The sequence below is a fragment of the Arachis ipaensis genome, chromosome B3 (assembly GCF_059453495.1).
Source record: "Arachis ipaensis isolate K30076 ecotype BB chromosome B3, ASM5945349v1, whole genome shotgun sequence".
In the NCBI taxonomy this organism is placed as follows: Eukaryota; Viridiplantae; Streptophyta; class Magnoliopsida; order Fabales; family Fabaceae; genus Arachis; species Arachis ipaensis.
In genome coordinates, this window is record NC_142438.1 from 14,895,446 (window position 1) to 14,967,534 (window position 72,089).

General features: G+C 31.0%; 5 protein-coding genes, 1 long non-coding RNA gene and 1 pseudogene across 9 annotated transcripts in view; 2 read left to right on the forward strand and 5 right to left on the reverse strand.

Annotated features, from left to right (window-relative positions):
• Nucleotides 1-47, reverse strand: part of LOC107632567 (Galactosyltransferase family protein) — a 3,180-nt gene extending 3,133 nt beyond the window's left edge. For all 3 annotated transcript variants that reach the window (XM_088509251.1, XM_021118253.2, XM_088509250.1), the window contains exon 1: nt 1-47. This exon is cut by the window's left edge. In XM_088509251.1, the coding sequence (XP_088365377.1) occupies nt 1-47 (47 nt within the window).
• A 7,040-nt stretch (nt 48-7,087) lies between these two features.
• On the reverse strand, nt 7,088-11,787 carry LOC107629744 (uncharacterized). Of its 2 annotated transcripts, none has more exons than XR_001618031.3 (8): nt 10,865-11,787; nt 10,194-10,345; nt 9,259-9,582; nt 8,842-8,913; nt 8,589-8,675; nt 8,442-8,498; nt 7,966-8,024; nt 7,088-7,653 (listed from the first exon to the last, which is right to left on the reverse strand). It is a non-coding gene; the product is annotated as an uncharacterized LOC107629744 (long non-coding RNA). The 2 variants fall into 2 exon arrangements; XR_001618032.3 differs by having other exon boundaries at nt 7,513-7,653; nt 8,437-8,498.
• Nucleotides 11,788-14,039: 2,252 nt separating this feature from the next.
• On the reverse strand, nt 14,040-15,181 carry LOC107629745 (ethylene-responsive transcription factor ERF023-like). The gene has a single exon (XM_016332627.3). It carries the CDS (start codon nt 14,981-14,983, stop codon nt 14,411-14,413), a length of 573 nt encoding a protein of 190 aa, XP_016188113.1. The 5' UTR covers nt 14,984-15,181; the 3' UTR covers nt 14,040-14,410.
• A 13,195-nt stretch (nt 15,182-28,376) lies between these two features.
• On the reverse strand, nt 28,377-28,921 carry LOC148569897 (uncharacterized). The gene is made up of 2 exons (XM_088506710.1): nt 28,808-28,921; nt 28,377-28,733 (listed from the first exon to the last, which is right to left on the reverse strand). Exons 1-2 carry the CDS (start codon nt 28,919-28,921, stop codon nt 28,377-28,379), a joined length of 471 nt encoding a protein of 156 aa, XP_088362836.1.
• A 481-nt stretch (nt 28,922-29,402) lies between these two features.
• LOC148569898 (uncharacterized) lies at nt 29,403-35,197 on the reverse strand (annotated as a pseudogene).
• A 7,424-nt stretch (nt 35,198-42,621) lies between these two features.
• LOC107634204 (GDSL esterase/lipase At1g71250-like) lies at nt 42,622-44,330 on the forward strand. Its single transcript, XM_016337776.3, has 5 exons — nt 42,622-43,017; nt 43,107-43,234; nt 43,308-43,550; nt 43,654-43,909; nt 44,002-44,330. The coding sequence occupies exons 1-5, from the start codon at nt 42,729-42,731 to the stop codon at nt 44,220-44,222; spliced, it is 1,137 nt and encodes a 378-aa protein (XP_016193262.1). The 5' UTR covers nt 42,622-42,728; the 3' UTR covers nt 44,223-44,330.
• A 610-nt stretch (nt 44,331-44,940) lies between these two features.
• Nucleotides 44,941-46,467, forward strand: RAD52-1 (cobalt ion binding protein). Its single transcript, XM_016337777.3, has 4 exons — nt 44,941-45,265; nt 45,336-45,373; nt 45,449-45,543; nt 46,082-46,467. The coding sequence occupies exons 1-4, from the start codon at nt 44,994-44,996 to the stop codon at nt 46,223-46,225; spliced, it is 549 nt and encodes a 182-aa protein (XP_016193263.1). The 5' UTR covers nt 44,941-44,993; the 3' UTR covers nt 46,226-46,467.
• The last annotated feature ends 25,622 nt before the right edge of the window (nt 46,468-72,089 follow it).

The window sequence follows — 72,089 nt, forward strand, 5'->3', positions numbered from 1 at the left end:
ATGCATAAAACAAATATGGCCTTTCCTGAAGCTGGTTTCCCCCTCATCTTTCTACTAACAACTTGCCTTGCCCACAACAACACTTCTATGAACTTTTGCACTAATGTGGGAACGATCTTCATAGGGAAAAAAATAACAGTTATTATTAGTACATAAATAAAATTAAATGACTCTTTATATAGGTGAATTAAATAATAAATAAAGATGATGATACTACTGTAGGTCTCAAGCAGTTAAGCATGGGCAAATACTTGTTACTCTATGTTAGGTCGCAGGAATAAAGTAAATGAATAAGATCTATAAACGATGTGATTTACCATACACATACATTATAAGCAAAAATTTTATGATCTTTTTTAATATTTCGTGTGTAGATGTATTACTTGTTTGACATAGGTAAATTTTCTGGCTATCACCAAATAATAGAGGGGTTTGAACATATCATGTGATATTGTGTGGGATGTTTATATTAGAAAAGTGAAAAGGTAAAGTGTGCGTGAGGTAGAATGTATGGCTTATCTTCTTGCTTTATAACAGTTCGACAAAAATAAAGGGTGATAATTTTAATGCTATGAATCGGAAGGTATTAAGGGAAAGCTATGGACAGCCACATCTACGAAATTAAAGTACAGTTTCAAATAAAATAGTTGATTTCTTAATTAATTATTGCGGGTAAATGCTTCAGTAGATTGAAAAATTAAGCTTTGGATCAATCACTTCTGAGCTTTGAGTCGGTCAGTTTTATGAATATACATTCAACAATTTACATGTAGAGGATTGAATTATGTCAAAAATATAGAAAGCATATGAATGAAATAAATAACAAATATTTGAAAATGATTAGACTAGATAGGATATCCAATTACCTGAATAGATGTTGTGGTTTTGATGATTGAAAGATGTTAATTACTTTGACTGAAAGTTCTTAAGATACAAAAATAATAATAATAATAATTAGAAAATTAAGAAATTAATTTCTACCAATGTAGGTAGTAACCTTTTTAGTGTTATATGGCGTGTTTTGATATGTAGGATAGTGGCAGTTTGATCATGTGGTTTCCATGATGCAACAAAAAACAGCTATTAGCAAGAAAAGAGCTTCATTCATTCCTCTTTAGTTTGTGATTTTGTGTGGGCAATCTCTCTTGCTTGCACCTATCACGTGTCCACTAAGCTCTTACCGTTGCGTTTGAAAGTGAAGACTATATATGCCACTATATGTAATTTCTACCATTCATCATCAATATTAAAGGTATTTTAGGGTTTGATGGCAACATTCTAACCAGCATATAATTCACAATGCTTAGATTCTTTTGAGTTGACTTTTCATGTTTAAATTCCTAGGTTAAAAAAATTCCTAACCTAAATCATGCCCAACATACTATTTTAAGGAGAAAAAACTGTAGGCTTCCCCCTATAAGATGTGATAGCATATTGCTCGTATATATTAAGTTATTAATAAGTGCTAGAGAAGAGCAGCAAGCAATTAACTACAATTAATTAATCCAAAATGAATTGATTAGTAACTAATTATTGGTTGGTATAAGGTAACAAGTTGATAGCTCACACGCTAAGAGTGACTGGAATTCTAGAAATGAGTTCCATTTTGTTGTACTCTTAGTTTTACATTGATTCATGTATATATATATATATATAGGTATATATTTAAATGATTTTTTAAATTAGTGATATTTTGTCTAATGACAATAATATACTATTGAATGGTTAAATAAAATCCATTTTTTAAACATTTATCTTACATAAACTCTTTATATTATGAAAAAAAAAGTGATTGTTTTCATAAATGATAGAATTAGTTATAAACTCTTTATATTATGGAAAAAAAAGTGGTTGTTTTCATAAATGATAGAATTAGTTATAAATAATCTGTCAAAAAAAATACTTATCAACCAATAAAATTGAGGGCAATTTAAATAAATTGTTTCACCTTTAAAATTACGCAAATGCATTATTTTCAAAACAAAGACACAAATGCATTGTTTCACATATCTATGGAAATCGCTACTGGCAGTAGCGGTACACAAACACAAAATCCACTGCTGCCAGCCGCGAATTACGTTGAGTTGTTGTCAGTAGCGATTTCCATAGATATGTGAAACAATGCATTTGCATTTTCGTTTTGAAAACAATGCATTATTTGCGTAATTTTAAAGGTGAAACAATTTATTTAGGTAAATTGCCCTAAAATTGAACTAAACATTAAATAATTAAAAATTAACATCAATTTAACTAAAAAAAATTTTAATTAACGAAAAATTCAAACACAATGTTTGTTCAGATAATAATAAAAGATAAGAAAGAGAAAGAGAGCCAAAAGGGAAAATGATAATTATAAAGTAGACTTATTAATATTAGTTGAACAAGATCATTCTATATTTTTATTTTTTAAATAACTCAATATAATAAGATAGAGCGATCAAGAACTAAAATAAATAAAAATAAAACAGAAAATAAAAAACAAAGACAACTAAAATACTTAACACTATATATATGCTTCACTTGTACCATCTACTCTACTTGAATAAATTGCAATATCACTGTAGGCATCGGAAGGCTGATGAATCATGACGGTTGCATTGGGAAGACAGCGACAATAACAAAGAGGCCATGGATCCAGCTTGACCCAAGACTTATGAATTGGAGACAAATGTATTGCATATATCATGAATAGCAAGAGCTACGTATAATAAACAGCAATGTAACTATTCGAATATCAGACATATCCCAAAATGACAATAACAAGAGCCATAACTCACTGTACTATTCTTCCCCTCATAAAAGATCTCTTGATAATATTACGTATGTCTTGCAAAATAATTTTATTATGTTATATTATTATGTTCCAAAATAATTTTATATTAATATTTAAAAAAGTTATTGTTATGAATTTTTAATGTCAGTATGAAATTATGTTAGATTATGTTTAATTGTATTAGGTTATATTATTTTTTGATGTTAATTTTCTTAAAAAAATTAAAGATAATATTTTTAGATATCTGTAAAATCACAGGACAGTACAATTCAATAGACACATATGATGGAGATGAGATTAGAACGATAATTTTTTTCTTAAACGAGGATGGAATATAAGAGAGATATTTGTCATTCTTGTAGAAATCTATTAAATTTTATTACGTAAATTTATAATATATATTTTTATATTTTATTTATTTGAAAACCAAAAATTAGAATTATTATTTAGAGACATTTTTTTGGGATCTTGTTCGGCTTGGATCGGATAGATCCGAAACCAAACCTGCAATACCCAATCTAACCCAAGACTACCCCCTACTCTCTCTGGTTCGAAATTTAATTTTCTTCCCTTATTCAACCACTTGAAGATCTTTGTCGACATGTTTTTATGTTGGCCTTCCAATCAAGCCCATGGTATCCGTGATCGTTGGTAGGACTGGTAATATATACTATACTCGCGGGTATTTAACCTGGACCAATCCATTTAGATAGGGTTATCTATCTGATCCGCTGCGGGTAGGGTAGGGTGCGGTGTGAGTTTGCCTGCGAGTAGGGTAGGGGACGGATTCAGGGTACCCTAACCGCACCCCTAATATATTATATAATATATATGTAAAACTTATGTATGTAGTGAAGAAAGTGAGTGTTGAACTTACAATCTTTTATAAAAACTTGAAATAACCACTAAGCTAATTGATGAAGATATTATTTGTAATTTTATGTTGGATTTCTTTAAGATTTTATTGTTTTTAATTTTAATTTGAACTTAGTTTTTTTTTTCTATTTTATTAATATGTATGAAATTTGGAATGGTTGAATTTTATATTTGCTTGAAAATGTTTTATTTCTCTGTGAGTAGGATCGGGTAGGGTAGGGTTTAAAATTTTAGAGTGCGGGTAGAGTTAGGATTCAGAGATTCTCAACCCTTGAATAGGGTAGAATAGAGTTTTAAGAAAGTTTTCAACCCACGAGTAGGATTAGGGTAGAGTCCAAACCTACCCTACCCTACCCATTGTCAGCCCTAACTGTCGGCGGTTACCATTGTAGAAAGTAGCTGGGTTTCAGAGCTTTGATCCTCTTCTCGTGTTGTGATTCCGCCGATGATGCTGCTGAGTAGGCGAAGTTTCTATGGTTCGACTCGTTGTATAGTATCAAACACCACTGTTGGTAACTCCTACGGTTGTTGTGATACCACACCTCAGTCCTATGGTCCCTGCGAAAATTCTTGGAGCTGTTGGTACAATTTTTTAGAGACATTTTTTTGTAAAGTTGAAGGAGCCTAGGCCCATAAAGAAAATAACACTAAAATAAAAGGTTCTTGGACCAAAAGTATCCTTTTTTACATCATCTCTCAATAACTAAACTAGTTTTAAGGAAAAAGTATCTAAAAAGAAGAAAGTCTCTTTATACTTGACATTATTGTGCGCTAGCCCATGAGCATACTGGTTTACTTCTCTGCCAGTATGTGTAAATAAAAATTTTCAAGGTCTACGAAGGAGTTCTTATATCTCCCTGAGCACTTTATTGTGGTAGTTTTTTTTTTTTCATTTTGTACTTCTTCAATACCTCGTAGACCTTCATCAAATCTATCTCCACTCTTCTCATTCCTAAATCTGAAGCCATACGAAGTCCATAACAGATACCCCACAACTCTGCTTGCACCAGCTGACATCCTCTTAGATTCGCTAGAAACCCCCAATCCACTCTCCATGGTGGGTCCTTAGAAGGCCTCTGCACCCAGCTCTCAAGGTTCCTTCTTGTGAGGTGTCATCCATATTTAATTAACCCAATCTTTTTTTAGAGAATTCCAATGTAAGTTTCTCTTTAGTATTCTCTTTGTTATAAAAACTTATCTTTTTGATGTGATTTTTTTGTATTTTTTCGCTTTTTTTTTCTGATGATTAAAATAGGGTTCACCGAGCAGAGAAAATTTAGATTGTGAACCTTTAGTTTTGCCACTTCTAGCAGAGTCAGTAATAAGTAAACACAAACTCGTTCATCCATGATCCAACTATGTTATATGCATTTATCCATATCATTGATAATATTAGTTTGTATTCATAACTTCAAAGGCATAATAAAGAAGAAAGCAATAGCATTGGGGTTTACAATTCTTGCCTAGATCTTAGATGCATTGGGACAATCTCACAATGCATGGAGGATCGTTTCTTTCACCTGACAATGCATGGAGGATCGTTTCTTTCACCTGGGGCCATCTATGGCAGTAGGGGGAGGCACCCATCATTCTAGCTTTCCTATCAACTGTCATAAACCTTTCATGATATATAAGCTACAAAAAGATACACACTCTCTTTAGCTTTTTTATTTCTATACGGCTTTCCACATTTTACTGTTTTTACATTGCTAGATAGTTTAAGTTATTGTATGCGATTGCAATAGTAAAATCTCTATTAAGAGTAAATTTTCATTCTATAATGTATTTTTCTTTATGAGGTTGTGGAGGCTCTGTTTTTCTTATTTCTTCTATTAAATTCTGGGAGAAAAAAGCTTCTAATATATTGAGCTACCATTGATTATCTGTATTCACAAAATCTCCAATTGTGCACTGCTCCTCTTCTTTTGGGATGTCTTCTAACACTTTTTTTTTTCTAAGTAATTCCTTTTCTAATAGCCAAATGTCATCCTAGAATTTGATTATTTTTCCATCACCTATATATAATTCACTTACAGTGTTATTTTATCTTAGTCCACACACTTTGCAGTTTCCTCGAGAAGGGAGAACTTTTGTTATTGTTTATATTCTCCAACCCCTCTAACAATCCTTGCTTGTCATGTGTAATAACTTGTGTCCATAGAGCCCCCTGCTCTATAACTAATATCTAAAGAATTTTTTTGATAAAGACTTCATTTATCTTTTAGAGTTTGCAAAATCCCAACCTCCTTGCTGTTTCAGCTAACACAGCGTCTCCCATCCAATTTGCTGGATCCTTTTCTTATTTTAGCTATCTCCCCAAATGAAACTTCGTATAGCTTTCTCTATCTCTGTATAAATTCTTTTTGGAAGTCTAGTGTGTTACATGTTATAGTAGGCTAAAGGGTTCAGGATAGCCTTAGCAAGCGTTATTCTCTCCACTAGAGATAAGTACTGGCTTTTCCATCTCTTTAACTTATTCTACACACGATGAAGTACATGTTTAAACTTCTCCTTTCCTCCTCGTTGGTTAATAATCATAGCTCCTGGATACTTTCTCAAGTTTTGATTTTGCTGCAACTGACATATTTTTTTATGGCTTCTCTATCTTCTTCCTTCACATTATTAGAGAAAACTATGATCGTTTTTTGAACACTAACTTTTAGTCGCCAGACATCTCACAAAACTCCTTTATTACGTCTACAATAACTGCAATTTGATCTACATTTGCTTCTGCAAAACGCTAAAAAATCATCTATGAAGAGAAGGTGGGGGATGATCAGCCCCTTCCTTTCCACTGTAATCGACTTTCATAGATTAGAATCAACATACTCTTTTATGAGTTAGAATAATTTATCCATCATAATCATAAAGAGATAAAGTGACAAAGGGTCACCTTGCCTCAAACTCCTTAAGGGACTAAAATGCTCTTTTTTTTCCTCTGTTCCATAACAGATTGTATGAAACAGAGGAAATACGGGTCACAATAAGCTCTTTTAGCTTGTTAGTCACCCCAAATTCCTCCAAGCATTGGTTGAAGAACGACTACTTTATTTTATCATAAGCTTTCTCAAAATCGAGTTTAATCGCTATAAAGCTTCTCTTGCCTCTCATCTTTTTCATAATATACACTACAAGAGACACGCCGAATAGTGGCGGTTTCTGTAGGAATTTGCTGCGGTTTTTAACCGCTGGCAAAACGAAATTCCAATGGTTCTACAAGCGTTGCCTATTAGGGGTGGAGATTTGATTTTGCGGCGGTTTTGAGAAACCGCTGGCACAATCGCAGTAAATCAAATAATTGATTTTGCGGCAGTTTCAGAACCGCCGCTATTTGGTCATTGGAATTTAAAAAAAATGTGCGGTGGTCCAAAACCGCCGCAGATTTATGTGGATTTTTTTTTTAAAGAATGCGACATGATTATATCACATACAAAGCGAATGTAAATGACTTGCTAGCATAACATTCCCTTATAATAAAAAACAAGATTATATCACCAGTTCATGCACATGAATAAATTCATGAAGCTATTTCACAATTTAAGACAAAATAAAAATTTTGACAAAGAATAAAAAAAGCATACTTTAACCTCTTTTATCATACTTTCTTGTTCTAACTGCAAAGCAAAATAGTGCAGTTATTAGCTAAACTACTTAATAATGCTTGTTGAATTCATCTCACATTCCAATTTAGACCTCTTCTCTCGGCTCCATTATTCTTCATTGGTTGTTGACTCAATTTCAAGTTCCATACTTTGGTGAGACTGTTGTTGGTTCTCAGGAATCAAAGAATGCATGTTGAACTTGCTTTGAGGCCCCTCTATTACTCTATGTTGTTGGCTACTGGAACCATCTTCATTAACACAAGCTCTCTCATTTTCAGTACTAGGGTGATTGTTGTTGTTGTTCTTGTTAGCACTTGTTGTGTCTTTTGTTTCAAGCATGTGTATTTTCTCAACCAATGGCTTTCACACTCGGACTCGAGCATTTATGAACCAATTCGATACCTACATTAATTAGTTTGTTACATATTTAGAGTATCTTCTGTTAGTAAAAACTAAAGAGAAATGTTTCTTGTACTCATTTTTCGTTACATAGTAACAAGTATTTATACTGACTGGTCCCATTCCCTTGCATGGGATGAAAATATGAAAATAAAAATATTTACTTTATGACACTGTTTAAAGCTATCATATGATGAAATAGACCCCCTTTCAAAAAAGCTACCATATGAACATTGTAAATTACAAATTCAATGAACTGAATATGTAAAAAGACCAACAAATAAAATGATGAATTTGAAAGGAATAATCTCCCACCTGGTTTCGCGAAAGACCTGTTTGTGTTGCCAATATGTGTTTATCAGTGTCTGGGGTAACTGAAATGAAATTCAAACTAAGAATAAAACATGTTTTATTCATATAAACTAAGAATTATGCATTCAAGTACTATTTTTGTTTAAAATGGCTGACTACACGATACAAGGATACTATTTGTTATTAATATTAGTATTAATCGATGGAAAACAATACATATTAGAATATTCACTTCTGAACTTGGGACTTGGTGCTATAAGCCCTTACCCTTAACCTTACTCATATGAAGTGTCGAGCCACGGTGATATACATAATACATAACTTCAAACCTTATCACATGTGAAACAAAGTTTAATAATGATCACAAGCATTTTACGATATAGTTTTCCAAATCTTGTAAGTTGCATTAATGTCTAACCAATCATATTCACAACTTTTCACTCACAAAATGTCACATTTTAGTAAGAGAACTACCTCACCTCAGCAAGTGCGCATTTGTTTCCTTTTGTCTCATTGTTAACTCCATTAACAACACCCTTCAAAATTAAAAAAAAAAATGTTATAACCATCACTGCAGAAAAAGAAAAAGCGAAAGAAGTCAAAAGAATACAGTTATAAGCATGTACCATGACCTCTTTTCACTTGATGGTAGTTCTAGTAATCTTTGAGGTTCCCTCCTCCTCAAAGAATGAAAGTTTTAGTCAACTTGGTACCTTTAAAATAAGGATTCTCTTTAAAATTGTGAAAATGTTATAATTTTTTCATTATTAGAATCAAGACAGAAAATAATCAAAATTGAGAGAAAATAGAAAAACTGATCCTATCATTAAAAACAAAATAGATATAAAAAAATAGGGAAAAATGAGAGAAGAATCTTACAAAGGTGATTGAGTAGCCCAACTTCATATCTTTGAAATCTTCAACATCAAGGGAATGTAAATACTTGAAGATCTATGTCATACAAAAATGTCAATGTATTAGAAATTGTTCAAACCTTTCTTAACTCTTCCCTCCCCCCCCCCCCCCAAAAAAAACAAGAATCTCATTGTGATACAATCTAACCTATTACAATTCTTTAAAATAAAATTTCAACCCCAAAATATATCATAAACTAAAATAGTAGTAGAAATAATAAGAAGTAGTACATTCAAATCCTCAACAACTATGCAATAAGTACTTATAAATTAAACATTTTAAGAGTCTAAACTAGGACAACATAAAACACACTCAAAGACAATCAAAGCATCATGTAGCAGATAGCATAAAAGAATATAGATCCTTGAAAAAGAATATGACCTGCCAGTGATAATAACATCAAAGTATTGAAGCCAGGCAAAACTTTTACTTCCATTTAACTCACTGGATCCAGAGAGAAAATTCATGACAATGTTTGTGTACTCCCACAAACTGCAAATGCCATATTGATAATGTTCCATCCGCCAGTAATAACCACAAGATAGTTCGACTAGTCATTAATACCCCCTTTCTTCTTAAGTTAGAGCATACTCTCATTTGCATTTTTCTTCTTCTCCATTCTTGTTCAGTTAATAGTTCACGAACCTTGATTTTGAGCTCTTTCTAGAACTCCTCTGAGTGTTCATATTGTTTATCATATTTTTCCTGATAAGCACAAAAGAGAATGAGAGAGAACAAAATATAATAGGTCTTTTGGTGGGAAAAGAAAGGCAACCAATATATTTTTTGTTTAGTATTGATAGCATACTAATTATAAGATATTAGAACACGAGCAGGGACTAGACAGATGCAAAACAAAAAGAAAGCCTCAGTGCCTCACAACAAGAGGGTATTCCAAAATTCTAGGTTCTAGGTGCATAATAAAGATCACAGATTTGTATAGAACTCTAATAATAAAACAGTAAACACATGCAATGAAGAGAATATTGCACACAATAACAAGTGGATGAATGCAGACAAATGACCAGTAAAAATTGAGAGCATTCAGCTAAAAATCAATGAATGATCATAGTTGAAGTGCTAAAATTTCAAAGAAATAGAGAATCCAAAAAAAACAACCCACAAAAAAAGCAGAATAAAACCCCTTAATGGAAATCATAAACACCAAAAGAGAGTAATAAAAAAAAGCAAGAGTGATAGAGAGAATGCTAAACAGGAAAGAAGAAATTAATTTCAGCCGTGAACACAGAGAGATAACAAACAATAAAGATAAAGGCATACTGGAGAGGAAGAATAACAAGATCAGCTGCGATTACCTGGAAAGAATAATAAGAGCAGTAATGTTTTTGTTCTGGATTTGGAAGTTTGGAGGTAGCAACGCACGATAAGGCAATGCAAGATTGATATATAGAAGAGTGGCTCTTGCTCTTGCTATTGCTCTTACTAGATTTCAAAGCTCTTGCTCTGCCTGCAAAAAATATTGTCCATATTCCAAAAGGGTGCTTCTTTCAGCGCTATAACTACCAAAGCTGAATGTAATTTTAATGAAAAACAACAATAAAAATTGACTTCAATAATTAACAGAATTGGAAATTTCAATAATGGCATAGCAAAATCACACAAGTGTTAAGATAGAGAGCTTCAATCACAGAATAATCTAAGTTCATCCCATGACAAGGATGAAATTGCCACACAATGCTAAATGAAACTTCCAAATTATAGAAACAAAATCCGTATTCTATTGGAACATATCTCAATAACATAATAGTTAATTGAATTGAAGGCAAAATCTTCAATCTAAAATGGAAGTGAATTGAATTGAAAAAAAAAATAGGGAACATGGTGATAATCTTCGGAAGGGACAACTATAGCATCAAGAAGGAGAGAGTAAGAATACATCAAAGAAATGAACTTAGAAAGAAAGTTAGGAGAATAGTGGAACAAAATAGAAGCAGAACAGTTTCAAAAAAGGAAGAAGCAGAGTTACCATTTGTCCTGGTTTCGGCGACGGTTGTAACTGGTGGCGGGTGTGCGATGGCGAGCTCCTCTCCCTATTTGGCTCCTCCCAGCGGCAGCTCTATCAGTGGCAGCAGCAGCAAACCCTAATGGCAACGGGAACAGGATGCTACGACGACGGCCTTGACCCCAATCGACGGCAGCGGCGGCAGCAGAGCAGGACGGTGCGAGAACGGACCTCCTCCTTCTCGCCTGCGTTCATCGTCTTCTGCTTCTCCTTCACTCTTCGTCGTTCTTCTCCTTCGTGAGCGTGCACACTCCCTCTCTTCGCGAACTCTCTCTCTCTCTCTCTCTCTTCGGCTTCAGTGGCGACGACGGCAAGCTTAGTGGTGGCAGCGGTGGCAAGACGCGATGGTGAAGACCCGCGATGAGGACGACGACGGCGCTGGCTTCGCGGTGAGCTGATGCGATCTCCTTCTCTCTTCGCGGTTCTTTCTCTTGCGGTTTTGGCTTTCCGACGGCACGGCAACGCGACGGCGGCGGCGAACCCAGCTGCGCCAGCCCGGTTCCTTCCTCCCTTCTCTCTTCTTCTTCATTTTTCCCTCTTTTCTCTTTAGATTTCTCTCTTTCTTTTTTATGCTGTTGCCGAGTGTTGTGTTTTTTGAAAGAGGAAGATTGAAATATTGCCGAAAAAAAGCTAAATTAGCTTCGGTTCTAAAAAATTCATGGCAAAACTTTATTAAATAGCTATTCTTCCAACTTTCACCACTAAAACTGCTGGAAAACCACTAGATAGCTGCGGTTGTAAAAACAGCTGCTAGTTATCCGCAGCTATCTTCTATTTTTGTGTTAGTGATAAGTTATCTCGTTAACTATTAATATATTATTGGAGATATTTCATCCTGTAATAAAATTAGATTGCTATGTAGCAATTTTATTAGCCAGCCCAGGTTTAATTTTCTCAATCACAATTTTAGACAACCCTTTGTCACTCACGTTGCAAAGAAAAATGGGTTTGAATTGAGTTATGAACTCTGACGTGGGAATATTTGAAATAAGCGTAATCAACGTGTTATTCATCTTCTTTATGTAATTTGAGCAAATATCTACTATGGAGGGAACATTTTAGACTTGATACAGTTTCAAGTATCTGTGTAAAAGCTTGTTGGGAAGCCACATTTTCCAAGTGCTTTAAGAGAACCAATTCTAAAAGGAGGATGCTCCCATAAAGATGCGTAAAACGTCTTTTTGTAAAGACACTTATGTGTCGCATTATTATTGGACGTATTAATGAACCGATTATTTTTTAATTTCTTAACAAACTAGAATAAAATCGATTTTTTTATAACAATAACAATAAATCCAATTGTTATCAGATCCGGTCGAACCGACCAATTTACATAATTCATTGAATCATGGGTTTTTTTTGTTTTTTAAAACGAAAATTAGGGATATATTTATCTTTTTATTAAAAAAATTAAACATGATTCGATTTAGATTGTGTAAATCGGTCGGACCAAATCTGGTCTAATAATTATAGTGCAAACAATTGAATTTATTATTGTTGCTATAATAAACTGATTTTGTTCTGGTTTATTAAAAAATAAATTAACTGGTTTAATAAAGATGTCCAATAATATCATGACACATGTAAACGTCTTTAAAAAAAAGACATTTTTAGTGTCTTTATCGAAGTGGTCTCCTTTTCTAAAAAATGCACCTTTAGTTTTCTCTAAAGTTGGAAGCCATTCATATTCCTTCTGTTCTCTTCGGCTAGAGGAGGACCCGGGGGGAGGGATACTTGTTGATAATTGTTTTTTTCTCCTTATACAGCACCTTAATTAAAAAAGTCAATGGTGTGTTGGGTAATAGTTTTCTCTTTTTCACCATTCCTATTCCACAATTTTAAGATTCTATTCTTTTTCCTTCTTATAATAGTCTTAGTGTGGTAGTACTTCCTATTGTGATAGCCTTAACTTGTACCACCTATCTTTTTCTTGACTTCTGTCTTCTGTAACCACATAAATTCTTGACTTTTATTTTTGGTAATTACTTTTTGTTTTTATATTTGATATTTTTGGACGAATTTTGTTTCTGGGTCTTCTTAAAGAAGTTTTGTTTTGGCCCATAAAAGAGATAAAATTTCATGTAGTTGATTCATTCAGTTACGACCTACCCAAATCAAAACTACGTAGCTCAAGCCTATCTTTCGTCCTTTACCTTTTCTTTTTTCTTTTTTTTTTATACTTTTTTTTAATTTAAAAGGAGGATTGTTAATGTAGTATACTCTGAATAGAATTACTGATTTAGACAGAAATTTATAATTAATAAGTTGTAGAATAATGCAGTTTGTATACCAAAAAAGTGTATGTGTTTTTTAAGATATACTTTAAATTTAAGCGTGGAGAGATGAATAAATAAAATAACGTGAAGACTATAACTTCATTAAATAATGAAAAGATAAATGTTAAAAGAAAAATTAAAACAGTAAGATTACAGGACTTCCAAACATTATTATTTTAAGCTAATACTTAGCAAATAATAATTTATTATACTCACATTTACAGAATTTTACACATAAAATATATAATTTATATTTATATTTATCAAAATTTATACATATGACTCAACATAATTTATATCTGTATTTGTCATAATTTGCACACATGAATCAACATTAAAGATAGTTTGTGTTGACAAAAATTAATAAAAAATGTTGACCCTAAAATTTTCTGAAATTAGAAAACTTCTCTAAATTATATTTTTAACTATACTATTTATAAGAAATAAAAAAGTTATTCTATATACATATCAATATATCATTAGGATCGGAGCTCCTATCAGAATTCATTTAAATGGGACACTCATTGTATATTACTAAGTTTTAGTGCCAAATTTTAGGTAGTTGTCCATACTGGTTTAACTTTTCACTTGAAATGCTAGGCTGTTTACGAACGAGTTTTTTAACATTAAAAAAAATAGGTGTGTATACTAATAAATCCATTCTCTCCAAGCGACTACATGAGCCTGTTTGTTAAGGGGAACGAATCATTTAAGGGAGGGACTAACCGTCTGGCATAAAAACATAAGATGCCGCATACTTATTTGTAGAAATTGACAAACCATTTTTTATGGTTAGACGCTCTCCACAATGGAAATGGACAGGGCCAAATTAGGTATTTATCAGAGAAATAAAAATAAACACATTTGCAACTTACAATTAGGGATAATAATTACTAGTGGATATGACTATGAGCCTTTACATTTCATTCCTATTAACTATTAAGGCTCACGATCAAAACGTGTGCACAGAAGAGGTATCCTTAGAACACGTTTCGTTCCTTTTTCAAACTGACGTGAAACTTTAGATTTACCATCATGATTGTCTCCTTTCCAAAAAAAAAAAAGAAAAAACAACAACAACAACACACTTTACATACATACACTAGGTGCCTAAGAAGTAAGTGCAAGAAACTACATTTTAAAATTTACTTACAGTGTTTGTAGGACTAACTGCGGAGCTACCCTTACGTTAATAAAACAAAACGAAGATGGTAGTAGAATTAATATTTGATATTTAGGAGAATAACAGAACGTCGTCGTTGAAATTGAAGACTTCGTTCCATGTCAATTCTCCAACAGAACCTGCAGGACTGAGATTCATAGGACCACATTCCTTCACATCCTCAAACCACGTCGTTCTCCAAACCGACTCTGACTCTTCCTCTTCTCCCAACAAACCTTCCCACCACTCCACCGAATCCGCCTTCCCGGGCGACCGGGTCGGGTCATGCCCGCTCCGTGCATCCACCACCTCCACGGCCGCTTTGGCCGCCGCCGACTGTATGTCACGCCTGGACGACGAGAGAGGGCGTGGCAGCGAGTGAACAAGGTCGGGGAAATTGAGGGTGGCGGAGTTTCCTTTGAGGAAGAAAGCGGCGGAGTCGTATGCACGAGCCGCCATCTCAGGCGAGCCGAATGAGCCGAGCCATACACGGGTTTTCTGGCCGGGCATTCTGATCTCGGAGACGTAGCGTCCCCAGCTGCGTTTTCGAACCCCGCGGAATGCGGTATCGCGCTGGCGGGAACGTTTCTGGGTGCCCCGTTTAGCGGACGGGTCGGGTCGGTCACTTTCCTCGGTTATGGACATATGTGTGATTTATTCTTTCGATTCTGAGTTATGAGTGTTGAGTAATGATGCTTTGCGGGCTTCTTGGTAGTCAGATTTTGGGTGGGGGGTTTTAATTTGTAGCCACTGGATTTTCAAGTGTACTGTGGAGCGAAAGAGTTATATTAGCTAGCTGGCATTTCCTGTGCTTCACTGCTTCACTGCTTTTCATTTTTTTAATTATTAAATTTTTATTTTCTTTTTCCTCTTCGGCCTTCAAATTTATATCATACAAACAACTTATTTTAATTACCAACTTAACTTAAAAAAGCAAGACAGGTGTTTATTTTCAATACATATAAAAGAGGAAGGATATTCATTAGTCTAATTTAGAATGAAGGTGCAATGAAAAAGTTTCTAAAATTTTAATTGTACTATAAAAATGATCAAATTTGAAAAAATTATACTATTTTGATCTTTATTTTTTTTAGTCAACTTATTTTTTACATTGTGAGTGACTTAACATATTTTTTTAGGTAAAAACTCAGGTACAGTTGATTTCACGTGAAGTTGATACCTGAGAGTTGTTAGATTATTTGAATTATCTGACTAAATTTTTATCTAAAAACTTTTAGATTCACGTGAAGTTGACTACATCTGAGTTTTCACCATTCTTTTAACGTTAGATTAGACGGATCAAAAAAAAATATTTGATAAAACGATAATATTTAACTTTAATAATAATATATATTTTTGGGATAAGACGTTTTGTAAATTGTTGAGGGAAAAAGAATGTAAATTAACGTGGTGCTCAATTTCAAAAACGTTTATGATGCATTTTAAATCTCGAAAATTTTTTCGATACAAACAATGAATTTCAGAACCACTTTAAAATTTTACTCATATATATATATATATTAACAGGGCTATATATTTCTCTTTATGGTAGTAACTTTTTTTAGCATTATTTTTTTTAAATTCTTTTTAATTCTACTAGTGTATAATATTAACAAAAGTAATATTTAATCAAATGATAATCTTTTTAAAAATTCAATTAAAAATTATTAAGTTTGAATATTATTAGTATATACTAATGCATTAATATGTAATAACCTTTATAAATTAAATGTGTATAATAATAATAAATGTGAAATTAGTCAAAATAATACGTATATCATATTTTAATTTCTCAATTTAACTCTTATAAATAACATTTTTTGATAAATTATATATAATAAATGTTATTTTAGAGAAAAAATAGTACACCAAACTTCTCTCACATATTATCATTATTTTATAGTTGTAACAAATATAAGATTAATTAATGTAAGTACTTTGCACTCTAACTAAAAGATCATGAGTTTTTGAGTATGGAAAATTATATTTTAGGAACAAAAATTCGTACTTCAAACATTCTTTTCCGTCTCCATTATTATACTAGTGTATTGATATATAGACATTAATAATTTACTCTTTTATCATTTATTATATCTGTATAAAAATAATAAAAGTAAAAAATTATCTCAAAAAAATAATAGAAGTAAAAATAAACAAGGTGATAATAATTCTTTATACTATAATTAAAAATAATTAAATTCAAATTTTAGAAATCACAAAAAATAGAATATTTTTTATAAATATATATGACAAAAAAATTTTAAAACAAAAATTTATTCCCAAAACTTTCTATTTATTTATTTCTCTCTCTCTCTCTTATATATATATTTGAAGTAGATAATAATGATTCATATAACACAGACTATTCTTTCTAAAACTATATGTGGAAATAAGCACAAAATTGTAAGTAAAATAAACCACGCATGTCTGATTTCAGAATTCACCCGTCTTTTAAATATCAATGATGCTAGATGTAGTTAAAAATTAATTAAAAATATAAAATAATATATACTAAAATATAAAATATATTAAAAATAATTTAAATAATATAACATATGTATTTATCTATATATATATAGTAACTAATTTTAGTATATTATATTTTTGCCTTTAACATATATTATTATTGTTTTTGTTTTTTTGCTCTCTAATAATTGAAAGTTGACAGTAAATAATCGCTGAATGCGAATTGGATAAGTCTTAACAGGCAAACATACATAATTAGCCACTAGATTATTCATTGTATATTTTGTTACCAAGTGACAGCCTATTAATTACTTCAATATATATAATATATCATTTTTAACTTGCGTCTTGTAGTGAAAAAAATATATAATGGTGTTTTTTAATCATGTTGCTATGTATGGATCAACATCATAATTTCATATAATATTTAATTGTACTACTTGGGAAGGTAATTTATCAAGTTTGTTTTTAAGCTTGAACAATGTTATATGGCATCAATTGGCGTGTCCTAATTGATCACTCAATCTAGGTCGATATAGGGTCTTGCCAACCTTGAAGGTGTATACGTGCTTATCAACTAGGCTAATTAATAGGATTTTCTTCCCCATAGCCATCAACTTACATTTCTTTATTAATTGTAATTTGCAGCATAGAAGGTGCTACGAGCCATCCTTTATCATCGAGTTAATTGAATTATATCATGTTGATTTGGCAATTTCACTAACTGATACATTATAATTGCTGTTAAATATTTGTCCGTATGGGCTTACAGCCTTTTCTTAGCAACTACTTTGACAATATATAACTCTAACAACTTACTGTTATATGTCTAACTTTACCGAGAAAGGTTAAATTGATTAGGTTTTGAACAAATTAATAGCAACATATATATTATTTAATTTTATGCTAATAACAAAAGTTTTTTGATAAGATGATGTATAGTCGAAAATGTACTTATATTGTATGTAGCACTTACCACGCAATGCTAAACATATACGACAAACTTCTAAGTCCAGTAGAGATTCACTTGATATCATCACATGGATCAATTATAAATACTCATCACATAACTTCTTTAATATATTAAGTGGAATTAAACATATCACTTGTTTAGGTAGGAAGCATCTTGAAGTATTAATAAGTAGTTTAATTACAAGATCAAATTCAATAAACGTTTTTTTTTTTGAGAGACTTCTACTCTTTTTATATATGACTTCAATTAAAAAAAATTAAATTAGATTTGTCAAATTTTTTAAAATAAAATTTGAGGATACTAGTGATACAAAAGATTCGGATTTTAAATTTTTTTTTCATTAACAATAATTTTTTATATTTTAAAAAATTATTATTAATAAAAAAAATTTTAGATGCCTCATTTAAAGCCAAGTAATGTGTTTCGGTCACTCCTCTTAAATCCAATAAAATCACTTAATCATGGCCAAAATCAACACGGTTTTAGACACATTGAATAATAATGCATTTTGTAATTCAAATCATATAGAATTATATTTTTTTTCAGAAAAAATATAAGTAGACAATGAAAATACTAAATAATATAAATAATAGATCTATCGGATGTTCAATTTACTAAATGTGCGAATGGTTATCTTAATATTAAGATTTAGATAAATACGTAATTTGAGATGTAATGTGTTTTTACTTTATTAGACTAATTTTAGAATCTATTATTTACATTATTCATAAAAATCATTGTGTACCTATTTTATTGAAACATTTCTAAAAACATAGAAAACGGTTGATTATCATATTTTCTAAGAGACAAAGAGTTATTAGCTCTCACAACTATGGTATCCAGACCCAGCACATTATATTACCCATTATTCATCTTAAAGACTCTTAATTTGAGTATTAAGGACTTTTTATAGGTACCTTTATCTTTTTGGAGACACGAACTCAAAGAAATTCGTCGCAGTCTCGTATCCGATCCTACAAATTTATGTTCTACTACTAAAAGAGATAATCATAGTCTCATTTTTGGAACACAATACAATCATGCAACTAATCATAGCATGCATACACTAGTTAAGAATCGAAAACATATTTAGAAAGCAAATCGATTATATATTTTTTAGAAGAACTTAACGATTTTTGAATTGAAAGTTGATTAGTTATTTTATATATTGATAAATATAACAAATCATTTTAAATATTATTGTAATTACAAGATAAAGAAATAAATTTATTTTTGAAGATTTTAATTATTGATGTTAAAAAATGAGAGTCGATACATGTCTTTAAAGGAAAGGATTTAGTTAATATGTATTTTAAAGAAGGACACAAGATAAACTTATTATTAGTGAATATATTTAAATATTTTTATTTAATAAATATATTAAAAATTTAAATTTTTTATATTTTTAATAAAAAAAATTTAATTTTATTATAATCTTAAATAAACCCCAAAGTAAAAACTAAAAGGTGGAAGTTGCCAAACATGAATAATTCAACATTTGGTGGTCATTGATGCATCAGCATGACATAATTAGTATGAGATGAATTTATTTTCTGTTGTTACAAAAGTTTCGAATTAGTAGATTCGTCAGTTAATAAATTTATGAGTAGTCATTAGAAGATTGCATTGCAGTACTATAGAGATCAGAGGATCGGATAAGAGACGAAGAAGCATATAATTGATTATCATCATTCATCAAAGCGGTGGAAAGAGGACGTACGAGTGAGTAATAAGAAAACACGTCATCATCATATATGGATGAAAAACGCGTGAAGCCAGCTGGGTGTGACTGTGAAGTATATATGAATTCCCAAGTGAAATAGTGAAGGGGTTAAAAATGGCAAAGCATTGTTTGAGCCACCAAACGAAGATTACATTACCAATTTATGATAATGAATGAAATCAATGAATAGATGCATGTCTGTGCAGTGCATGAATATAGGCATGCACCGTGTTGACTTCAACGCGTGTTTAATTATATATGTGAAGACCGTGCTGTACCCTATAGTACTTATTATTGTCCTTCACTTCCTCAGGCTCTTGTCTTATTCATTCTTGTTCTTGCAAGATACAATGCAACAACCGTGTTACAGCTGGTGCAATAATACACACTCTTTCTAGTTTCTACTTGCTAGTTACTACTTTCTCCCTCCCTCCATCTTGCTTCTTTTCTTTCAAAACTGAATTCATTATTCATATTTCAGTAGTTAGGTTATTTTTGGCTCACTACTTCTCGTTATTGTTTCAATCGTAATATATATGCAGCCTTAACTTAACTACTAAAAGAGAGCCTCTACTTTATGTATACATATATACTTACTAGGCAAAGTATTTGATGAGGTTTTCAACGAGGGTCTCATTGATGAGATTCACAATTTAATTGCTTAAATTCCCCTACTTTTTTTTTTTGCCAAATTGCAATGAGGTACCGGTTATTTGGTACGATTGATAATTAACCTTTTTATTTTAAAATAAATAAATAAAAAAGAAGTAATAAGAATAAAATAACAAAATATAAATAGAAGACACTAGTATTAATGATCACTAATATTATTATCTCACTGAAATAGAAATAATTTATATATTTATTAATATTATACATATTGTAGTGTATACTAAAAAAGTAAAAAAGATGGAAGAAAGAGAGTTTATATTATATATGTATGAAAGAGAAGAGTATTCCTTATTGTGTATATTGTCTCTGATTAAGCCTCCTATTTATATTTGTATAAGTTTAACTTTTTCAAGTTTTGGAAAGATGGCACTATCTATCATTAACTATTTGTACCATCCAAGTAAATTTAATTGGAGGAATGGTTGGTGGTCATCCATATTGTAACACTCCCCCTTGGATGACCATCAAGGATTGTGCCTCGTTAAAACTTTACTAAAGAAATACTCAATAGAAAAAACTTTAGTGAAGGAAAAAGAGTACAAAATCTTTTGTGATAGGGGATGCCTCATTAAAAACCTTGTCAAGAAAATCTCAATGAAAAAAACCTGACCAAGGAAAAAAGAGTACAGACTCCCCCTCTTGTCGACATCATTTAACATCTCGAAATCAGCGCATCCCAATCTGATGTACCAATTTTTCAAAGGAGGATTTTGAGAGTGACTTTGTAAATAAATCTGCCAGATTATCACTTGAACGGATCTGTTGGTCATCAATTGTCCCTTAATTTTGAAGATCATGAGTGAAGAAAAATTTGAGAGAAATATGCTTTGTTCTATCACCTTTGATGTATCCACCCTTAAATTGAGCGATGCATGCTGTATTATCTTCAAACAGGACAGTTGGGGCTATCTTATGATCAATCAGTCTACATGATGACAGAATATATTAGATCAAACTCCTGAGCCAAAAATAATCGCGACTTGCTTCATGTATTACTAGTATTTCAGCATGATTAGAGGAGGTTGTTGCTATCGTCTGTTTTGTGGACTTCCATGATATAGTTGTACCACCATATATGAACAAGCATCCTGTTTGAGATATCCCTTTGTGTGGATCAGACAAGTATCCTGCATCTGCATAGCCAACTAGTTGTGACTTTGATCCATAGGGATAAAACAATCCCATATCAACCGTTCCATAAAGATATCGAGAAATTTGTTTGATTTCATTCCAATGTCTTCTGGATGGAAATGAACTATACCTTACTAGTAAATTCACCGCAAATGATATATCAAATCGTGTGTTATTAGCAAGATACATTAGCGCTCCAATGACACTAAGATATGGTACTTCAGGACCAATGATATCTTCATTTTCTTGCTTAGGACGGAATTGATCCATTTTCACATCCAAAGATCTTACGATCATTGGGGTACTTAATGGATGTGACTTATCCATATAAAATCTCTTCAAGATATTTTCTGTGTATGTTGTTTGATGAATAAAGATCCCATTTTTGTATGCTCGATCTGCAGGACGAGACAAAATTTAGTCTTTCCAAGATCTTTCATCTCAAACTCTTCTTTTAGAGTTTTTATAATTATTGGAATCTCTTTAGGAGTTCCAATGATATTTAAATCATCAACGTACACAGCAATTATAATGAATCCAGATGCAGATTTCTTTATGAAAATACATGGGCAGATATCATCATTCTTAAATCCATTTTTGGCCAGATACTCGGTAAAGACGATTATACCACATTCGTCCAAATTGCTTTAAACCATATAAGGATCTTTGCAATTTGACTGAGTATAACCCCTGTGAATATTCATTGGTTGATTTAGATATCTTTAATCCTTCAGGGACTTTCATATAGATATCACGATCTACTGATCCGTATAAGTAGATTGTTACCACATCCATTAAATACATATACAATTTATGATATGCAGATAAATTGACCAAATAACGTAATGTTATTGCATCCACTACAGGGGAATATGTTTCTTCATAGTCTATACCGGGCCTTTGTGAAAAACTTTGTGCCACAAGTCGAGCTTTGTAGCGTACAACTTCATTTTTTTCATTTCGTTTTCTCACAAATACCCATATGTATCCAACAAATTTTACATCTTCTGGTGTACGGATTACAGGTCCAAAGACTTCATGTTTTGCAAGTAAGTCTAGCTCAGCCTTCATAGCTTCTTCCCATTTTGGCCAATCATTCCTGTGTCGACATTCTTCGACTGTTCTTGAATCAAGATCCTTACTTTCATTCATGATATTTAATGCCACATTATATGCAAATATTTCATCGACAATTGTCTTATTTTGATCCATTTCTCTCCTGTAAAGGCATAATTTATCAAGATCTCATCATTTTCAGAAATTTCAGATACCTGAATGTCTTATGGCATTAAAACTATATCAAAATTTTGGACAACTGCATGTGTCTTTACTATGTCTTTTTCAACAGGAATAGTATTTACCTCTTTTTTTTTTTAGGATTTTTGTCTTTGGAACCGACAGGTCTACCATGCTTCTTGTGTGAATTTGTTTCAGTGGCACTTGTCCAACTGGGACATCAATTCGAATTGGGATATTTTCTGCTGGTATATTAGATTTGGTTATCCTCTTTGTATCAGAAAATGCATCAAGCAATTCATTTTCTATTCTTTGCAAATGTATAATTTTTGAGCTTCTAGTTTACATTGCCTTGATCGAGGATCTAAATGCATCAAGGATGATGCATTCCAACTAAGTTCCCTTTTAGGAAGCTTATTCTCTCCCCTAATGTTGGAAATTTTAATTCATCAAAATAACAATCTACAAATCGGAACTTAAATACATCTCCAGTTTGTATCTCAAGATACATCACTATAAAGGTAGAATCATATCCAACATATATTCTCAATTTTCTTTGGGGTCCCATTTTGGTGCGAGAAGGTGGCGCAATGGGAACATATATTGCACACCCGAATATTCTTAAATGAGAAACATTTGGCTGCTGGCCAAAAGCTAATTGTATAGAGAGAACTATGGTAACTTGTTGGCCTCAAACGAATTAGTGCTGCTGCATGCAAAATGTAACACTCTACCACACAGAGCTTTACACCTAGAATGTAAAACAGAGGTGGCGAGACGCTACAACCTCTAAAAGTAAAAATATATGTATATAACAAGGATAATATATCTGGGAGTCTTGAAAGAAAACGGTACGACGAAAACAAAATCGAAGGTATAATGCTCACAAGAAACAGAAAGATAGAAAACTTATACAGAAAACCACAAAACAGATATATGAAAAAAAGTAGAGTTCTAATTAATAGTTATATAATCAAGATCTAGACTCGACCTGCGAAATAAAGGTCGGCTAGAATATATATAGGTAAATATAAATTATGTTTCTCCAAGTCAACATCTAATAGGAACAAAACATAATATATACAAGATGGAGAATCTAGACACATATATAAACATAAACCAAATATAAACACCGGTGAAATTTCCCTCGTTTCTCCTCCTCTAGACATGGGGTATCTTAGTTACATAGACATATAATACAGACAAAGAAAACACAGATATAATGCATATATAGAAGGTAGAACATATAGCAATTAGACATAGTAAATCAAATAGGCAAATCCAAGTAAGGCAAACTCAAACAAAACAAACAAATGCATATGATATATGCCTGCCCTATGGCTAATGAGCTCATTTATCGGTTATATAGCCAAACTCGACATGTCCAGTAACTAATCCAGACACTGTCTCTCCGTTACCCATTAATACCATTAGAGGGAATACGTGTCCTGTTACCATTAGAGGGATTATGTGCCCTCTCACCATTAGAGGGATTATATGCCCTATCACCATTAGAGGGATTATGTGCCCTCTCACCATTAGAGGGATTATGTGCCCTGTCACTCTTACAACCAGAGAGAAAACACAGACATACTCATCATCAATCATCCACAATCATGAATCGTTTATCATATTCATTCAATTTTATAATTCAAACTCAGTTTTTATCATTCTTCTTTCTCATCTCTTTCCCGGAGCAAGTGGACAATGCCACTGCCTCTTACCCGGGGTCACATGTCTCATTCATTTACATATTCCTCAAGTTAACTTCAAAATCGTTTTCGAATTTAAACTTTTTTCAAAAGGCAAAGGAAAATTATTTATTAGTTAAACCCCTCGACAAAGTCTCTAAACTTTAGGGGAACGACAACCAATCTCATTTCAAAACTAAATCTTTTAAACTCAAACATAATTCATTATTTTCTTAAATAAATCAAAATCAAATAAAATAATTATTTCAATCCAAATTAACTAAAATAAAACTTCTCAAAATTCTTCTAAAAATTTCGATAGCACCTTCCTTAAAACTCAAACTTCTACCACCCTTCAAAGGTTCCAACCATCAAACCAAACACCCCTCAATCATTCAAATCATTCCTAGTATCAAATAATTTCAAAATTAAAAGAATTTTAATATTAAATCTTTTTGCAAAACCAACTAACTCCAATAACAAACCGTTTATAAAATCGAATCATACATCTCTCAACCAATCCATTCAATTCAATTTCACAAACTCACCATCAATTCTCAACACATCAACAATCATGTTTATTTTACTTTATACTCATCAAAGTCACAATCCAACACATACAAATTCTTTTATTCTTTATACAGACATCGTATACCATATACATAATCCATCAATAACTCATTCAATCCATTCCTATCTTATCTAGCCTAAGTTTTTACATTACATTATATTTTATCTACGAAAAACTAAAACCATACCTTGGCCGATTCCTCTCTAATGCTCGGAACACCCTAATTATCCACCGTTCCTCAAGCTCCAAAGCTCCAACTCCTCACCAATTGAATTTCTAGCTCCTAGGATTCAATTCCAAACTTCCAATATCCACAATGTAACTCCAATTTAACAAGATACACAATCTAATTCATACAATATCACAATAATCAACATTGAGCTCACTAAATTACTAATTCACAAGGGTTAGGATTTTCTTACCAGTACCCATGAGTCAAATAGATAAAATATGGTGATTATCCACCGCTAGAGTACCCCTAAACCATAAAAATCATAAAATCTCTCAATACTAAAATCCAAAATCATAATTTGAAGAGGGATAACTGGGTGAGAAAATGTGATTCTCTTACCAAATTATTTAATGAATTTTTGTAGAGAATTTTGAGACGAACACGTGGCCACTGACGGCTCGTCAATCGGAACTCCGGATTAAAAGTTACGTGGAATTAAATCTTTGGCAAGGGTTTGGTGTTATAACTTGGGTTCTCCTCCTTCTCTTCAGCTTTCAGCGTGCCTCTCATCAAGAAATGAGGAAGATGAGCTGAGTTCCCTCTTTTATATGTTGGGCCATAGGCTTGGTTCAATCGGTTTAGCCTGTTCAGCCCAATCTTGGGTCAAATTCTTTAAAATTAGTGTCAAAATTTATGTTTTAATTATCTCTACCTCATTTAACTATAAAATTTAACTTTATAGTTTTTAAATAATAATTTATTTATTAGATACTTATTTATTAATTTCACGGGTCTTGCACAAAATAGCATGCCCTCAAGCCAAGGTTGAGAGATTTGTTCTCATAAGTAAAGGTCTAGCAATTAATTTGAGGCGTTTAATAAGTGATTCTTCTAATCCATTTTGTATGTGAACATGAGCTACTGGATGTTCAACGCTTATTCCATTAGCCATACAATAAGCATCAAATGCTTGGAAAGTAAATTCACCAGCATTATCAAGACGAAATGCTTTGATTGAATTTTCTGGAAACTGTGTTTTTAATCGAATAATTTGAGCAAGTAATCTCGCAAACGCCAAGTTGCGAGAAGACAATAAGCACACATGTAACCATCTCGAAGATGTGTCTATTAGGATCATAAAATATCTAAAAGATCCACATGGTGGATGAATAAGTCCACATATATCGCCTTGAATTTTTTCTAGGAATTCGGGGGACTTAAATCCAATCTTTACTGGTGATGACCTTAAAATTAACTTTCCCTGAGAACATGCAACACAACAAAATTAACTAGATTTAAGAATTTTCTGGTTCTTTAGTGAATGTCCATGGGAGTTTTCAATAATTCTCCACATCATGGTTGTTCTCGGATGACCAAATCGACCATGCCAAGTTATGAATTCATTTGGGCTAGTAAACTTCTGGTTTACAATAGCATGTGATTCAATTGCACTAATCTTGTTATAATATAACCCAGATGAGAGTGAACATAACTTTTCTAATATAACTTTTTTATTTGAATCATGAATTGTGATACAAAAGTACTCATAATTTTCCTCATTCATTGTTTCAATATGATATTCATTTCGGCGAATATCTTTGAAACTCAATAAGTTCCTTAGAGCCAATAATAGTATTAATATATTCTTCTTTTGGCACAAGATGAATAAAGTATATATTACTTTTGAGAATAGTATGCGAACTTGCACTATTTGCAAGGTAAACATCTTCACTATATGTCTTTTTGCCATTTTCTTCAAAGACAAATAATCATAAAATGAGTAAACTATTTGCGCAGTAAAATTATTTTCTTGATTGAAAATATTTTTCTAAAAAGTATAGTATATACTAAAAATTTTATTATTATTATTATCTTGGCACATTCAGTAATTTTGAAATTCATAAATATTTTATTAAACATTATACTTGAAATTCAGATGCATAGAAAATAAAACTTAACAATAAGTTTCTTACATTATTTATTTACATGAATACTTAACAATCTCACATATTAAACTATTCCATCATTGATCAAATGACCAATATTTTCTTAAGAATTTTCAAAAAAATCAGATACATCATAATGAGTGGTGTAATTTTCAACATCATTTGAAACAAAATTCGACTCCTTTCCTTTGTCGTCCTTTTTCAAAGATGCTTGATAAAGATCGACTAGGTGCCTTGGGGTACGACAGGTACGCGACCAATGGCCCTTTCCACCACAACGAAAATATTTATCCTCTGTTGATTTATTTTGCCACTACAAGAATATGGCCGATTAGTTACCACAATAAGAGTCGTAAAATCATCGCTAATCTAACGCAAAATATAATTTGTGACAGATTAGCTACCGCCTAGCAACTAATGCTTTCCTTGCTAATTACAAGTCGTAGATCAGTGAGGCAAACACAATAGTCGCTAATTCATTAGAAAAATTTTTAGCTATTGAATAGATAGTCGCAAATCCATCACTAAAGTTAAAGCTAATTCCATAGAAGAAATAGATTAAACGGTAGTCACTAATTAGCAACAAAATCTACTGCAGCAGTGTCATCGCTAAATGCAAGCTAACTTCGTAGACGAAATAGAATGCTTAGTTGACGCTAATTAGCGAGGAATTTTTTCGAACCTAACTCGTCGCAAGTTGTCCGCTAATATGATCGCAAATCTGTCACATTTTGTAGCAAATCTATAGCCAATCTTTGAAAATCCTTAATCAAATTTGTATGAATGTTGTCGCTAAACCAAAGCTATTCGAAATGAGAAAGTAGAGTTATGAAATAGTTGCTAATTTGCTAAGAAATAATATGTAGTCAATTAGTTGCAATACTATCCCAAAATGTCATCGCAAATTCCTTTTAAACTAGTAACAAATCTATAGGTATCTCACAAATATTTTAGTCGCAATAGAGTTTTTAATTTGTCACCATCGTCAACAGCGAGTATGTCGCTAATTTTTCTAGAATATCGGTTAAGATTCCAATTTTATCGCTATACTAAAATAAACATCATATTATTTTTTTTATTTTAGTGATTGAACTAAGATTATAATGCATACAAATAAAATTAGTTCATCAAAATTATACATGTCTAAAAAAAATCAAACCCAACATATTTATTAAAATAAAAGTCTAATGTAACAACTCCAACACAAGCACTTCACAAATAAAATACCAAAACAAGCTAAATCTAACAATATCAGTAACTTTAAAATTCAATTCAAGTAATTATTTATCAACTAAGCAAACTACCAATAAAAGTAAGCTAACTTCTATAAAACCTGAAAATGCATCAAATTGCCCAATCAATTATCTATCAAACAAATAAACTACCTAAATAAGCTAAGCCTAACAAAATGCATTAACATAAGCCACCTAATCAATATTATTGCCGGTAAAATCACTCTAATGGTCCTTTTCTTGAGAGAATCCTAGAATCTTAGAAAGGAGAGACAGTAGATTACTCTGTATAGCTTCATTTACAACACTAGGCAACATTGCATTTATAGCATTAGGCAATGCTTCTTTAATAGCTTCAGTGATGTCCGCTTGTGAAACTGGTTTGACTGTAGAAACACCTGTATCTTCTGGTAATGGCACATTTCTATGATCATGAATATCAATATCTAGATTGCGGCCTAACCCATGAACTTGTCCTTTCTTATTGGTTCCTGCAACTTCTGTCCACACGTCATGATCAACTTCAGGTTGATCTAATAAATCTTCTCCATATTTTTGTGATATTTCCTCGTCATATAAGTCCTACAACAAAAAAATAAGGACATATTATTAAGAAAACTGGAAGTAAATTATATTACAAAATTAAAGACACTTACAATAATTTCCTTGGATACTTCAGAAACATATTCTCCACTTTTTTTCTTATGAACATCATCATATACTTCAAGGAAAGATACACGACGCTTCAACTTAGCTTCCTGTAATAACATTTATTAGAATAGTATCATAAATCATTTGAGATAGCCAATATTTTTTTTTATACCTTTCTTCTCTTGTGTTCGCCAAAAGCCCAAAACTGATAGGCCCTGCAGTGTGTAGTTTATGAGCAGGTGTAGCAGCCCTATTTTTTTGACTAGCCACAGACTTGTTTTTCCACTTTGAATCTAACCAGTGATCAACTAAGCCATTCCAAACATCAACTTTCATTGCTTTAGATCCATAACCCTTAATGTCAGCAATACTAGTTGAGTTTGCCTCCTTAAAAGCTCTTTTCCTTGCTCTTTTCAAAATATCACGATAGCGGTCAAGCATTGTCCTATTCCAAACAATTTTTGCCATAGCCTTATCATAATTTGATGCAAATTCATGTTTTTCCTAAATTTAAGCATTCGAAAGACTTAGTAACTACTCAATCCAATTATATATTAAAATCGTATTGAAGCAATATCATAATCACTTACCAGGAAACCTTTAAACAACTCGTTCTTCATGTTTGGACAATATTGAGTATGACACATTCCTACTGCTATTAGCTGTATCCCCTGCCTTTGGCTTAAATCGTGGGTGTCCACACATTGTGCAGGCTCCATAACTAGTCTTGTCACTTGTTTCTTTATAATATAGCATGCAGTGATTAAGACAAGCATCAATTTTATCATATCATAATCCCAATTCTTGAATCATTGTCTTTGACCGGTAGAAATCTTCTGGCAACTTCTCTGATTCTGGAAGCATGCTCTTGATTATGGCAATCATTCGATTATAACAGCTCTCACTCATGTTGAATTCTGACTTCAAGTTAACTAGCTGGGTTACAGCTGACAATATTGTATGCTTGGTGTAGCCATCCCACAAAGGTTCGTCAGCAACTCCTCAGTAACTTATAAAACTTCGACGCAGATGGATTTGGATCCTCTTCTAAACCTTCCACTACGTTTAAGTTATCACCTGCAGCATCAATAACCATGTCTATATATGGATTTGTATTCTCCTCTTCATGTTCTTGAGTAACATTTCTTGCGTCCTGTTCAACCCATCTTTCCTCACCATGAGCAGTCCAGTTTATATAACCCTCCATAAACCCATGATCACACAAATGCTTTTCAACCCAAAATATTTCATCCGTAAGTCTGTTATTACATTTTGTACATGGACAAAGAATGCGACCTAAACTATCAATGACTGTCGGGTTTCTTTCTACAAAATCTATGAATTCCACAACACCTTTCTTAAATTTTTCGCTTAGATGACCAGTGTAATCTTGTCTTCGTGACATCCAACTTCTATTGGGCGCCATGATTATATGGACTAAGGTTTCATTTTAGTTGTAATACCAATGTTTAACATGCATATAAATGGACATAGTCTCGTATATAATTTTTTTTCTAAATTTTATTAATATATTTTTATTCATAATCACACTAAATAACCCCTTTCTACAAGTTATAAAGTAACAAACATAATATATTCAATTTGAAAATAAAGATATAAATCATAAAAAGATAATATATAAAGCTTGAAGAAAATAATCATAAACAATTTGAAGCATTAGAAAAATAAAAAAACAATTGGGTATCATTAATCTCATGTCAAGAACTTCAAGTCACGAGGTTAAAAAGTATGAAAATATACCGGATTCAATAAAAAGATATCAATAACTAATTATATCTTTTAATACAATAAGAACTCAAGAGATTGACAAAACTACCATTACAGTAAGAAAATAGGAACTTAAAATTCATGACAATATGAAGCAAGACAGCAAAAAACTCAAGTTCAATCACTAACAAATTCTATTAGCAATAAACAAATTTAAGTAATCATTTTAGAACAGCAACAAGTTAAAGATTTTTAGTAACAAATTTCAACCACACATTCAACTTTCAACAATAAATCCAACTTTCAACAACAAAATCAAAGTGCATTCAAGTTCAATCAGTAACAAATTCTTTCAGCAATTAACAAATTTAAGTGATCATTTTAGATAAGCAAAAAATTTAAGGTTCCAGCAACAAATTTCAACCACACATTCAACTTTCAGCAACAAATTTCAGCCACACATTCAACTTTCAACAACAAAATCAAAGTGCATTCAAGTTCAATCAGTAACAAATTCTTTTAGCAATAAACAAATTTAAGTGACCATTTCAGATAAGCAAAAAATTTAAGGTTCCAACATCAAATTTCAACCACACATTCAACTCTAAGCTAGGGGTGGCAATGGGTAGGGTAGGGTAGGGTTTGGATCCAACCCTAACCCTACCCGTAGGTTGAGATTTTTATATAAACTCAACCCTACTCTACCCGCGGGTTGAGAATATCCCAACCCTAACCCTACCAGCTCTTAACCCGTGGGTAGGGTCGGGTACAACATTATTATATAACTTGATGATAATTTAAAATAGAACTGATTTTTATGTAAAAAAATATTAAATTATTAATTAATAATTTTCTTTTAGTGATTAAGAATCTTTTTGTATTTAGTGAGAGGTCTTTGATTCAACATCCACTTAAAATATATTTTTATATAAATATATAACATAAACATATATAGAGTGCGGGTTGGTCGGGTAGGGTTGAGACTCAGCCCGCACCCTACCCGACCCGCACGAGAATCCTACCCGCACCCTACCCTACCCGCTGCGGATCGGGTTGACAACCCTACCCGACCGAGTGGGCTCGGGTTGGGTACTCGCGGATAGGATATATATTGCTACCCCTACTCTCAGCAACAAATTCATCTTTCAACAACAAAATCAAAGTGCATTCAAGTTCAATCAGTAACAAATTCTTTCTGCAATGAACAAATTTAAGTGGTCATTTCAGAACAACAACAAGTAAAAGGTTCCAGTAACAAATTTCTCATCCACACATTCAACTTTCAACAATAAATCCAACTTTGAATAATAAAATCAAAGTGCATTCAAGTTCAATCAATAACAAATTCTTTCAGCAATGAACAAATTTAAGTGATCATTCTAGATAAGTAAAAAATTCAAGGTTCCAGTAACAAATTTCAGCCACACATTCAACTTTCAGCAACAAATTCAACTTTCAACAACAAAATTAAAGTGCTTTCAAGTTCAATCAGTAACAAATTGTTTCAGCAATTAACAAATTTAAGTGACAATTTCAGATAAGCAAAAAATTCAAGGTTCCAACATCAAATTTCGACCACACATTCAACTCTCAGCTAGGGGTGGCAATGGGTAGGATATGGTAGGGTTTGGATCCAACCATAACCCTACCCGCGGGTTGAGATTTTTATATAAACTCAACCCTACTCTACCCGTGGGTTGAGAATATCCCAACCCTAACCCTACCAGCTCTTAACCCGCGGGTAGGGTCGGGTACAACATTATTATATAACTTGATGATAATTTAAAATAGAACTGATTTTTATGTAAAAAAATATTAAATTATCAATTAATGATTTTCTTTTAGTGATTAAGAATCTTTTTGTATTTAGTGAGAGGTCTTTGATCAAACATCCACTTAAAACATATTTTTATGTAAATATATAACATAAACATATATAGAGTGCGGGTTGGTCGGGTAGGGTTGAGACTCAACCCGCACCCTACCCTACCCGCTGCGGATCGGGTTGGCAACCCTACCCGACCGAGTGGGCTCGGGTTGGGTACTCGCGGATAGGATATTGTTAGGATTTGGTTGAATTAGTCCCACATTGCTTAGGATAGTAAATGGAGTGGGTGGCCTAGGCTATAAATATGAGGCTAAGTTCTACATATTTTTTGCACCAGTCGAAAACACTTAAAGCTTGTATCTGACTTTTCTTTTTCTCTATACTCTTTGATTAGAAAGTGTTGTGAGGTGTAGTTAAATATTTGCTTTGAGAGTGTGGGTGTACTGGGGTGCCGGTGTTAGAGAGAAAGAAGTCTATGTGTTGTAACAATTTTCATATAGTGATATTCTTTGGTTGTCATTTGACAACGGCCGTGGTTTTTTTCTCCAGTAATTGGAGTTTTCCACGTTAAATTCTTGTGTTGTGATTGTGTCTATTTTATTTCTCTAGAAAAAGTATTTTCTCAAGGGGAAATGGTGTATTATTCCCAACATGTGGTATCAGAGCTTCGGTTCGGTAGGATTTATTCTTAGTATGCTCTGTGATTGCAGCCTAGTTTGACCTTCCATATCAGAAAAGAATTTTATCCTGTGACTTGAGGTTGATCTTTGGTTGCTGTTGTTGTTGCTGGAAGGCAGTGTGACACTGTGAGAGTGCAATTTGGAAAGGTTCTGGCTAAGGAAAGACTTGGTATTTAAGTGTGTCCATTGTGACCCACCTCTCTTTCCTGGGGACCCTTCCTAGTGCACGGTCTACAGTTGAGTTATACTATTTCAGTATACGGTTGCAACAATGTCAGGATATTCAAGTGCTGTGAAGCTTGAAATAGAGAAATTTGATGGAAGAATCAATTTTGGCTTGTGGTAAATACAAGTCAAGGATGTGTTGATACAATCAGGTTTGCACAAGGCGTTGAAGAAGAAGTATCCTCATGGTATTGTCGCATTGCCATGGATAAGGATAAGTTGTGGCAATCGGGTCCACAATTGCACACGGGCATTGGTTGGCGTTGAGATGCAAGGTGTGTGGCGGAGTTATGTCGATGGCTGAAGAACTTCCAGAAAAAGCCAATTTGGAAGTTGCACCATGAATTTTCAGCAAGGTTTCGATCTGTACCAAGGCGAAATGCTTGGAGTGGTCTAATTCCAAGTGAGTATACTTTCATGGTGGAGTATGATAGTTCTCTGAAGTATGATTGTCGGTATAGACAATGGCAGCAAAGAATTGTCGGTGTTGACTATGGAAGCTGAAGATGTGTGACTATTTCAATCAAGGTGGAGATTGTTAGGATTTGGTTGAATTAGTCCCACATTGCTTAGGATAGCAAATGGAGTGGGTGGCCTAGGCTATAGATATGAGGCTAAGTTCTCCATATTTTTTGCACCAGTCGGAAACACTTAAAGCTTGTATCTGGCTTTTCTTTTCCTTTATACTCTTTGATTAGAAAGTGTTGTGATGTGTAGTTAAATATTTGCTTTGAGAGTGTGGGTGTACTGGGGTGCCGGTATTAGAGAGGAAGAAGTCTATGTGTTGTATCAATTTTCACATAGTGATATTCTTTGGTTGTCATTTGACAACGGCCGTGGTTTTTTTCTCCAATAATTGAGGTTTTCCACATTAAATTCTTGTGTTGTGATTGTGTCTATTTTATTTCTCTGGAAAGGGTATTTTCTCAAGGGAGAATGGTGTATTATTCCCAACAGATATATATTGCTACCCCTACTCTCAGCAACAAATTTATCTTTCAACAACAAAATCAAAGTGCATTCAAGTTCAATCAGTAACAAATTCTTTCTGCAATGAACAAATTTAAGTGATCATTTCAGAACAACAACAAGTAAAAGGTTCCAGTAACAAATTTCTCATCCACACATTCAACTTTCAACAATAAATCCAACTTTGAACAACAAAATCAAAGTGCATTCAAGTTCAATCAATAACAAATTCTTTCAGCAGTGAACAAATTTAAGTGATCATTCCAGATATGCAAAAAATTCAAGGTTCCAGTAACAAATTTCAGCCACACATTCAACTTTCAGCAACAAATTCAACTTTAAACAACAAAATCAAAGTGCTTTCAAGTTCAATCAGTAACAAATTCTTTCAGCAATTAACAAATTTAAGTGACTATTTCAGATAAACAAAAAATTCAAGGTTCTATTAACAAATTTCAGCCATATATTCAACTTTCAGCAACAAATTCATCTTTCGACAACAAAATCAAAGTGCATTCAAGCTCAATCAGTAAAGTGATCATTTCATAACAGAAAGAAAGGGAAAATTAATTGGAACTCACCAAATTGGGTTGTGCAAAGGAACCTGAGGCGAAGCTCAAAGTAAGGAGATGAACGAAGACCAGCTCACCGAGACCTGCTACCTCTGTTGCCGGCAACGACGAGCGTAGGGAAGGCACACTTCTAAGTACGAGAGGATGACGAGTCGGAGTGCGACCCCGGGACCTGCTGCTTCTTCTGCGGTGACGATGATGGGGAATAAGGTGTGCGACTGGGTGCAAGACAGTGATGTTGAAGAAAGCTGGCCAACTGGCTTGACGACCGAAGCAAGAAGATGACAACGAGCGCAGGAAGGCGGTGACTGAGCTTGAGAGAGTGAGGACACAGAGCAACCGAAGATGATAATGGCGTGAGAGAGACGTTGGGGGTTCAGGGTTGGTGGTCATTCAGCTTAGAAGGGGGAGATCTGGGTTGGGACGACATCGTTTCTGCCCCTTTTGTTTTCTAATATTTTTTGGAAAATTAATTTTTATGTTTTTTAAATAATAAATTTAAGATAAAAAATAAAAATTTTGTAAATAATAAATTATTAATAAATAAAAAATAAAAATAAAAAATAAAAATTTTATAAGTTATTTAATTTTTTTAATATATAGAATAATAAAATTTGAATAAATTTAAGTATAATATTAAAATTATTACGTTGTTATTATATGTAACAATCAAGATGAAAAATTTATAAATGTTTGTAAATTTATTTATTTTTTCAATCTTATTTAATTTGAGGCAGATGTAAAAATTTAAATTTAAAAAATCTTTTTTTTCGCATAATTTTCATTGTTATATTTTTTATTTTATATTTAATATCTTAAATCATCATTAATCATTATTCTTTTAAAATTTTTAATTTTTATTTTCATTATTTTTATTCTCCATACATATATCTATCATTATTTTTTCATTAAGTGGAAGAAAGATAGAAAAAGAATATTACATATACTCAGTAGAATAATGAAGAAGACAATAAGGATATAAATTATGTGTAAAATAAAAAAGTAACTGTAAAAAGAAGAAAGAAAAATTAACTGATAATTATATTTTTGACTAATTTTTAAAATGACAGTTATATTATTCAGAGATAATAATAATTATATATGTATAAAGAATAAAAAGAGAAAAAGATAGTGTATAATATGACGAGATGATATAATCAAAATATAAATTAATAATTTTAAAAATTAATAAAATTAAAGATATTTAAGATAAAATTAAAGTAATACATTTTTTATTTATTAGAATTATGGATGAAAATAAAAAAATGCTTTGCATATAAATTTTTAAATTTGCTTCTGGTTAAATAGAATTGAGAAAATAAATAAATTTAATAACATTTATAAGTAACTAATCTTTAAATAATATTAGTAAGTGTTTATATTGATTTAGTTACACATAATAACAACTTTATATTTTTTTAATCTTATTTTTTAATTTAAATTTATTTATTTTATAGATTTTACATGTTAAATAATTTAATATATTTTTATCTTTTTCATAATTTATTTATAATTATTAATATTAAATTTATAATTTTAAAAATAAAAATATAAAATTAATTTCTTAAACTCAATAGAAAAAGCGGCTGAATAGGCACGATAGTGCCGGATGAGCCGCTAATTAAAGTAATGAAGGAATGAGGACTAACGTTTTTCCTCACAAATTAATAACAACATGAAATAAACAAGTAAAGTCTATCAGTTGTTAAGCGGTCACTATTTCCTCACTAAATAAGCTTTTGATTAGTAACTCAATTGCGACAAGTTACTTCTAAAATTTTTTGCGATTGGCTTTGGAGTTGTTATAACTCTTCGACGGATTTTCAACGAGATTAGCGAGTAATTTGCTACAAAATAGGTAGGATATAGCTTCTGCTTTGCGACAAAATTGCAGTTGCCAAGTCGCTCGCTAAATTAAACTTGCGACAATTTAGCGACAAATGTATTTCGCCCGCTAATCAGCGACTTGAAATCAGCGAACGAAGTATGTCAGTTGTTAAACGGTCGCAAATTTCTCATTACTTAGGTCCTAGGCGCTCAATATCCATATTTCCACTTTAGCGACCAATTAGCAAGGAACACTTCCTTAGCTAAATGATTTATCTGTTACGACGAGTTAGCAACGAATATTTTCTATCGCTACCCTAATTTTGAATTTTACAATATTATGCAACAAATTAGCAAGAAACTAGTTGCTCGCTAAAAATAAAAAATTTGGTGACAAATTAGCTACAAAATTGTTCATCACAAAATACATTTCAAGTCTTTGTGACGAATTAGCTAGGAATATTGTTTCTCACTAAGTACCCTTTTCACACAAAATTTATTTAGCGACGAAATAGTGTGTGAATTGTTTCTCGCTAATTATATATCAAACACTTGCGACAGAATAGTGATAATAATATCACTCGCTACTTTACTTTTATTTGATTGAATCCTTAAGTGACTGATTTGCTAGAACATTGTCACTCGCTAATTAATTTGTGACAAATTAATGAGGAAATTTTTCTCGCTCTTTTTTTAGCTACAAAAGTCAATTTGCGAGAAACAGACTTACTCATAAATCTCTCGCTAATCAGTGGCTTTTCTCAAGCTCGGATATTTTGTGACCACTCATTGTTTTTGTCAGTAATGTGTCACTAATTCCTCGCAAGTTAGTGACGGATTAGTGACAAAAAATATTTATCGCAAAAAAATCGTTGCTAATTTGTCAAATTCTTGTAGTGCGCCCATTGTTTCTTTCTTTATCCCACTTCTGGTGAGATCATTTCTTGTGAACATAATTTTTCTTCCTTCAATAATTTTTCTTGTTGCCAAAACCTTGCCATTTACCTCTTCTGTAGTTATGATTTGCCGCATTTGCTTCAGAAAATGGGGCGACACCAGCTGGGCGCGCGTCATGATTTTTTAAGAGCAACTCATTGTTGCGTTCAGCAACAAGAAGGCAAGAAATTAGTTTAGAATATATTTTAAATCCTTTTTCTCGATACTGCTGCTACATGAGCACATTCAAGGCATGGAAAGTCAAGAAAGTTTTCTCTAACATATCATTATCAGTTATCTTTTTCCCACATAATTTTATTTGTGAGGTGATTTGAAACATTGCTGAATTATATTCATTTATGGATTTAAAATCTTGTAGAGGCAAATGCGTCCATTCATATCGTGCTCTATAAAATATCACCATCTTTTGATGATTATACATTTCTTCAATGTCTTTTCATAGATTTACAGGATCTTTTAATGTGAGATATTCATTTTTCAATCCTTCGTCAAGATGACGACGAAGGAAGATCATGACTTTGGCTTTATCCTTCTGGGATGCATTATTTTCAGCTTTAATGGTATCTCCAAGATCTATTGAATCAAGATGGATTTCAGCATCTAGTATCCATGATAAATAGTTGTTTTCAGATATATCAAGAGCATTAAATTCAAGATGAGAGAGTTTCGACATAATGAAAATTTGTTATTTGAGTCTTCCTAAAATTTGATCGGAATCTCGTGCTGATAACGTATTGTAATAAATAAATAAGGAAGAGGTAATAAAAATGAAATATCAAAATGTAAATAGAAGACACTAATATTAATATTCACCAATACTATTATCTCATTGTAATAGAAGTAATTCATATATTTATTAATATTATATATATTGTAGCATATACTCAGAAAGATAGAAGAAAGAGAGTTTATATTATATATGTATGAAAGAGAAGAGTATTTTTTATTATATATATTGCTCCGATTAAGCCTCCTATTTATATTTGTATAAGTTAACTTTTTCAAGTTTTAGAAAGCCATATAGCAATCATCTTCTCTTAGTGCCAGAGGCTCTTCACAACTTCTTCAATGGTATTGATATTTTCATCTTCGCATTTTATTGTGCAGTGCCATCTTCGATACTATGGCACTGTATTCTATCATTCGACTAAATTTTTTTATTAAAATATTATTAGAGTTGTTAATAGTTGAGAGTTAAATTAGTAATAGCTAGTAGTTAATAGATGGATATTTATGAGATTAGTTAATAATATTTTTATAAATATAATGATTTTTGTATTATATAACAACAATTTTAACACAATAATTTTACATATAATATTATCTTCTTATTCTGCTATTATCCAAAAAATTTAACATGGTATCAGAGCCATGATATCTTCCTTAAAGAAGACAAGCCATTAGTTTTTCGGTGAAAAATCAACATATTTCTTCTTCAAACGCAAATAATTAGTTTCCATTGTCTTCTTTCTCTCTAATGGTAGAATCATCTTCTAACATAGCACAAGATCTCACTAGCCCTTTCTAATTTCTATATTCATCCTAATGAAAATTTAACCTCTGTCCTTGTCACTCCTATCCTTACTGGCAGTAACTATCACCCTTGGTGTCGATCCTTTTCTACGGCCATCATCTTCAAAAATAAATATGGCTTTATTCTTTCTCTTCTAAACTGATGATCCTCTGTTTCTAATATGGGAATGTTGTAATAACCTGGTGTTGTCTTCTCTATTTTATTCCCTCTCTCCCTCTATTACCCAAAATTATGGTTGTTGAGAGCTGAAACCCGCCTTCACACGCCTTTCAAAGTTTGTTGTCACTGTTATTTCTTCTTCTTTTTCTCTTCTTCTTCTTTTCTCTTCTCTTCTTCTTTGTCCCTTTCTCCTTCTTCCTCGGTCAAGAACCACCTCCTATCCACATCTTTTCTCCCTCTCTTTATCTATCTGTTTACCTGGCTCTACTGGCCACTCTGCGCCGTCGCGGCGTATCCGATGTCCCATTTCTTCTCTCTTCTTTTTCTTCCTGCTCCTTCCTGGTTCTCTCAAACACAGAATCAGAACAGTAGCCTTATTCATCCTTTCCGTCATGATGAGAATTGTCGGCCCGCAACACACACCTCTTCCTTCTTCTTCTGTGTCTCGCACCACATGTCTCTTCCTCTATGTTATCGCATTGCACACCTCTTCCTCAACCATCTCATCAAAACTTATTCAAATTAGAAATTATTGGCATCTTTCATCCACCAACTTGTGGGAACATATTAAAATATTATTAGAGTTGTTAGTAGTTAGAAGTTAAATTAGTAATGGCTAGTAGTTAGTAGATAGATATTTATGAGAGTAGTTAGTAATATTCCTATAAATATAATAATTTTTATATCATATAACAACAACTTTAACACAACAATTTTACATATAATATTATTTTTTTTATTCTACTCTTTTCTTAGAAATTTAACACTCTTTCATACTAAAAAAATCATTTTCTTTTTCTGTTACTTAAATTATCAATATATTAATTGTTTAAGTTGCTTATTGATAATTTAAGGAAGAGAGAGAAAAAATGATAACTTTTGTTATTTATTATTTGTTAGAATTAATTCATAATTTATTTACAAAATATTTAAAAAAAGTTTTTTTTTCTTTGTAATTTACTGTTTGTTAAAATATATTAAAACCAATTAATATTATTAGAATTATTTAACATATTTAGATATTTGTTATAAAATATTATATTTTTATTATTTTAATTTTTTCAACACTTATAAATATTCTTTATATATTTTTTATACAATATACACAAAAATCTTTTTTCTGCTATTCTTTTTTATCTTTCTAACACCGTTTAGTATGAGATCACAACTTGGAATATAATGAATAATGTTAATTGACTATACGAAATTAAATCAAATATGCTTGACAACTTGTCTTGACAAGGGAAAAAGGAGAGGATAAATGGCGCAACTCTGATGTGAGAGTAGGGTTTAGAAAAGTAGAAAAAACAAAGATGATTAATTTCTTGATTAAAGTTTTTTTTTGTTTGTTTAAATAGATATTCGTTTGAATAATTAAAAGGTTATTATAGTCACAAAAAAAAAAGGTTATTATACTACATAACCGGCTACCTCATTGAAACTTGGCAAAATAGAATATGGGAATATATGAGCAAATAAACTGCCAACCTCATCAATGACATCTCTTTTTAAAACCTCATTGAATAATTTGCTTTCTAATAATTAAGCTAAACTTGTTTGCGTCCTGCTGCACATACATGATGACACACCTTAGTCAACTCACCATGTATGGCAGAAGATTACCGCATGCATATTGATAACTTAATTAAATGAATTTGCATCGTGATTTTTGCCGTCCTTTTTTTACCCTTAAACAATGATTATTATATTTTGGATGTAGATTTATGTAGGTATTTCATCATACGACAAGTAAATTTATTCATACGACAATGATTATATATATATATATATATATATATATATATATATATAGTTTAAGATATGTATTTAAATTGCAGTGATGTCGCATGTATAAATATTTTTGCCAATTGAATTTAACCAAATTAAAAAGAGTTGGAAAAGATACTGAAATTAAAGTCGAGCACATGAATAATATAGATAAAAAAACACACATAAAAATATAGGATTAGATTTAGTTAAAAACATGAACAGTTCACTTAGCATTTTTATTTAAATTGACAGTGAAAATAATGGTATGACAAGCATTTCATTAAATTAGTTGGTGTGAGAGTACTCTACAAACAGACAAATCTAAATAAAATAATCAATAATTATAATTTTTTATTATGTCACATGTTTATTTTTACTTTCTTTTATTCTTTTAAGATGTGGCATATATTTTTTATTTTATTAACATTCTGTTAAAATATTTTATAAATTAAAAAGATTTGCTAGATATGATGATAGATATAATAAACTGATAGAAGATAATCATGTGTATATATTACAGCAGTATATAGTAGAATAAATTAAAAAAAAAAATTACACAAATTTTATTTTTTTTTTTCTTTTTTTTTTTTTACTACCCAAAATTTAGTACATTCCATGAGATCACATACTCACAGGCCTACATGTAGTCTACAAAGCAAATCATATATTACTTTGTATGTAGTTATTAATGTTAGGAAAGAGAGATTAGAATTATTTCTCATAATCGTAAAACATAACTATGTAAAATCAGGACAGCTATCCTAAGTTAGTGTACACATCTCCACAATACTATAATGTTTGATGGAGAAATCTTGCATAATATCTCATCAAACTTCATGTTGATCTAATATGGATATAATTGTGCATTGTAAGCCCATAGAGAGGACATTGTGGTCCAATCTAAAGCACAGTTAAAAAATTAATACATAATAATTGATGTTAATAAATTTAAAAAATATCTAAATTAATTAGTAAAAAGAATTTTGTTTAATAAAGTTAAATTTTAGTTAACATTTAAAATTATTCTATATCTAAAAGAAGAAAACAAAATTAAATTAAATAAAAAAATACAAAATATCTAAAAATTTTAAAAAAATTTTAATTAGAATATAAAATATTTATCGTCCTAACTAATTTAATGTTTATTATTGTTAAACATATGTAATAATAAATAAAATGATAAATTAATAAAAATGCTAGTTGCACGTTTAGCCCAAAAAAATGTAGTGGCATATCCCAAATTCAATGGATTAAACTTCCAAACACAAACACAAACACGCTTAGCTTGCATCAAACGTACTCTTACATGTGTTTTGTAATTTAGTGTTGATGCTTGCTGATATTCTGATCTGATCTTAGTTCCTGCCATTTCACACGTAGCTTCAGTTACCTACATTGGACCAAAACTTTTGGCAGGAGGTTAGGCAACATGCATGAAAATTAAGGAACTTAAAAGTATACACCAAAACTCAATTGCTGCCGTCATAAGAAGAAAGCGTCCAAAATAAATAAATAAATAAAGACAACTAAAAGCCGGATAAAGCACACTACTTGCCGCCTTGTATTATTGCTTTAGTTTTTATGAGATGGATCAAGAAAAATGTGAACCAATGCATATGATTTCATCAACCTTGAATCATATATATAACTGAACCACCTCTGTTCTAGGTCTCGTATATGTTAACAATGAGGGAAGTGAGAGGTGGTAGTTGGAAATACAGTGGTGCTAGTGTAAAAAGTTCTGCCACAGTGGCAATTGTGGTGCTGTTATGGTGGCATGGAGTGGCACAAGTGAAGTCACAAAGGATTCCAGCTCTGTTTATTTTTGGAGATTCATTGGTTGAAGTTGGCAATAATAACTTCCTCAGGACCCTTTCAAGGGCTAATTTCTATCCCTACGGCATTGACTATTCCAAGGGCCCAACTGGACGTTTCTCTAATGGCAGATCTTTAATTGACTTCCTTGGTAATAATTATAACTCCTTTAAAATTAGAATGTTAGTAGAGTCAGAAAGCAAGAGCTTAATCATTTTTTTTAACAAACTGTTTTTGCAGCGAATTTGTTGGGTGTTCCTTCTCCTCCACCCTTTGCAGATCCTACCACAACTGGTCGTGCAATAATTAATGGAGTCAATTTTGCATCAGCTAATGGTGGCATTCTTGAAGAGTCAGGCAGACACTATGTCTGTAATTTAATTATTTACAAACTTAACTGTTATAACCATTTTGAGCTCTTAATTTAATTTGGTAATGCAGGGTGAGCGGTATAGCTTAAGCCAGCAAGTACTGAACTTCCAGACCACATTAAATCAGCTTAGAACAATGATGGATGCAGACACATTAAGACAGTATTTAGCTAAGTCTATTGTAATTGTAGTCACGGGAAACAATGACTATATCAATAACTACCTCCTTCCTGGCTTATATGGCTCTAGCTCTAATTACACTACTCAACAGTTTGGTAATCTTCTCGTTAATTCCCATATTCGAAATATGCTGGTAATTATCTCATTATAACATTGTTGTATTAATTAATTAGTTGTGTATTCAAAGAATTATTTCAACTATTGCTTTAATAATGTGTGGATATGTTCTGCATTAGGCTTTATATAGCTTAGGACTAAGGAAGTTCTTCTTAGCGGGAGTTGGACCACTTGGTTGCACTCCTAACCAACGAGCTCGCGGTTTAGCCCCGTTGGGAAGGTGCTTAGACATTGTTAATCAAATGGTTGGAACCTTCAACCAAGGGCTAAGATCAATGGTGGATCAGCTGAATAGAAACCGTCCTGATTCCATGTTTGTGTATGGTAACACTTACGGCATCTTTGGGGACATGTTAAATAACCCTGCAGCTTATTGTAAGCTACACTTTAATATCTTTGTCAAACAATATTTCATTGATGGTAATGAAGTCAAACTAATCGGATGATTGGAATGTTCATTTTTGTAGCCTTTAGTGTCATTGACAGAGCTTGTTGTGGACTTGGAATGTATCAAGGCCAAATAACATGTCTCCCTTTTTTAGCTCCATGTGTGTCAAGAAACCAGTATCTATATTGGGATGCCTTCAATCCATCACAATCTGCAGTGTATGTCTATGCTTGGAGAGTTGTGAATGGTCCTGTTAATGATGCTTATCCTATTAATCTGCAACAAATGGCTCAACTTTAGTTCTCTGGACAAGTGGACAACTACTCCCTACTTTTATTATTATCTATGGAAAATAAAAAAATGTACCGTTATCTAAGTAAATGATATATTTTATAGTACTGATGTTTATAAATTATTCTTAAGCCTTTATTATTTTCCAATTTTATATGGAATATTTTAGGAATAGGAATGAATAAATGAGTACTCTAATAAGAATATTTTGAATCATAGAATAGTGATTTTAAAATTAGAAAAATGTTCTAATGGTAAAATGTTTTAAAATGTAAGACTTAAATAGAGAAATATATTAAAAATTTAAAATATTTAAATAAATTCAAAATAACTAAAGCTACCAATAAAGATTATACTTTAAATTTTTTTTTGTTATATTATATAATCACTTGAAAAGTTTTTTTTTTCTGAACACATGAAAAGATTTTTTTTTGTCACACTGCATAGGAGTACAAATACCATTGTACTTCAACATGAAAGACTAAATATTTTTAATTTCAGAGCAAATGCCACATGAATTACATTACAGCTCATTGAGACATAGACCTAATTAAATCAAAATACTCAATGTATTACCTTTTTTTTAATTGAATAAAACTTGATGCAATTTTTATAATGGTTTATGATTTTATATTTCTTGGATTAAACCTTTGTTTTTGGCATCATAAAGTGGGAAAGGGCCGAAGGAGGCCCAAATTAGCTAGATAAAATGAAGTAATAAGTCCATGTTCAGACCATATGGTTGACCAAACGAAAAAAAGAGAGAAACCCTAGGAAGAAATGAGAATGGCGAATTTGAAATACCTGAGTAGGAGAGCGTTGCTTGGGTGGAGTTGGAAGGTAGAAGGAAGCAGTTATCGGCTTTATTCGAAGGCAAGCACTGCCTCTGCTGCTACGACAGATGACCGCGGTGAAGGTGAGGATGCTGCTCCCACTTCGGGGATCTGTAGGCCGCTCTCGGAGATACTGAAGGAGCTTAATAAGAAAGTCCCCGATTCTCTCGTCAAAACCCGTGTTGAGTCCGACGGATTTGCCATCCGATACATTCCCTGGTGCGTCTCTCTCTGTCTCTCTCTGTAGCTCATATGCATAGCTGATATATATTCTTCTTGTGTTTTGCAGGCACACTGTCAACCGCATTTTAAACTTACACGCTCCAGGTACCCACCTATCTATTTATTTCCCCTTTTGCTTTTGAGTTTTTCTAAGGTTTTCTGATTTTTCATTTGTGATAGAGTGGTCTGGTGAAGTTCGCAACATCTCCTACTCCGCCGACGCCAAGTCTGTCTCTGTTGTCTACCGCATTACCCTCTATGGCACTGATGCTGAGGTACCAACTTCATCATGCATTCAATCATATTAGCCGCTATTAGATTATGTTACCACTTGTATGTAATTTTCATTGCTACTCAATTCATCACTATCACTATGTTCCCTTTTTTAAATGTGCAAGTGCAATTAAAGACTCACTTTAACTAGGTTATGAATTGGGGAAACGAATCAACTATTTTGATAATGCCACTCTTTCTACAAATTCATACAAACATACAATGCAAAAAATTCATGTGAGAAGTGACATTATAAAAAATGGGAGTACTTATCATTTTCCTATGAAGTGCTCTGTGTTCTTGTGTTTGGACCTAAATTGTGTTATGAAAAGGAAGCGATTATCTGAAAAAATATTTTTTTTTTTTTGGTCTTTTTGTTGAAATTATTTTCTGTTGGGAGTAATGAGAATTTCTGTTTTGATTTTTTCGCTGAAATTATAGTGTTATATGCTATGGTCTTTTTGCTGAAATTATAATGTTCTATGTATGGTGATCCTGTTTTGATTTTGTTTTTTCCTTCTTCAATCCTGGTTTCTATAGATATTTAGAGAATCAACTGGTACTGCTTCAATAGATGACACAAGTTATGGAGATCCTGTACAGAAGGCAGAAGCAATGGCTTTTCGTAGAGCTTGTGCACGCTTTGGCCTAGGACTCCATCTTTATCATGAAGATGTATCATGATCAGCTGCTTTTGCTATTCAGGTTTAGTGTCTTGCTAATTGTCATTTTGTTATGTTTATATGCGATTAGATATATAGATCCGTTTGTGCTAGAAGGAAGCATTTTGTTATTTAGTGACCTACTAAGCTGCTGTAGAGGGAATTGATATCCTGCTTGAATTATGATGTAAAACTTCACAATAGTTTATTAATGGATGACATGTTGTACTATGAAATAGCAAAAGATCACTAAATTTGTCAGGATGTCATATGTTTTCACTATCACAATGACAAAAACAAAACTGAGTAGAAAAACACAGGTCATTGAGTTAGGTTTCTGTGATCATGGTAACTCTAACTTAAGAAAAACTGCTTTTTAGGTTGTGTTTGATAGAAAAATGTGGTAACTATTATTATCCATTTTTCATATACACGAGCGTTCCTATAAAAAATTTAAGAAAAAAAAAAACCAAATTGATTTTTAAAGAAACTTAGATTGGATACTTTAATCTTCAACAAGTTTTTATCATCTAATATACATATTAAAAATTTGATTGGAAACAATAGAGATTAATTTGTGTGACAAAAATAATTTTCTAAGATTTCTAAAAAATAAAAATTTGGAAACCAAGTGTCTAATTTAAATTCTCTTGATAATTTAAAATTTTTTAAATATATTTAATCTTTTTTATATAGTATTTTTATAATAAAAATTAATATTTATTTATGAAATTAAAAATAACATAAAAAAATAGACAACTTTTAAGTATTTTTTATAATAAAAATTAATATTTATTTATGAAATTAAAAATAACATAAAAAAATAGACAACTTTTAAGTATTTTTTTATAATAAAAATTAATATTTATTTATTAATTAAAAATAATATATAAAATAAATAACATATTTAGTATTTTTTAAGTACTCTCAGTAATTTTATTTTTATTATTGTTTTAGGTTCTAATTTTTTACAAGTTATATTTTTATTATTATTTATAATTAATTTTTTATTTAATTTATCATTTCTATCCAGAACAATAATACATATTATAAAAAATTAGAATAATAAGCAGTGCACAATAATTACAATGATAAATTTTACAATCCCGTTATGGTACCAGCAGTATTTCTACCAACTTCTGCCAACCCTTGTTAATGACTGTGTTTAATGAAAGTGTCTTTGCGGATATGTCTAATAAAAATATCTTTTTTATAGCTGTGTTTAATAGAAGTGTCTTTATAGATGTATTTTCTAGATGTGTCTCCTTATACATGTGTTTAAAATATAATAATTAATTATTATTGGCAATAAATTGGTAAATAGTATATTGGTATCCTATCTTTTACTTAAATTTTATAATATCAAACAAAAAGATATTTTATAATTGTTGTAATACTTAGTATTCTTTTGTTTAGTATTATTTTAGACGATAAAATTTTATTACTGATTACTCTATTGTTATGTATGATTAATTTTTTATTTATTTTATCCTTTTTAATAAAATTAATAATTCATATTATAACAAAATTACAATAAAAAATTAAAATATAAAAAAATATTAAAGATGATAAAAAATTTATAAAAAAAAATTATTAAAACCAATAATAATCAGCAATCAACCTAAACGCACGTTAAGTGAATGCAGAAACTATAATTTCTTGCTAAAATCATTAAAGAACAATTTTTAAAGAATTTAAATTCACTTCTATCCTCTCTAACGTATTTGCTAAACATATCCTAATTTGACTGTTTTTTTTCTCCAGAAATTTACCTCTTTTTAACGCATAAAAAAGCACCAATGTTACTACAATACTACTTACCACGTTTAATTTCAACCTTTTACATGTTACTCGTCTTGCATCTACAGATTAGCAGATACATAAGGAAAACCTTTTTTTTTGGGTGTGCCGTGGTGGGGTGGAGCCAAAATTTAATTGCACAGTAAATTGCCACATGTCCACATCACTACATCAGTATTGAGTATTGACTATTGAGTTATAAGGAAGCAAAAGGTAACTCTTAAGCCTGTGGGCTGAAATTTTAAGCCAAGCCCACTCTTAGAATATCAATAAAGTATGGGGCAAGGTATTGGAACTACCCAACACCTAAAGCCTAACAATAAGAATAAAAATAAAGAGATCCTACAAAGGACAAACAGGCCATGGGAACCAAAATTTCAGCATGCTTATCGTGAAGCCAATCGGAGCGCTGATTGGATGGCAAAGAAGGAATGTAGAATGATGGTGGGATTCCACTTCATAGACCAACTGCCAGAAGTTATTTTTCCAATCCTTAGTGATGATGTTATGGGGGATAGTATACCCCGATTAGCGAAGAGTCCTTAGTTTTTTTCCTTTGGGCCTAGGCCCCGGCAAAAAACCAAACAAAAAAAAAGAATAAAAATAAAGAAAACCAACTTGATTTAGTCTAATAATTAGTGCACTAGCACATTTAAATAAGTGCGTTAGTTGTAATTTCGTCATGTACATGTAGTAATTTATTGGTCTAACAACAAACTCAGATTAGTCATTGGCAGATTAGAGGGTACTGTAAATAATAGTAATAATAATAATAATAATAATAAAAAAGAAGAGGAAGAAAATAAAAAGATTGAAACTGATAACACGTAGAAAGAGCTCTGCAGATGGAATTTGGGGGGTTGGTGGTAGTGTTTCTTATAATGCAAGTTTAACCAAGCCGAAGGTGCTTCGAACACAATCCAATTCAAACCAAAATTGGAAGAATTGTGGGATGGAGTACCAAAGATGGGTTGGGTTGCAGTGTCCTAAAATGTGGGTCTGAGCCTCGGAGGGGACCAATTGTGCACTATTCCACTATTGACACTATTTAAATATTTAGCTTATACAACATAACCGTGTGGCATGCAAAGAGCTCAGCTGCTAGAGAAATTTCCCCTATCATTCATTGTAACTTGTAAGGCCTTATTGATTCCAACGACTCTCTCTCTCTCTTAAAATAATTTCAAGAGAAATTTGGTAAACAGTAGTAATGAAGTCAAAAGATATTTTGTCAAGCAAAATGAGTACAATTATAGTTGTGACGTGAGCTTAAATGGACCTTCATATATGAGAAAAAGTTGTTATTCCATCTGATGAGTGATAACTATCCGACGACCATAAATATGGTTTAATTATTTACAAGTATTTCTTCATTGGAGATTGAATAACGATGACGATTACAAATTAATGGATTCTTATGATTAACTATGAAGTATAAAAAATTCATTCCTCAGTAATAATGTACAGAGAAATGTTATACGCGACTAACAAAATTTATTATTTTTTTATCAATATTTGTCTAACTCCAAACATTAAAGATTAAATTTTAAAACTTAAACTCTAATCTCTAATAATATAAAAATAAAGTATTATCTGGCTATCTATAATAATAAAAGTATGTGTTTAAATTTGCAATCACCATTTGATAGTTTGATTTGCTCATGCACTTCCAAGAGCACCATGATTCCATGAAGAAGGTGCGGGAGTTATTGAGGAATATGACTTTGTACCTACTGTATTAGTGCATGTTCTTCTATTTATTTATTTATTTATTTTTCTTTTCATTTATGCTCAAAATCGTACCCATTAGTTGTTTATCAATTGGATTACTAAATGTTGAGATTAGGTCATGGCTCAAAATGTGGAGTTTTGTTTGTATTCACTATCTTAGTTATTTGAATTGGACAGGACATATTACTGGATTACTGAATTGATTGATCTAATTATAATTAAATAAGAAAAATGCTAGAGGTTATTATAATTTATAGTTTTCAGTTATTAATTAGTCATTAATATTTAAAAGCATAAGATAAAGTAGTTATTAGATTACTAAACTAAAAGAACTCTATTAAAAATATTGAGTTGATAGCTAAGTGATGGTTAAAAATAATAAATTTTGATGATTCTTAATATTTTTTATTAAATAATTATATAAAATTTTAATTTTTTATTATCAATAAATATTTTTTTAGTTTTCTTTTTGTATCAAATTAACTATTTTTTTCAAATTTTAATAATTTATTAATTAATTTATATTTGTTATATTTTTTAAATATTTATGAAAAGAAAATAAAGATCATAATTATAAAAATAGAAATATATTGTAATTGATTTTTTAAATTTATAGATATAATTTAATTTCACTTAGGTAATATATTTAATAAAAAAACTATAACAAATAAAAAGTTAGGCTAGTAATAACACAGTTTGAACAGTCCACGAATTTTTACTGAATTTGATTAAATTTGAGCAGATTAATTGTTTACTCGGTTGAAATGATGACTCAATCTAATATAAAAATCGGATAATCCCAGTGATCAAATTAGGGTTTAGGTAATCTTTATTGAATAATATTTGGAATGATTTTATTTAACAAGTCTAATTTTTTACATGGAGTTAGTTCATATGTTATGTATTATGTTTAAAAATGGGGGAATGTTTAGAATGTTTATGAAGAGAAAGAGGAGGAATTGGTTGTATCTTTCACTTGGGGAAGAAGGCAGAGTGACTGCGTTGTAGTGAGTGGGAAAAAGAGGTGGGTGTGGAGTGGGACCCTTGACAGTGAGATGTGTGAGAATGATAGACAATAGAAGCAGCATGTGTAGGAAGGAGATAGAGTCCTTTTATTTGGTACTCTCACCTTCTTTTTTTGTTTTTCATTTTGTAATTATTCTTCTTCTTATTACAAACTACTAAGTAGCAGTACTAACTACTTGCATGTTAGTCACAGCTGCTTTGCAATTAAAGAGAAATGTATAGTTGGTGTGCGCTGTAATTGGTTGGATACACAGTGAGTGAGTGAGTCGGTCATAGTTTCTTTCTTTCTTTCTTTCTCTCTTTCTCTGATCAACTCTGAACTCAGTCCCTCAATAACCCAAAGTTGGAGACAGCTGCGCAGACCCCACCTGCCAGATACTCATGCAATAATCTTTGTGAAATCTCAATAACACCCTTCATTCTTCACTTTTATCACAACTTCGCCACTCCGTTCATATCATGCCTTTACTTTGCAACTTGCATGCCACATCATATCTTTGTGCATTTAAATTGCTTGGATTGGATGAGTAATGAGTATATGCACTTCGATTCTTCAAACAAGGATAATTTTGACTCTCTTCTCAAAGACTTCTTATTAGGGTTTCAAAGGATTTGAAAGTGCATTAGCAAACACTAATGTTTTTAAGTATAAATCAAGATGTAGAGATTATGAGTGAATATTATTTACCTACGGGATGGAGATCTCGTTTCCCTTATTTATAATTACGGTTAATTAATGTGCAAAATTTAAGATGAATATTAACATAAAAATAATTTTATATGAAAATAATGAATCATTATATGATTTGGTATATAATTTATTTAATATAATAAAAGTTTACATTTTATTTATCATTTTTATATTAATTATATTAAGTATACATAAAAAATTAGTTATTTATATAAAATATATATTAAAATTAAACAATATATATATATAAATATATGATAGCTAATTTTGTCATTGATTTTTATTGTGTACATTTATAAAAGAAGACACCGGAAGAAAGAAAAAGAATCAAATTAAAGTTTGAGAAAAAAGAAGACGTGTAGAAGAAGAAGAAAGGAGAGAAAAAATGGAGAAAAAGAAGATGCTGAAAATTGAATGCTGTGAATAAAATAAATGCAAAAACATATTTTGAGATATTTGCTTAGAATAAACTTGATGATAAAATTGACTTGGTCACCCTGTATTTTCATTTTTTTTTTCTAAATTTTTATAAATATAGCAAAATTTTAAATTCAACAGAGAAAGCATCCAAATAGCATTTCTCTTTTGTCATTGCAACCTTAAAATTGTCGAGGATTTATGATTATGATGTCAAACAAAGTGACATCTTCTACTCTAACTTCATGATTATACTTAGCTTGTTGATGTACAGTGAAATATAGTTATTATTCATGTTATTCAATCGTTGACACTCTGTGAAACATAAAAACAAGTTATTCTTATGTAAACTAGTTTCTGGTTGTTTTCAATTTTACATAAATCATTAGTTTAAAACACTTGGAAACATAGTCGGCATATTTCATAAGATGATGGCAAGTACCAAGTATCTAGCTACTTTGAATTGCTGTCCTAAATGGAAAAGAGCGAGGACGACATCTTGGACTAATTAAGAGAGTTTATACAAATATATAAAATATAATAATGTTCTTCATTGTGGGTTGGGATGGGGATGGCCATCGCCTTCATTCAATTCGTAACATCTCTGGACTCTGATCAATTCGTAAATTGCGACCTTTATTATATCAAAGTCAAGAATTAACAACTCCTTTATGTTCTAGTTTAATTTCCTAAACTTTATTTTCCTTCCTTGCACACATTGGGTTGAATTATAAAGGTTGAGGTATCAGAGTTCTACATTTCTACCCATTTTTCACGTATCTTAGGCTTTATATATTATAGGGTAAAGAATGGTTTTTGTTTGTGAAGTTTAGCAAAAAATTTAAAAATATTTTTAAATTTTATTTTATTTTAGAAATTTTTATTTACATTAAATATATTCTTGGCGATTAATTTTTTAAAAAAATTAAAATTAATTCAACAACAATTTTATAAGAACAACTCCCAACACAAATAAATCAAACATAATTTTCATATATTATTGTTAGGTTGGTTTTAAATTTTTTAAAAATTTAGTTGTTGAATATATATTTGATGCACGTAAAAAAATTTTGAAACAAAATTAAAACAAAATAAAATTTAAGAATATTTTTAACATTTTTAATAAATTTTAAAAACAAAAAATATACTTTATTCTATATTATATTATATACTATATGTATTACTGTTGTTACATACAACTGGGACTAGTGTTTCACTGGAACCCTAAGTGTGCCTAGTAATAATTCATTAGAAGGGATGCACTAGTAGCTGCTACCCTACCTTTCTATGATGACCCAAACGTATTTAATTAGAATGCTCCTTACATTAAATAAGATTAATTAATTTAGATTTGCAGAACATCTTGAAAGGTAGTAGTTTTTAATAATTTTGGCTAGTATTTCATCACAGTACAAATATTAAATTATTTTCAATAAATAAATTTTATTGATTTATTTTTACAAATTTTAATAAATACAAATATAAGTTGTATTAATTCATGTGTGTAAATTTTAATAAATATAACTATAAATTATATATTTATGTATTTAAATTTTTATAAATATAAGTATAAATTATTATTAGTCAAATACTGATTCATAATGATATTATTTGCAGGATATGTAGCATTTTTTTTTGAAATTTGTGTTAAAAATTAAAATAAGTCATTACGTTAATCTTCAAGTACATTAAAACCTGTGACTAGAATTCTGTAATAGCTCTCCAAATAGTAGTTATACGCAAGTGAAGTATAATTCTTTAATACTTTGTTTTTGAGGTAAAAACTCTGGGAAATTATTAATTTCATTGTAAGTCAGGATCAGGTTATCTACAAGCTCAAAAACAATATATATAGTACATAATTTTCTTTTAGAAAAGAAACAATAATTAACTTAGAAATGACATACATGATTAAAAACATACTAATTAGGAGTGAGAAAGCAAAAGGACAACGACCACTGATTATCTTCATTATTTTTATTTTTCTTTTTAAAGGTGGAAGAGCAGAATTGTTAAAGTCGTTCAGATATTGTTGATGAGATGGGACCGCAGAGTTTTGATTAATAATTGATGATTAGGGTTAGATGCAGTTAATGCAAGAGTTAAGATTTTTGTTTTTTCCATGAAAAGAAAAGGGTTTTGGCTTTCAACTTTCAAGATATGTTGGGGCTGGCTAGTGACTAGTGACTACTTTAATTTACAACGAAACTCACTCCTTCAGTACAATGCATGCACCATTTCATACAGAGATGGACCATGCATGGCATGTGACTTATATGGGATTATAGATAATGCCCCCAAAATAAAGAAAAATAATGCTTGCACATGATTACTCATCTAAGATGCTGTTGCATCTCCTTGCATCATAATAATAGGCACACTCGTATATCATAATAATTATAATTGTATATGGTTTTAGGTTATATATTGAAACTACTAGGATTTAGTGACAGACAAGTTAAAATCAGAGGGTGTTTATGCATGAAAGGTCGATTAATAAACACTGGTCATGCAGGTGGAAAAGTAGGACTAGCTGGTACTTGATTTCCATTCTTTGATTTATCAAATCAATCTGAAGAAATCACAAACAAATTTTGGTCATGCATGCTCTATGTAGTATGTAGTGTTCATACGTTCCATGCACGAAATTTTATTTGGGCAATATAGGGTGAGTTTTGTGTCCAAAGGATTTTTTGTCCCTTCATTCGATCAATGCAAAATTGCATCGAAACTCGTGTTGAGTTAACTGCAAGATTGTTCAAATAACATTTTAATTAAAAAAGCTAATTGAGGAATTAATTAATTCCTTTTCTGTTTTCCTTATTTGTAATCTTTTGATGTGTTTACTGTGAATTTGCAGAAATAATTTCATCTTTCTCATCCTTCATGTCCAATTTTTTAATCTTGGGTGTTTGTTGGACGAATATTAATAAGTATCGTGTCTAAATTCAGACATAATAATTCATCAAAGTGTTTTTGTTTTATAGCTGTATGGTTTTGTGATTTTTGTTCTATTAATGAGTTGTTCTCTGCTCTTTTTGGTAGAAATGATTATCCTAATTATGTTGTAGTTATTTTTTTTTATAGAGTTTCTTGTATTAATATATACTGTTGAAAAAAAATCACTTTTTATTAATAGTTATTTATTTTATTTTTAATGACAATAAAAATAATCGTCAATATATTAGTTAACAATTAGATATTAGTCGTCTTATATTTTATTGTTAAAAGATTTTAACGATAATTATATATAACTGCAAAAAAATATATAATTATTATAAAATATATCATGATCATTATATTATTGTCATTAAAATTTGTCATTAAAAATGATTTTTGTTGTATTGTAAATATTTTGGTTATTTATGCGAAAATATATCCTTTGCAAAGATGAAGATGTCGCAAAGGAACAGGTAATAGAAAATCAGAATCTAGTTGGTCATCCGTTTGCATATTTTTACTAGAGCGCTTGAGGCTAATTTAAGCGTTATTTAATATTGGTGGAAACTCACATAAAATTGTATTCGTGTGAAGTTGTATTTATATAAAGTTGTTAGTTGATAATATTAAATAATAATTTAGTTAAATATGTTAAATATCTAATAGTTCTCAATTAGCAATTTCACATGAAAATAAATATTTTTTAATTTTTTCCTTTAATATCTAGAGTCATTTAAAATTTATTTTGCATCTTTTGATAGTATTTCTTTTTTAAAAATTCTTAAGATTTGTTTGATTTATGTTTTTATTTTAAGAATTTTATAAAAATTAAAAAATAAAATTAAAAAAAATTATTATTTTTTCTTTAATTTAATTTTACTAAATTTTAAAATAAAAATTGTTGAGAATAAAAATAAAAAACAAAAATACAAACCAAATAATAAACACTTAGATTATATAATTTTTTTTTTGTTTTTTTCTCTGAGAATTAAGATGTCGATTATCGGTTGTAATCCAATTTTGTTAGAAAATCTTATTCCTATTATATATTATTGCTAGGAGTGCACATAATATAGATTGGTCTGAAAATTTGATTTGGACTTGGATATTTTGGGACTAGTTTAGTGTGATTTTATTGGGTCTAATATTAAATTTGAGTTAAGGTAAATTCGATTTCATCCTGTCTATGTATACTCTAGGAGACTAAAAATGTATATATATTTTAAATTAATTCTAATATTATGTTATATTAATTATAAATTTATTATTTTATTTTTAATCACATTTGTTGAATTAAAAAATAGATCAAAGAAGTATGAAATTAGAATTTATAGACAAATTTAAATTTAAGTATGAATATAAATTTTTCGATAATAAGTATATTTTTTTTCTTTATAAATAAGTGCATCATAAATTTTTGACATAAAATTATTAATATTCGGGCATCATCCGGTCTAAATCAAATTTTAGTGTGGTCTAAAAATAATATAATTTTATTGGGTCTAAAATTAGATAAAAATCTCAAAAATAAACTCAAATATCATTTAAAATTACTTGATCTGGCCCATTTGCACCCCCTAATTATTACTATTAATCCAAGAAAAAGATAAAAAGAACTAGAACAATGAAAAAAATATTAACAAATAATTTTGACCAGCGACTCGAGAGTCCGATTACATATGCAGACGTGCATACTTTCCTGTTAAATTAGGGGGAACTGAAAGGTAATTAACCAATTTAACAAACCAAAATAAGAGACTTAGCAACGCCCTTTCTTATTTGGAAAATATATTTGGACCACGGTGCCCCTTCTTTAATTAATTAGCGTAAATCTATGGAGCATATTGAGCCAGCTTAAATAATTGGGTTGGGTGAGCTTCTGCCAGCTATCGAGTCAGCCTTCCTTAATTTGCTTATTGCATTTAGAATTATTGAAACCTTTTCTACTTTTATTATTTAGTTTTAGTACATACTTCGAGCTGGAGCACCCCTCCATCTGTTATGGCTGTTAAACATAGATATATAAATAATAGTACATTTAGAAAAAAGCTTAGGAACCAACACTAATTCAGCTAATAAATCAACAACTACCAATTGAATATTAAAAAAAAAATTAGGAGCAATAAAAACATTTAAAATTTAAGTAAAAAGAATATCTAAAAGTGATAAAACAAAGTGAAACAAATTTAGAGTTTAACATCTAGGATTTAAAATTTAGAGTTAAGAATTTAAAATTTAAGGTTTAAAATTTAGGATTTAAAATTTAGATTTTAAGATTTAGAATTTAGAATTCATTACAAAAAGAAATATTGAATACCGTCGAATTTATTGTCAGATTTAGTGTCAGACGTTAGCGGCAGATTTATCGACGAATTTGACAATAAATTTATTAGGTAAAAAAAGTTACCGTCGAATTTGATTTCCGACGATAAATTCGCTGGTAATAAATGGAAGGAAAAAAAAGAAAAAATTGGCATGAGCACTACCGCCGGATTTACTGGTAGATTTATCCGCTGGTAACCTTGATTAGTGCAACGCTGCGTTTTGGTAACTCGCAAAGTATTACCGGCGGATGAATTTATCTGCCAGTAAATTTGACGATAATCTTCTTGTCCTAAATTCAAATTGCAAACCCTTTCCCCCGTCATTTTTGCATTACTCTCTCTCACTCCCACTCCCACACACTGAGGCATAGCGCCGCCCCCTCTCCCCCAGCCCTCTCACTCTCACCTCGGTTCACCGCCACCACTCGCTTGCCTCCGTCGTTGCGCCTCTTGCCGAATCCACCACATCGTGTGCTCGCGAATCGGTCTCCTCTGGATACACCACATCGTGTGCTCTCGCCGGATCCACTGCACGCTCGCGTCTCCTCCAAATACACCGCATCGTGTGCTCTCGCTGGATCCAACGCACGCTCGCGTCTCGTCGTGCCTCCTTCGCTCGTCTCCCCTCGCATGCTCGTCGCTAGCTGTCTTGCTCCCTCTGTCTCGTATTCTTCTCATCCGCCATCACTACACCCAACGCCTGGTGAGTGTTCGCGTCTCATCGCGCCGCACCGCGTCCCCAATCCTCCATTCCCTCTCTTCTGTGGGTGTTGCTGCCTGCACTGCACTACTGGATTCTGCAGCTACAGCAACAATCAACATGTAAGTTTTTTTTAGTTATTCAAATATTCTATATTAATTTTTAACACTACAAGAAAAACGTTGAGTACCGTCGAGTTTACCGTCGGATTAATCAAATAAATCTGCCGCTAAAAAGATTACCGTCGGATTTACTGTCGTCCTTGGATTGACGGTATAAACCTCGTCAAAAACTGCTTACCGGCGGATTGTGTTGATGGTTACCGTCGGATAATCTGACGGTAACTTTGGCATCGTTTCATGTGTTTAGGCGCCAAGTTACCGTCGCATTTATTCGATGGTAAATCCTACGGTAATGTTAATTTTATTTTTTTAATTTTTTGGCATAGTTAAGCCACAATTAGTACACTCTTGTTAACAAAATTGTTAATAGAAATTTAAAGTTGCCAGAAATCAACAAATTATTTTATTAAAAAATAAATAGTTTGAATAAAATAAAATGTCACAAATGTAGAATACAATGAAGTAGACAAAAAATGCATAAAACCTTAAACTCTATAGATCCTAGTAATATTTGTCTTCGTCGGCGGCGGAGGCGGCTTCGTGGTCCCTATGCTGAGGCAGTAGAGTAGGTGATGCCGTTGGTGCCCTACCAACAGCGCCGCTGCCTCCAGCGCACATCTGCTCGCTGTACTCCTCTATCTGCTACCGCAACCGCTTAAGCTGCTCCAGTTTCTCCGTCAGGTCCGAGCTAACGGCAACGCATGCAAGAATCTCTTGATACCTCTGCTCAGACTGCTCCACCTGCTGGTGCAGTTTCTGTGTTAGCTTCTGCACCTCCTCCCTGAAGTCAACAACTTCCTGGGGATCAGCAAGGCTGGTGGCAGAGGCAAAGGCAGAGAAAGCTATCAACGCGGAGGAGCAGAGGCCATTGGCGAAGAACGACCCTAACCCGAAGTAGTGATTCTTGTGGGGTTCAGAGACAATCTCGAGCCAAATCCTATCAAGATCCACCACTGAGGTCTCGGAGCCGATTTCGTCGGCCCCATTAGGCGACTGAGATTGCTGGGTCACGGCCTCCAACCTCTGCGTGTACTCCTCCTGCGAAACACATATTAGTTGTGATTAGGATAATAGTTAAATAATTGACTTTAAACCAAATCTCTGCTTGTTTGCCTTCAAGGTATGGGTATATTTGAAGGTCTCCGCCAATATCCTCACGATCCAACGGCTTGGACAACAAATTAATATATCAACCAAGTAATAAAATAAACGAACAAATTAAACAATGATAGAAAAATATATATGAACCAAAATATAGGAAATCTTTATTCTAATTTCGAAAACCTAATTTTAATTTTTTCGATTTTACTGAAAATCTTATAAAAATTTTGACAGAGTCTCCCCTAATATTCGGATTTAGCCATCCTTGAAGAGTTCTATCAAAATCAAATATCCATAAACCCTTCTCAACTTATTAATTTTTTCAATTATTATTAAGGTAACATACAAATAACTCAATCATTACTAATACAGTCAAGTATTTTCTAAACAATTTCAACAGTAGGAAGCAAGAAACAGCTCAATAATTCAAAATTTTTCAGCAATCTCAGAGTCTAATCTAACCTATTCTAACCACCTAAATTCACTAAAATAGAAAATTAAACTAACTAATCTCTACTAACTAATTGGTTAACTTGATAATCAAAAAGGAAATTAAACCAACGAAGCAGTTCAGCTCAGCTCAGTTCATATAAGACTATATAAGTACATAACAACAGAACAATGCTAACACCAAAGATCATATTCAAAACTAGAATGCATATAAATCAATTACATTCTTATAAAATAAATGAAGAAATTAAAAAACTAATTCAAGTAACTACTAAAATATTAAACAATGCCAAAATTATTACCAGTATGGTCTTTGTCTTCATGAAGGTCACCGACCCACCCGTATACCTCGACGATCTGGGCGAAGCTCTGTTAGCGACATTTATCAGACGGTGACGCTTGAACCCGTCATTCTATCTAAAATAGGCCTCCAGTTCAAGCTTGATGTTTGGACGAATCCACAATGTCCGGTGGTGTTTCCCCTGACGAATGTTGCTTATCATCTGCTGAAGTCGTTTGGCTGCCCGGTGGTCATAGATCTTCTTAATCATGATATTGTGTTATGCATCCCATATGAATTTTAACTGCACAAAGTAATTCACCAAGATTAGTTAGGTGCAATAAAATAGAGTTCAAATGCAGTTAACTAATTCAAACCAAATTGGATTCTTACCGCCCACTTCTGAAACTAACGCTCACTAGTCTAAGCCGGGATCTGCATGTAGGTCGGTCACGGGTGATCGTACATGGATTTAATGACCTCGGATATCTCCTATGTGTAAGCATTGGGGTTTGGTGCAAACCTATAAGAGAAAAAAGCTCGCATTAACAAACACATAAGATAAACAATGTTAAGATAAATAAATTTAACATAAACAAACTTAATATTAAAAATTAAACTCACGACTACATGCCATCGGGTCAAATCCTCAGCCAGATGACGGGCGGTGGTGGAGGGGCATCCTGTGCGGAAGCATTGGAGGAATCACCCACCGCGGGCTCTGTCGACGTTATTGCTGCATCAACAGAGGGCATAGCAGAAGGAGACACCCAGTTCGGATTTGGGACGATGATGAATTGCTGGTCCGATGGACCTGCCTGTGACGTCACATAGGTCAACGGGGTAGCCGGGGTAGAGGGAAATGACTGGGCAGCCCTGAGGGATTGGTGGAAGCCCACTGTCTACCACGACCACATGACCCACTCGACCGACTTCTGCTACATATCGTTATATCTGTACAGCGAATATATTAATAACATAACAAATACCAATAAATAACAACATAAGAAGAAACTCTAGAAATAACAAAGAATTCTAAAAGTGTTTTAGTTTAGTAAATTAAGAAAAAATACATAGTATTTTAGTTTCAAAATAATTAAATTAGAATGAATAAGTATTTTGGTTAGTTTAACAAACTACAAAGTGTCTATAGAGCAATAAAATACTAATTACAACGGAGAAAATTTTCTTTCATAAGAACCAAAATGAATATATACATATGTAGTTCTCTTGTAAAAATGCCATAAATATTTATCATAACACCAACTTAACAAAATAAAAGCATAAACTAAGACAAAAATAATTATCCAATGAACAATTGCACAAAAATACAGCAACCCAACAATTAATTATAACAATTTCGAAAACATAATTTTAATTTTTTCGATTTTACTAAAAATCTTATAAAAATTTTGACAGAGTCTCCCCTAAAATTCAGATTTCGCCACCCTTTGAGGGTTCCATCCAAACCAAATATCCATCAACCCTTCTCAACCGGTTAATTTTTTCAATCATTATTAAGGTAACATACAAACAGCTCAATCATTATTAATACTGTCAAGAATTTTTCAGACGATTTCAGTAGCAGTAATAAGCAAACAACTCAATAATCTAACATTTTTTAGCAATCTCAGAGTCTAATATAATCTATTCTAACCTATCCTAACTACCTAAATCTACTAAAACAGAAAATTAAACTTACTAACTCTAATAACTAATTAATTAACTTGATATAACAGAATTTAAAATAAACAGAGTTCAAACAAGAAACCTTAATGCATAACAAGAGAAAATAGAGAAGAGGGGTGGAGGTGCAGTGGAAGCAGAAGCAGAAGTGACAGGGACATTGCAGCAGCGGCGGCAGGGACGTTCAGCAGCAATGGCAGCATCAGAGGCAGTGGGAAGCAGAAGAGGTTGACAAAGAGGAGATATGAGTAGGTTAGAGAGAGAGTGAGAGGATGAGAGGTTAGAGAGAGAGAGACAAAGGTAAGAAGTTAGAGAATGAGAGAGAGAGAGAGAGAGAGAGAGAGAGAGAGAGAGAGAGTGTGTGTGAGTGAGTGAGTGAGTGAATTTGAAATGAGGGAGAAGGGGGTTTGCGGCTCCAATTTAGGGCACAGTTACCGTCGGATTTTTCGGTGGATATTTTCGACCGTAACGCGGGCCGGATCACCAAAACGCAGCATTCTATTAAACGTGTCTACCATCGAATTCTTCTGACGGTAACTCTGACGCTAAAGTTGGCGCCTATTTGTTATGGTTTTTCGCTGAAATTTACCGGCGGTTTTACCATCAGAAGTGACTATCCGTCGGTAATTATTTTGACATGATGAATTCCTCATCAAACCCGTCGCTAAAATCCGATGCTAAGTCTGACTGTAATTGTTGCCGCTAAATCCGATGGTACTTAGCATTTTTCTTGTAGTATAATAGCTGATTCATTGATTAGAATATGGAAGAGGTTGAACTTATAATGTTGAAATGGTTGAAATGTTATCGTTGAATTAGGTTAGAGATTGGGTTTGCTAACTATGAATATGTTGATTTTGTTAATTTTGAATTGGTTTATGAATTGGTTTTGCTGATTATGAATATGAATTGGTTGCTCTGCACTCGAGAAATTGAACAAGATAATGAAATTTGTGGTTCAAATACTGGTCCAAATGCTAATAATGCACCTTCTACTTTGTCAAAACATAAGGATAATAAAGTGGTATGTCTTATTTGCTATTCTGATTGTTGAATCTGAATGGTGTAACATACTGTGATATTGTCTTTAAAGCGTAAGCTACTTTACTTTTTCAACTAAACTTAACAGCCCTTTGGTGAATTGAAATTACATGAGCAAGTGCTCATTTCAAATTATTGAAATTATTTAAATGTAATATTTTTTTCATGATCATAATTAACTGCTTTTGATATTTCACTCTTAGGAGTGGAGAGCAGTTCTGGTCCTCAAGATAAATATCCTATTGACAGTAAAGTTCAGGTTGTTTGTAGTGAAAATGGAGAATAGTATATTCAGCAGTTAATTTCTTTCGATATTTTGTTAGAAGCTGAGCGATCGAGTTGCTGAAGCTACAAAGCAGGCTATCAAACGGAAAATTATACAAGCGACAACTATTGATGTCCAATCACGAAGTTTACCAGCAAAGCTTCGTATAGAACCAGATAACCTTAAAGATGTGGTAAGTTATTCAATAATATTATCATTTCCTGATGTTTTCCCCTTATCTATAAAATTTAATAATTTTTATACATAAAATGCTTGCTACTAATATTAATGGTGTGTTTGACTAAACCGCTTTTGCTATCTAGATAGTCTTGAGTTTGTCTCTTGCTTTCTCTGCCACTTCTGATAATTATTTTCTAGATGACTACCAGATCATACTTAATTTCTAGCTCTATTTTTCTTCTAATTATTATTTTACAAAAATTGAAACAAAAAAAATTATAATTTTGCTGCGTTAAACTCAACATTACTTATTACATTCATGGATTATGTGTGCATTGTCCCCTGTTGTCTTCAGTCTCTTCGTCGTTCATGTCGTTGTGCCGGACGTGATGCTCCATCTCTCTCAATCTGCACCTCCGTGGCTGCATCTTTTAATGGAGTATAGGTATAATTTGTTCATTCTTTATTCTGATTCTTTGTTTATTAAGGTTTTTAAAATTTTCAAGCCTTAGAGTTTTTATTTATTGAATTCTGTTTGTAAATTGTGTTTACTTGCTGAAATTGTAAATTCTTTGTTCTAGTTTCTTAGGATTTTTTTTTAGTTTTGTTTGTAAATTCTTTTTATTTGCTTAAATTTGTTGTTGTATCATTAAATATTTTACCCTCAAGTTTCAAAGTCAGCTGTTTAATATGTATGAATTATATATTAATTTTTAAACATTTTAAAAAAAATTTAAATTTAAGTTTATCGTCAAATTTACTGTCGGTTAAATCCGTTGGTATTTATTAATTTAATTATTAATTAATAATATATTATCGACGGATTTATCGGGAGAAAAATCCGATGGTAAAAATTACCAGCGAAAATATTCCGACAGTAATTAGCAATGAATGAAAAAATCTGCCGATAAATAATTACCGGCGAGGTTTATACCGCCGGATTTATTCTGACAGTAATTCCAACGATAAGCATGTTACTGGCGAATTTTGTTGGTAAATCCGTCAGTAAATTCGATGGTATTCAACATTTTTTTTGTAGTGATTTAAGGCATGATCGACAAACAGGTGGCCAGAAGCGACAAATGACCGTAGGTGGCCGATGATGGTAGGTGACAAGAGGTGGTAGCTGGATATGGATGGATGAAATTGCAGTGGTGGATAGAAGAAAAAAAATAAAAATGGTAAAATAGTCATTACAAAAAAAATTAAAAGTGATTAGGTTTGTTTATTTATTTATTGGTTGAAGTTGGTTGTTTTTTTTTTAAAGCTATGTAATTGCATTGCTTTGTAAAAAAGAAATATACTGTCCATTATATACAGGGACAAAAAAAAAAGGGGATTTCTCACTTTAGTAAACACTAAATATTAGCAAAAAGAAAACAAATAGAAGAGATTAGGGATTCACAAAAAATGATACTCTATAACTTGAGTCATTCTTTGCTAGAGTTTCTTTGTTGTTTTTACAATTATTGTTGCCGTTAGCTTTTCATTTTTAAAGACCTCCAAATTTTTCGTCTTTCACAATGCCCAATACATAAATGCAAAGAGAGTTATAGAAGATTGTTTTCTTCCAATACCTCTACTTACCGTTTGCTACTAGACTGTAAATTCCATGATTCTATTTTGCATTATATCATTCACAAAAGGAGAGGAAGACAATCTCAGAAGCGAACCCGTATTACACTTAGACGTGAAGAATTGTTTCATTGCTATCTCTGCATTTTAAACATATTGCCAAAGTATCTAAAAAGTTTTGGTTGATCAAATTGAATACAAATAATTTTTTATGGACTGCTCTTCACAAAAAAAAATTTACTTTAGATAATAATTTTGATTGACATCTTATTAAATTGGTATATTTATTATGTTTTTCATATGTTTGAGTTTAAAATATGAAAGACGAATGTTAGGAAGAATTATTTTTAGTTAAAATATCAATAATTTATTTTAAAATTATTTTATTTGTTTTAAATTTTATTTTTAAATAATAATTTTTAGTTTTAAATCCTAATTAAAATATAAAAATTTTTAAATTTTAAAAATATCGAATAATATTATCTAACAATAAAAGTTAATTTTTTATATTTTTTAACGTAATATATATATATATATATATATATAACTCTACTTTCATCTTACACTAAATTAATTAATACTATATCGTTATTTAAAAGAATGATGAGAATATTCTAGATCGTCATAGATTTTAAAAAATTTGATACCATATAATAAAATTATATTTTCTAAATATTTAACATATTAGATAAAGATATATAAATAGATAAAATTTTATTGACCATATTAAAAATAGGATAAATTACATAAATAAATTAATTGAGAATTAAAATTACGTTTGATTATATGCATGTCTCGTTTGATTCTTTATATAAATCGAATCTATCAATTGGATTCGATTTAGTGTATATATGTTATACTAATATTAAATCAAATTCGATTTACTACTAATACAACATATATATGTAAATCGAATCAACTTGATTCAATTTTCTATTGTACAACACATACATACTAAATTAAATCAGTTTGATTCAATTTATTACTAATACAGATTATTGACATTTTTTAATTTTTTAAGTTATTCATTAACTTTAAAACATATATGTCAATAAAAAATACCCTCCATTTAGATTCAAATAAAATATAAAAAAGATCAAAACGAATAAGAATAAAAATTCGAATTTTATGTTTTAGTTCAAATTTCAAAAAATTTATATTTTTACAAATTTTATAAATTCAAAATGGAACAATAAACGATTTCTCAAAATTCGTTAAAAATAATATTTTGAGTCATTAACATCTAAAAAATTATTACCAAAATTTTTTATGTTAAAAAAGTTAATATCAAGGTTCAGAAAACCGGACCGGTAATCAAACCGCTCTAGTCACTAGTTTACTGGTTTATTGGTCCAACCGGTTCAACCGGTGGTTCAACCGAAAAAATCGTTTTAGAATAGAATAATATATAAATTATAAATACACATCCTAAAATATAATTATAGTCTGATATAAATCTTAAAATATCTTCGAAATTTAAAACACTACATAAAATATCATCAACCAAATACATATCTTATCAAAATCCAAACTCAATCTGTTTTTCCAAGCTAAATCTGTTTTTCCCCTAAGGTTAGAAGAACCTTGTGACTGACTATCGTTAGCACTACGGGAATTAGGATTAGCAGCATCATTCGGAAGTGGAGTATCGGCAGGCATGTTATTATTCACAAAAGCATTGTTATCAGCAGTTGCTTCTTGATTAATACTATCTTCCATAACTGAAATTAATAAAACATATATGAAATTAAAAAGTAAAAACAGCCACATCACAATGAACATACACAGAAATTGATTAATACTATCTTCCATAACTGAAATTAATAAAACATATATGAAATTAAAAAGTAAAAACAGCCACATCACAATGAACATACACAGAAATTGAATAGTTCACAGATGAAATTCCAGCAATTGAAGAGTTCACAGAGCAAATTCATAGAAATTGAACAGTTCACAGATGAAGCAAAATAGAAGACTAGGCTGCTTAATTTCAGATTATTAATTTCCTATGCTCAGCAGCAAACAGAAATTGAGCCAAGGATCAAACACAAATTGACAAACAAAATGAAATTGTGCAACAAACAGGAAGTTAATTTTCAGATTATAAATTTCATGCAAGGTTTCTACTTTCTACTGAGGAAGTTCATACTGCACATAGTATCAAATTCACAGCCACAGCCACAGTTCACAGCCACAGTTCACAGTCCACAGAGATTAAATTGATTAGCCACAGCCACAGTTCACACTTCACAGAGGAAGTTCACACTTCACAGAGTATCAATTTCATGCAAGGTTTCTACCGGGGTCGATGGAAGAACATGAGCAGAGGTGAAGAACAAACAAGATGAGCAGAGGACGAGTCACTGACCTGGGGTCGATGGAGGGCTACCGGTGCTGAGTGTTGACTGTTGAGGACCGCGCGATGGAGATGGAGGGCTACCGGTGTTGACTGCATGCTGCGGTGCTGGTGTTGAGAAGATGAGCAGAGGATGGAGATGGAGGGCTACTGGGCAGGAACCAGGCGAAGGCGACGATGGAGATTTGAGGGTTACTGGGGCTGAGGATGGCGACACCAGGGGACGAAGGATGGCGACAGGGGGGCTATGGTTCAGGGCGGCTAGGGTTCTCCGTTCTCCATTGGAGATGATTCAGAAAGGGGGAATGAATGAATGGGGTCGGGGGAAGAAAGGGGGGTGGGGTGCTCCGTGCTAAACGAGCGGGTCGGGTCGGGTCCGTTTTTTATTTGTTATTTTAATTATAAAACGGCGTCGTTTAGCATAACTGGCCGGTCACCGATTCGGTCTAACCGGCCGGTTTTTGACCGGTTTGCCGGTTCTTAAACGGTTTTTGTTTGGACGGTTTTTATATGAGGACCGGACTGTTTGTAGTGCCGATTCGCGGTTAAACCAGTCAAACCGGCCGGTCCGGTCCGATTTTCAGAACCTTGGTTAATATACAGTATAGTCTTCTAAAGTGACATAGAAATTTAAATTTAAATTTTTAAAATAAAAAATAACAGATAATTACAATATAAAAAAATTAACTATATTTACAATATATAATTTGTGAGATAATTAAAATATTATATTAATTAAATTAGTTTCAATAATCTCCGACGGTATTACTCATATTGTATAAATATATATAAAATAATAATAAGTTTAAGTTAAAAGTAACGTCATTAAAGCGTTCATTCTACATTTAATTTCACAAATTAAATGATAATTTAATTAATATAACATTTTAATTATTTCACAAATTACATATAACTATTTGTTACCACCTTGGAGTAGGATCGACAATATATATCCTACTCACGAGTATATCCTACTCTACCCATACCGTTAATATATTATATAATATATATGTGAAAATTACGTGTATAGTGAAGGAAGTGCGTGTTGAATCTACAATTTTTCTCTTATAAATACTTAGAGTAACCATTAAGCTAATTATTTAAATTATTAATTTAGTACATTTAGTTTTTTTTATAATAAGTGTGACAAAACATTTCTCTTTATTTGTGTTATTTTAAATTTATTAAGAATTTGATGATCATATTATTTGTAATTTTATGTTAGATTTTTTTAAGATTGTATTTTTTTATTATTTTGATTTGAACTTAGCTTTTTATTTTCTGTTTTATTAATATGTGTGAAATTTGGAATGATTGAATTATATATTTTTTGAAAGAAATTAATTTTTCTACGAGTAGAATCGAGTAGGGTAGGGTTTAGAACTTTAAGGTGCGATAAGATTGGGCTTGAGAGTACTCTTAACCTGCGAATAGGGTTAGGGTAGAGTCCAAATTCTACCATATCCTACCAATTGTCAGTCCTATCTTAGAGTGTTATACTTTATATTAATTTTTTTAACATAAAAAATTCTGATAATGATTCTTTAGACGTTAATGAGTCAAAAGGTGATTTTTAACGAAATTTTAGAAATTATTTATTGTTTCGTTTTGAATTTATAAATTTGTAAGAATATAATTTTTTTGGAATTTGAACGAAAATACAAAATTTAAATTTTCTATTATTATTCGTTTTGATTTTTTTGATATTTTATTTGAATCTAAATGAGAATATTTTTTCATTGATATTTATATTTTAAAGTTAATAAAATTAATTTATTAAAAATAAAAATGTCAATAATCTGTATTAGTAATAAATCGAATCAATATGTATATATTATTGTACAACAACAATAAATCGAATCAAGTTAATTCGAATTTTATATATATATATATATATATATATATATATATATATATATATATATATATTTATTGTGTATTAGTAGTAAATCGATTTACTATTAATATAGCATATATATACAAAATTAAATCTAATTATTTTAATTTATATTAAAAAAATATAAATCAAATTTAATTGATTCCATTTACATAAAAAATCAAATAAAACATGCATGTAACTAAATTCAATTTAGTATATGTGTGTAATTTTAATTTTCAATTAATTTATTTATATAATTTACCCTAAAAAATATGAGTTTAAATTGATCAACTTCATAACTTGCATATGTCTCTGGAAAGATCGTTTGGCATTTTATAAAACCTACTCCCTCCAGCTCATGCTGGATGCAACGAACCCCGTCATAATCATCAAATATGCTTTCTGATCAAACTCTATTTAAAGAATTTCATCGTCCATCGTCAGCGCTAATTAATCCGGTAGCTGTCGTAAGTTAAAAATTCTTAATCAGATACACCCATAATATTTTTTATATATATAAAATGATGATTAAATTGTATAATTGATTTTACATCCGGCAATTTATTTATATCCAAACATTTTTTTTCTCTAGATATTCTTTTTGTCCAGTATTATAATGCATATATTCCTTGCAAGCTTCAGAATTCCAACATTTTTTATGGCATTAATCTGGAAGATATATTAAATACTGCGTCAGATGCAACTTATTATGTGGATTATTCTCACAATCCGATGCATGCATGCATGCTAGGTGAGTTTTTTAACCAAATTTTTAATTAAGTGATGATTAAAACATTTTGAGGCTCCTTAATATGTAAAACATTTTATATAATTATTCAATCACATTTATTTGTTTAGATAATTATTTATATAATTAATATAAAAAAATAATTATTTTTATGATATAATAATATATAATTATTTATACTAATACTGTATTAAAATTAAATTTTAAAATAATAAAAAATATTAAAATAACATTTTGTGCTTTTCTTTTATTTGTATTAGATTAAAAAAATTTTGTATTGATTTTATAGAATTCCGTATGTATTTGTTTTAAAAGATGCAAAATACTTTTTCATCCAGTCACCAAAAAAAAAAAAAATACTTTTTCATCCAACATTTTTTATTATTTATATATACAATTAAAAAGTAACTGTTATCTTAAGAATCAATTTAATTTAAAAGCTAAAACAATATAGTAAATGTATATATACGCCTTTATTATTATATTTTATTTATCTTCATAATAAAATATAATTCATTTCATTTTCTTCTTATTTTTTATGTTAGAGAAAATTTATTTAACATAGAGTTAAAATTATCTTATTAAATTTGATCTCGTATTAAAACTAGCTAGCAATAGATAAATGAGAATAGTTTTGATTTGTATTTTGATTTTTTTTTACGCTCTTTTTGGCCTCCTTCATATTTATCTCTCCCACAATTTTATAAAATTAATTTTAAAATAATTATTGTGGGAAGTCAAATTTGGAATCTTGAAGTTATAATCCTTACTTTTTTTTAACTACTAAACTATAATTCTATCTATGATTATTATGTTATATAAAAAAATAAAAAGCAACCCAAAAGCATACTTGTAGTGATAATGAACTTTGTAACACTAGCAAACTAATTAACTGAAGTTTAGTTTTCTAAATATAAATAAATTATTAATATTTTTCCAAAAAAATGAGTGAGATAAGAAAATACATTCTTTATTTTAATTAATGATTAAATAGTTTCTCCTGTAGCAATTGTTTTGTTTACAAATATTTTTTATATCATGAATATTGTAAAAAATAAACGTCACAATTGAGTAAAAGACAATGATTATTTAAATAGTTATTTAAGAGCATATATAAAAAAAAAAAACTGACATTTTATCAAATTCAAAACAATGAGAGGAGAATAATTATAAATTTACTTTTCATTATTTTATATTTGTATATTTTTTTAATGAGGCAATCAATTCATTAAAAATTTAATTGAGATATGAAACAGTAATTTCAAATTATAAATATTTCTGTAGTTGAATTTTATCTTTGTATATTTTTACTTTTAATATTTAATTTTTTTAAATTCGTCATTAGATTTAAGGATTAGAATAAAGATATGAAAGTGAAAAAAATAATAAACTAAGTATTGATACCATTTATAAAAATGATTTTGAGAAACATTTTTCTCATAGTTTTTAAAAATTGGGTTGTTTCTTTTATGGTGGAGGATAGACGATAGCTGGTCCTATCAAGTACTAAAATGTCCCCTTTTTTCTGTTCAATTTTCATTTTTTTTTTCAACCACTAAATCAAATTTAAGAAAACACTCTCCATTCTTCCATGCCCTTTCAAACCACAACGAAGAAAAGGTTATTTGGTCTCTCCAGCCAGTTATTTGGACCTCACTCATCATATAAAATTACTAAATTTTCATCTTATTTTTAAGCTTTAATTTCTTCTCCATCACCTAACTCATCATGCAGCCACAACCATAGACACTAGCATCACTGCCACCTTTTACCGACATCATCGCTATTGTTGCTTCATAGTCCTTAATTATTACTGACCCAGCAGTACCACCAACGACCCATTTGTCTTTTGGCCTCCTCTCATGCATGTCACTTATTAAGAACTCCAATTAGTTTTTCACCCGGATATAATTCAAGTTGTTGCAACAGTCATTCTATTAGAATCTAAGCTAAATTATGATAGTTTAATTACTAAATATGCTGATGTAATTAGTCTATTAGTTTGTTATGTTTTAGTTGCAGTCATAAGTTATTAGTTAATAAGCTAATTAGTCCTTTTTAAAAAATATATAATTTGTCAACCATTTCTCAAAATCCTGGCCTTGAATGAAAAAAAAAAATTGTTTTAAACCTTTAGAATAAATATTCATATTAATTTTAATATTTTTGTTTTATTTTATTTTAAAAATACTTAATATTTCTTTATTTTTTATTTTTTAAATATTAACAAAGAATCTATATCTTTCCGAATTCTAATTTTTTCGGTGGTAATTTGATAAAAAAAAAGTACATAATTTTATATAAATATAAGAATTTGATAATAATGCAAAGTAGAAAGATTATAAATTATAAATTTTTACAAATTACTTTTTGAATTGTGTTTTTTAATTTTATTATTTTTAACTAGTTTTTAATTCATTAACAACAATAATGTCAAAAAAATTTGTTGCACGAAATATTTATTATATATCTCATTAAATTTTATTAATAACTTTTACTGAATTAATAATAAAATAATATTAAATTAATTTTAAAGTATTTAAAATACAAATAAGATTAAAAAATTATAAA

Bases quoted from the DNA above. Each gene is read 5' to 3' on its own strand.
- LOC107629745 (XM_016332627.3), bottom strand. From the start codon at position 14,983: ATGTCCATAACCGAGGAAAGTGACCGACCCGACCCGTCCGCTAAACGG.
- LOC148569897 (XM_088506710.1), bottom strand. From the start codon at position 28,921: ATGTTATTACAGGAAGCTAAGTTGAAGCGTCGTGTATCTTTCCTTGAA. The intron at 28,734-28,807 runs GTAAGTGTCTTT...TTTTTGTTGTAG, and splicing joins AAGTATCCAAGGAAATTATT to GACTTATATGACGAGGAAAT.
- LOC107634204 (XM_016337776.3), top strand. From the start codon at position 42,729: ATGTTAACAATGAGGGAAGTGAGAGGTGGTAGTTGGAAATACAGTGGT. The intron at 43,551-43,653 runs GTAATTATCTCA...GTTCTGCATTAG, and splicing joins CCCATATTCGAAATATGCTG to GCTTTATATAGCTTAGGACT. The intron at 43,910-44,001 runs GTAAGCTACACT...TCATTTTTGTAG, and splicing joins AAATAACCCTGCAGCTTATT to CCTTTAGTGTCATTGACAGA.
- RAD52-1 (XM_016337777.3), top strand. From the start codon at position 44,994: ATGAGAATGGCGAATTTGAAATACCTGAGTAGGAGAGCGTTGCTTGGG. The intron at 45,374-45,448 runs GTACCCACCTAT...CATTTGTGATAG, and splicing joins TTTAAACTTACACGCTCCAG to AGTGGTCTGGTGAAGTTCGC. The intron at 45,544-46,081 runs GTACCAACTTCA...TGGTTTCTATAG, and splicing joins TCTATGGCACTGATGCTGAG to ATATTTAGAGAATCAACTGG.